The sequence below is a fragment of the Salvelinus alpinus genome, chromosome 6, assembly GCF_045679555.1.
Source record: "Salvelinus alpinus chromosome 6, SLU_Salpinus.1, whole genome shotgun sequence".
NCBI classification, from domain to species: Eukaryota; Metazoa; Chordata; class Actinopteri; order Salmoniformes; family Salmonidae; genus Salvelinus; species Salvelinus alpinus.
This window is the reverse complement of record NC_092091.1, coordinates 36,377,248-36,449,336: the sequence shown is the minus strand read 5'-3', so window position 1 is coordinate 36,449,336 and position 72,089 is coordinate 36,377,248. Positions and strand designations below refer to the sequence as shown.

Here is a 72,089-nt window from a genome sequence, read left to right as displayed (position 1 = left end):
AAACTTACTGTGTTGTATGATGTTATTACAGAGGTTAATATATGAATCACTATATAAAATCATGCTTTTGATTGTACTACACATGAACTCTCATAAAACGGGATCATTTTACTAGTTACAGTATATTAGTCCTACAAGAGCTTAGTAATATTCCGGGATTGTTCTCTTTTAGCTGTGAATACACCATCGTTGCGATTGGTAATACTATGCTATTGTACGCGCATGCTTACAACCCTCGTCCAGTGTTCATACTTCCATGAATGATGTAACCTAGAGGTGGGTAGGCCTGTTTCCCAACAATTCCAGTTGAATACGCATGCAGGATGTCCTGAACAGTACAGTACAGTGTGTTTAGTAAATCATGATCTTACGTAAGAGCTGTTTTTACTCCTCCGGAAACCTCTATGTAGATGTAGAGATGTCAAATCATATAGGTCATGTAGTATTGGATTCAAAGGCTGATTCTCCACATTCAATCTATTGAATCCAATAAACAAAGCACTTTACAGTGGTAAATAAAAAATAAGCACCTTTGCTGGATTTTTGCTGCGTGCAGATACACCAAATGTATCTTTTCCACTCATCAAAATCACCACAGATTTTTTTTTTTTGTGATGAGAAACTCTTCAAATCCAGTCTTTTGATTGACACTATAGATCCACACACTGGGGGTTGTTAATGAGAGAAGCCCCGAGGACACAGGAATCCAACAGGCATTACTCCCTCCCCTGACATGTTGGTGTCTCTCTTGTCTGTCGGGGGTGCTCTGCACTGCTTTACCCCAGTGATGGTTCACGTCACGCAGCCACAGTGTTGGAGGAGCGTGGGTCAGAGTACCCAGGGGCTCACCCTCTCTTGGGGACAAACGGGGATCCGGAGTGGGCCTAACACTAGGAGCCTCGTTATGTACGCAACATCGAAATGAATCAGGCTCTGTCCTATCCAACACCCACATACCCACCCAGCCTACATCTCGAGCCCCCTTCCCCCTGAGGCTGCAGCGTGACGTGTGGAGGTAATGAGACCATGGTGCCTCACCCTCCTCTCCTCCCCCAACTACCACCCACCACCTCCACTACGAGACACTAACAACTACTGGTGCCCCAGGCACATTCATGACACAGGCAGGGAGACAGACATGGAGAGGGAGAGAGACAGAGACATACACAGAGAGAGAGACGGAGAGAGACAGAGAGAGAGAGTGAGACAGAAAGAGAAACAGAGAGACAGAGAGACAATGCCATGCAGCCCACCTACAGTAACCAGCTGAAGTGGAAGTTATCCTTATGAAGTGCGTGAGTGACTCATGCACTGCCAGGGGTTTGGAGTGAGAGGACTATAAGGAAAGGAGAGAGAGAGAGAGTGAGAGAGAGAGAAAAAGCGATAGAGGCCTTGACGAAGCCATGCCAAGCTGTGTGGAAGTCCCCCGGGTTGCCAACAGGCTCTGTGCAGTGAACCACACGCTCAAAATTCACAGAGGAAACACGCATGTGCTCATTTCCTCTGGTAAAAAATAAATAATGTTTTATCTCATAGGATGAATAGATAGTACACTACTACCCCCAACCCACACATCACACATACCCCTGGCTTAATTTTTTACATACGCCTCAGCCTCCAGGCTGGCTGACAGATCAGTTTTCTAGGGTAGCTATCTGTTTTCCCATTATTGTGTCTGGGATGATGGGCTCAGAGTTTGTTCCTATGTACAGCTAATACCCTGCACTGTCTGCATCACTGATACCTCTCACTGGTAGGACCTAACACCTCCTGATTGCTAACACGCCACATGATCCCTCTCCACAGCCTGGCACTATCCCTCTCCTCTGCCTTCTCCTTTCCCCTGCCTCCTCTTCTCCCCTGCATCTTCCTCTCCCTGCGTTTTGTTAGTCGGGTGTATGGGATAAGCATGGTATACATCGTCCAACGAAATGGCCCATGGACAAAACTAGCCATTTTTAGAATGTTTTTTGTTGTTGTAGAACAGCTGAATGCAGACCAAACAGACTAGACATGTTTAAAGTTTCAAGTTGTTTTCTAAGTCGTATGTACAGGATACACATGGTATACACCGTCCACCCAAATGCTTAATTGCAGGTTCCTTTTCGACAATGCAACAACGATAAGACATAATAAAAGATAAGAATGATAACATAAAGTATATGGCTCAGTAGAATATTTTTTTTTCAAAAGTATAATACAGGAAGGCACAATTTATAGTTTTTTATTTACACGTGTTTTGGTGAAGGGGGGATGGGGGGGGGGCACTGTATACACTGAGCAGTAAAATAAGAGTCTGGTACCAGCAGTTGTGATGTGTGTAGCATGAATGTATATGTCTCTGTGTGCATGTCCGTGTGGGTGTGTGAATGAGTGAGTGTGTGTGTGCTAAGGTGCAGAGAATCAGAGCAGGTGGTCAGTCCTGTTCAAATGTTCAGCCTTTGAATTGTTAGATATTACTGCACTGTTATAACTAGAAACACAAGCATTTCGTTACACCCGCAATAACATCTGCCAAATATGTGTACGTGACCAATCAAATTTGATCTAATTGCTTGTAGATAGAAACTGTCTCTGAGCCTGTTGGTATCAGATCTCATGCTCCGATACCGTCTGCCCGACAGTAAGGGAGAGAACCGCTCGTAGCTGGGGTGTGTGAGGTCCTTGATGATGCTGCGAGCCTTCCTCAGGCACCGTTTCAAGTAGATATTCTGGATGGGTGGGAGCAAGGTCTCAGTGATGATGTACTGGGCCGTCTTCACCACCCACAGTAGTGGACGGAGAAATTCCCGTACCAGGCTGTGATGCAGCCGGTCATGACGCTCTCGATGGTGCAGCGGTAGTATTTGGAGAGGACCCGCGTCATCATGCCGAAATTTCTTCAGCCGTCTGAGGAAAAAGAGAAGAGAGGTGGTATTGTGGGTCCATGATAAGTTCTCAGTGATGTGGACACCAAGGAACTTAAAACTCGTGACACTGTACTGCAGTCCCGTTGATGTGTTCCCTCCTCTGCTTCCTGAAGTCAACAATCAACTCCTTTGTTGTGCTAACGTTGAGGGAGAGGTTGTTGTCATGACATCACAATGCCAGTTCACTTACCTCCTTCCTATAGACTGACTCATCATTGTTGGTTATCAGGCCTACAACCGTGTTGTCAGCAAACTCCTCTCCCCTGACTTCCTTCTCTCCCCCGTCTCTCCTCTCCCTTTCCACAGCTTGCCTTTTCTTCCCTGCCTCCTTTCACTTGCCGCCTCCTCTCCTCTCCCCTCACCTCCCCTCCTCCGTCTCTCCCTTGCCTCCTCCTCTCCCCTGCCCTCTCCTCTCCCCTGCCTCCTCCTCTTCCCTTCCTTCAACCCTGCCACTCCCCTGCCTCCCTCATCACCACCCAGCTCTTCTCCTTTCCTCTGCCTCCTCCTCTCCCAGCCCTTGCGTGTTTGGTCCCTGGAATAATCTTATAACTTCATCCGCCTGGGATGTTCTGCCTAATATCTTCTCCTAGAAGGATCATGAGCGTGGCTGTGCTGTGCGTAAATGTTGCCCAACTGTGTAGGAACAACTGTCACAATGGATGCATTTTAGAGTTTTAAAATCCATCGCACAGCGTGGAAGGCTTATCTAAAAAGACAAATCCAGCTTCTTGCCAGTCATCGTCATCAGGTATTCGTCTCATGTATTCCAGGTACACTACTAGAGGCATCTGTCTGCAATCTGACAACACAATTACACATAATATCACAAACATTGATATTGTGTCCCTGTTATCATCACAGGGAAAATAACAAATTCCTAATGATTTATCACGTTCAGTGGCTCATCAGGGCTATAGGTTAGGATGAGCACGATGATGAAATACTAACCACTCATCACTTTGAGTTTGCAGTGGGAGAAGAGGCAGAGAAATATATAGGAAGGGTTACCAATCAATCTCTCTCTGTTCTCTCTCTTTCTGTTTCTCTCCCTCCATCCAATCTCTCTCATTCCAGTTTCTCCATTTATACCCCTCCTTCCAATTTCTCTCTCGCTCTCTCTTCTCTGTCTCTCCCTCTCTCCGAACGGTGACTGTTGGGTCAGTGATGTATGTGTCTCCAATATACTGACTTCAGCACAACTCTGATTGGCTTCTTTTGTGTCTTGTCCTATCAGATTGGAGCTTTAAAAAGAAAGAGAGTTCTCCTTCACCACTCCAGATGTCTGTCTGTCCACTCACTCACTCTCTCAACAAAAGACAAACTGGATGAGAAGCCAGAGAGACAGCGACGTTGGGCAGGTGGATTACCAGGAGAGGATAAGACACAACTGAAAGTTTCGAACAGATTACTATCTGACACACAGCCTGCTTCCCAAATGGCATCCTATTCCCAATTTACTGCATACCCTATGGGCCCTTGTAAAAAGTAGTGTACTATATAGGAAATAAAGTGCCATTTGGGACACAACCTCAGACTAAAAAGTAATCAGCAGAGCCACTGATTAACACCTTTCTCCTGCACAAGCACTTTCTCACAGAACATTCAATCAAAGCTGATAGGCCACTGGTATCCATGGGGACACATGGTTGCCGTGATTATCAAATTAATACTTTGAAAGTCACACAGGAAAACAGACCAAAATTCTGTTTACATGTGTGGCTGACAAAAGCTATCTAGCTTCATTTTTGAAAGTTATAAAGTTATATAATACCATGTCATTCTATGTGAAACATAAGGGCTACAATACAGTTTTGTGGTGTTGTGTAACATGTGTTTTTTTTAACAGAGCAGGTATACCAACTATCCACGTCATGTCCCTGTTACAGGATATCACCAGACAAAACAGGAAGCACATTGAAGACAAGAAAACCCCTGCTTCACATCTAGTTTCTCTTTGGCCACCTGGATAATATACTCTTAGATGCTGCTCTGAATGTAGTGGACTGAGAGGGTTGTGTGTGCATGTATGTGTATGTGTGTTTAAAGCATTTGTGTATCATTTGTAAACTAGTCTCCATATTGCTCCAGGAGTGTTGTTCTGGCCTGGTCTGTTTTCCCTTAGTGTAGAGAGAGCGGGAGACAGGGATCAGGGGGTGAAAGGTCACTGGGAGGACAGCTTGACAGATGGAGCTGAGGTGGTGCTGGTGTCAACACTGGGCTGGAAGGGAGTGCCATTTCCTTACTGATCTCTATCTATTAACACAATACACCACCTGGCACACACACACATACTGTACTGTACAACCACACACACACACACAGTACATGTACAACTCCCACTCAAATAAACATAATTCACTTCAAAAAACAAAACACAACCCACATTCAAGACAAGGACATCTCAAACCCTTTCATAAACACACGAGCCATTCACACACACACACACACACACACACACACACACACACACACACACACACACACACACACACACACACACACACACACACACACACACACACACACACACACACACACACACACACACACACACACACACACCAGCTCCATGTATTCCCTCTCACACCTTCCTACCTCAAAACCCATTCATTCAAATACACACAGTCACATTCATCAAAATGACTTTGACATGAAACTTTGAATAGTAACTCTGTCGGCTTTGATTGAACTTTCCCTCTTATTATGCAGTTCGAAACCAGGATAACTTTTTCAAAAGAGAATTCAATTACCCCACACACCTGCACACACAATGCATTGGACCACATTCAGCTGGGGCCATTGTTGGTTTAAGCAACAGCGTCTCTAATAGGAAATGTTCATTCACATTTCCTCCTCTTTCTCTCTCGTTTATTTTGTTTGGCTTTATTTCCCCTCAGACAAGCAGGGCCTCTCTGTAGTTTATTGCTTGGATTATCATCCTGGAAAAGCAATTAGTACGAAATGATCACTTCGATTCATTACCATCTTGATAGAGAGGGTGTAGAAGCCAGGAGGGATACCAAACAAACCTCTTTTTGGAGTACAATCACCTCAGACTAGACAATAAGAATATCTGTAATCGGAATTTCAAAACGAGCCAATTGCTTACTGCTATTCCATATAACAATTATTTTTTATGACAGAAACAATTATAGAAGTAGTAGTTGTGATGGTAATACTAGTAGTAGTAGTAGTTGTGATGGTAATACTAGTCGTAGTAGTACCCTAAGAGTCCTAGTAAAAAGGGAAGAAACAGGTTCCCTTTACAAGAGTGAGTTACAAGGGCTTGCATGTCTTCTGAAAAGGTCAGCGTGGTATACCTACACTACAAATCAAATCAAATTGTATTGGTCACATACACATGGTTAGCAGATGTTAATGAGAGTGTAGCGAAATGCTTGTGCTTCTAGTCCGACAGTGCAATAATATCTAACAAGTAATCTAACAAATTCACAACGACTACCTTATACACACAATATAAGGGGATGGAATAAGAATATGTACATATGAATATACAGATGCGCAATGGCCATGCGGCATAGGCAAGATGCAATAGATGGTTTTAAATACAGTATATACTGTATATATGAGATGAGTAATGTAGGATATGTAAACATTATTAAAGTGGCCTTATTTAAAGTGACTTGTGATACCATTATTAAATTAATTTATTAAAGTGGCCAGTGATTTGAGTCTGTATGTTGGCAGCAGCCTCTCTATGTTAGTGATGGCTGTTTAACAGTCTGATGGCCTTGAGATAGAAGCTGTTTTTCAGTCTTTTGGTCCCAGCTTTGATGCACCTGTACTGACCTCGCCTTCTGGATGATAACGGGGTGAACAGGCAGTGGCTCGGGTGGTTGTTGCCCTTGATGATCTTTTTGGCCTTCCTGTGACATCGGGTGCTGTAGGTGTCATGGAGGGCATGTAGTTTGCCCCCGGTGATGCGGTGTGCAGACCGCACTACCCTCTGGAGAGCCTTGCGTTCGAGGGCGGTGCAGTTGCCGTACCAGCCGGTGATACAGCCCGAAAGGTTGCTCTCAATTGTGCATCTGTAGAAGTTTGTGAGGGTTTTAGGTGACAAGCCAAATTTCTTCAGCCTCCTGAGGTTGAAGAGGCGCTGTTGCGCCTTCTTCACCACGCTGTCTGTGCTGGTGGACCATTTCAGTTTGTACGTGATGTGTACGCCGAGGAATAAACAGGAGAGAATAGCATGCCAGTCCCTGACACAAAAGGGACCATAGCTTGCTGGTCCCTGCCAGGTATAAAAAACGGTTGAGAGAAACACTGGTGTAGAAAGTGCAGTATGACATCGGTCCATTCAGCGTTCCAGCCAGAGAAAGCTCGAACTAAGTGGAGTATATACATCATGTCCAGGTTCTACCGTGTTATAGTGCTTGGGTCCTAAATGGCACCCTATACCCTATATAATGCATTTATTTTGACCCGGGCCCATAGGGGTCTGCTGTAAAGTAATGCACTATGTAGTGAATCGGGTGCCATTTGGGATACAGCCACAGTGTCTTACTACAAACGACTTCTGTACAGATCAGTCAATAAATCTACCCAAAGCGCACTTAATGAAGGCCTGCGCTCCAGCCACAGAGATTTACATACAAGTTATCACACTTCAGAAGCCTCTGAGTCGATGCCGTTATCTACTTTCATTTTATTTCGGCTGACTCAGAGGGCATTTTTTTTATCCATGCTAGTGCTACAGGCCAAGTACATCAATTTCATATTACAGTGGAGACACACCATGAAAACATTTAAATGGATATTTACCTTCTCTCAATACAGCAATAACCGTTTATGTTGATATATTTTCTCTAATATGATCTAAAGGGAAGAAGCCTGATTAGTAGATATTAAATTAACCCTTTTTGATAGCATTTGCACCACCCGAAAATACACAATTTTGTAGATCTGTGAACATTTCTAAAGGAGAACATAAGAACCGGAAGTACAGTAGATGCATTTTTGTCCCTTTGGTACAGACTGGTACTGTATCCTAATGTCTACGATTATGGCCTACCAGAGCTGGTAGCTATACTGAATAATACATCATACAGTGCATTCAGAAAGTATTCAAACCCCTTCACTTTTTCAAAAAAAAAATACGTTACAGCCTTATTCTAAAATTTACACTGCCGTTCAAAAGATTGGGGACACTTACAAATATCCTTGTTTTTGAAAGAAAAGCAAAAAAAAATTTCCATTAAAATAACATCAAATTGATCAGAAATGCAGTGTTGACATTGTTAATGTTGTAAATGACTATTGTAGCTGGAAACGGCTGATTTTTATTGGAATATCTACATAGGCGTACAGAGGCCCATTATCAGCAACCATCCCTCCTGTGTTCCAATGGCACGTTGTGTTAGTTAATCCAAGTTTATCATTTTAAAAGGATAATTGATCATTAGAAAACCCTTTTGCAATTATGTTAGCACAGCTGAAAACTGTTGTTCTGATTAAAGAAGCAATAAAACTGGCCGTTATTAGACTAGTTGGTATCTGGAGCATCAGTATTTGTGGGTTCGATTACAGGTTCAAAATGGCCAGAAACAAAGACCTTTCTTCTGAAACTCGTCAGTCTATTCTTGTTCTGAGAAATGAAGGCTATTCCATGCGAGAAATTGCCAAGAAACTGAAGATCTGGTACAACGCTGTGTACTACTCCCTTCACAGAACAGCGCAAACTAGCTCTAACCAGAATAGAAAGAGGAGTGGGAGGCCCCGGTGCACAACTGAGCAAGAGGACAATACATTAGAGTTTCTACATTGAGAAACAGGCGCCTCACAAGTCCTCAACTGGAAGCTTCATTAAATAGTACACGCAAAACACCAGTCTCAACGTCAACAGTGAAGAGGCGACTCCGGGATGCTGGCCTTCTAGGCAGAGATGCTAAGAAAAAGCCATATCTCAGATTGGCCAATAAAACGAAAAGATTAAGATGGGCAAAAGAACACAGACACTGGACAAAGGAACTCTGCCTAGAAGGCCAGCATTCCAGAGTTGCCTTTTCACTGTTGACATTGAGACTGGTGTTTTGTGGGTACTATTTAATGAAGCTACCAGGGGAGGACTTGGATTAGCTAACACAATGTGCCATTGGAACACAGGAGTGATGGTTCCTGATAATGTAGATATTCCATTGAAAAATCTGCCATTTCCAGCTACAATAGTCATTTACAACATTAACAATGTCTACACTGTATTTCTGATCAATTTGATGTTAACTTAATGGACAAAAAAGTCGCTTTCTTTTAAAAAACAAGGACATTTTGAATGGTAGTGTATTACATTTTTTTTATCCTTATCAATCTACACACAATACTCAATAACAGGTTTTTAGAAGTCTTTGCAAATTTATTTTTAAAAAACAAAAAAAAATCCTTATTTGCATAAGTATTCAGACCCTTTGCTATGAGACTCGAAATTGAGCTCAGGTGCCTCCTGTTTCCATTGATCATCCTTGAGATGTTTCTACAACTTGATTGGAGTCCACCTGTGATGAATTCAATTCATTAGACATGATTTGGAGAGGCACACACCTGGCTATATAAAGTCCCAGAGTTGACAGTGCATGTCAGAGCAAAAACCAAGCCATGAGGTCGAAGGAATTGTCCGTAGAGCTCCGAGACAGGATTGTGTCGAGGCACAGATCTGGGGAAGGGTACCAAAATATTTTTTCAGCATTGAAGGTCCCCAAGAACACAGTGGCCTCCATCATTCTTAAATGGAAGAAATTTGGAACCACCAAGACTCTTCCTAGAGCTGGCCGCAGGACCAAACTGAGAAGGGCCTTGGTCAGGGAGGTGACTAAGAACCCAATGGTCACTCTGACAGAGCTCCAGAGTTCCTCTGTGGAGATGGGAGAACCTTCCAGAAGGACAACCATCTCTGCAATACTCCACCAATCAGGCCTGTATGGTAGAGGACTCTCAGACCATGAGAAACAGGATTCTCTGGTCTGGTGAAACCAAGATTGAACTCTTTGGCCTGAATACCAAGCTTCACGTCTGGAGGAAACCTGGCACCATCCATACCTACATGTACATACTACCTCAATTAGCCGAACTACCCGGTGCCTGTATATAGCCTCGCTACTGGTATAGCCTCGCTACTGTATATAGCCTGTAGAGAAGAGAAGAGTGGGAGAGAAGAGTGGGAGAAACTCCCCAAATACAGGTGTGCCAAGCTTGTAGCGTCATACCCATGAAGATTTGAGGCTGTAATCGCTGCCAAAGGTGTTTCAACAAAGTACTGAGTAAAGGGTCTGAATACTGATGTAAATGTAATATTAGAGTTTTTTATTTTTAATACATTTGCAAAAATGTCTAAAACCTATTTTTGCTTTCTCGTTATGGGGTATTGTGTGTAGATTGATGAGAGAAAACAATTGAATCCATTTTAGAATAAGGCTGTAACGTAACAAAATGTGGAAAGAGTGAAGGGGTCTGAATACTTTCCGAATGCACTGTATACGTCACCCCATTAATGTGATATACATAGAAGCACACAACGTTCATTTTGCCAAGTACAATCCTTTTAGTGATTGAGGGTGAATGCGGGTGTCATGTCTACATACAGTATATACTGTAGTAGCACCCATCCTGCCTCTCAATCATTGGGGTAATCACCGGAGTGTATAGTCTTCTTCCTACCCTGCTGTCTGTTAGCTACCTGCCTTTACCACTGAGTCGAGCTGGGCTATTTAACTCAGATGGGAGGGAGAGATGGAGGTAGGAAAGGAGGGAGGGAGGGATTTGTGATCTCCCATCAACCGCTCAGGAGAGCGAAGCAGCAGCCTCCCGCGGCATTAAGATTGATGACACCCTCCGGAAGAAACAAAAGATGTGGCGTCTGCGAGAACGGGCTTATGAAACCTGATAGACTCGTCTCTTAATAAACATCACTGATATGTCAGCCACTACACGCTGTGGTTCCACCAGGAGACCTGCTGCTGCCTGCCTGCCTGCTTCGTGGAGCAGAGAGAGAGAGAGAGAGAGAGAGAGATTTATTTTTCTCCATAAAAAAAATATTAAGTTAACATGCAAATGCCATTTAATTTATGGTCATTTATTTACTTGAAATGCTCCATAAATGGCCATAAATTAAATAGCATTTGCATGTTAATAACTTGATTGGCGCAACTGACAAATAAATAATTGGTGAAAATGAACGAAAGAGCGCACCGTAGAAAATGGGGCATTTTGAATAATTTCCACAGGCAGAAGGTTACCTGGAAACCAAGCAACACTGGAACATATAAGGGCAGTTTTTCACCCTGAGCTCACCATCTTTATTGACTGTCTACTATTTACAATATTCTTTATTTACACGCAGAAAGTGTTGTATCTGTCACAATTCTATCTCCCTGAGTCTGCCTCAACACTGTATAATGCTAGTTAAAGCCACCCGGGTGTGAAATAGTGTTTGGAAATAAATGAAACCGACCAGGAAAGTGAGGACGGGGGAATATTGCCATGTCAAGCTGACAGACAGGCAGTGAAAATGTAACAAGAGCTATCATCTTAAGGAAAACCGGATTAAATAAGAACCTACGACCGTCGGTGCATCTCCGGCCCTGATATTGACACGCCACTGGCGGGGGCCATTTTTCATTGTCTCATCAAGACCAAGCATTATGGGAGATCAATCTCGCCTCTCTCATCTCTATTCCTGCATCAGATAGGCCCCTGGTAGCCTGTCGGTGTAGAGTGGCTTGGTGATGCTACTCTTATTATGCCTGGCGGAGACTCAGTCAAAGTTTTAGACACAGTGGAGTGGAGAGATTGGTACCTGGCTGTCTCAGCTGTGGTTGGCTGTTTCCTTGGAGTGAGTGCATGTAGTATGTGATGGATCCTGAGGGTCTCTGTCCAAGCCTAGACCAGTCCAGTTGATCTCCATGCAATGTTGCTCCTTGGCTCTACCGCAGTGGTGGCTGGTGGCACTTCAAAATGGGGAGGACGGGCTCATAGTATGTGTTTGATACATCGCCATTCACTCCATTCTATTCATCCTTATGAGCCGACCTCCCCTCACCAGCCTCCTCTGATCTGCAGTACAAGTATCCTAAATTAGCGCAAACATACTCAGAAGCAGAGGAGACCTACGGATAAGATTTACAACTTGCATTACTAGACAATTTTTATGTAATTCTATTTCAATATAACAAAGCACTGCAGGGCCAAGCCATCTGACAGAGTTGTGAATCGATTAAGAAAATGAAGAACAACATCAAAATCCAGACTTACCCAGGTGTTGGCTTCATCCATTCTGAACCTTTCTGAACCATGAGAAAATAAACCAACCACAGCACACTCAGCACCTTCACTCTATGCTGATTTAACCAGCACAGCATACCTCGTTACGCAACCTTACCAAAACAAAAGCCTCCATTTTTATTTTGGCCAGTGGGAATAAGAGCATGGAAGCAGTTCAGCTAACAGTAATTACTACATTAAATCATATATCATGGCTCTAACATTGAGAACTTGTATATCTTTAAGGGTCGTTAATTTTACAAGTCCACCGTTAACCTGGCGTGAGGTGAAGCGATGAAGTAGCGATGGCAAGCCGATATAAAACAAACGTGAGCAGACGATATGGAGAGAGAGAGACAAAATCCAAGTAACTGGATTTACTAAAACTAACTGAGAATTGAATGTATATATTTTTCCCTTTTTACATGTTCGTACAAAGTTACAGTAGTTGGTTGCTGTTGAGGTCTTGCTTTTGGCCCTGTTGCTCCACTATATACGTATAGGAGGGTACTATAATTACATAATTATAACCTATTTCCGCAGAAAATGACAGTTAAAAAAAACAAAACTCATTGCAATATCAGCTCCCCTCCATGTGAATGTGAACACATCATGCTTCCTGGTTCCATCTGAAGCATAAACAAACTACTACCGTAACTCGTCTCCACCAGTGAGCTCCACAACCCTGCTCTTCCCCAGAGCGCCTGCCCTGACTGCGTCCCAAATAGCACCATATAGTGCACTACTTTTGCCGAGGCCCCATAGGGAGCCATTTGGGAAGCAGCCCGACTGCAGTACAGAACCCAGTGGTATAAACCGTATAGCCCCACAGGGAGTTAGCCATGGAGCTTTGGCTCAGCCTGTTGATTGCACTTTGCCCGATCATTTCCTTGAACCTCTGCAGAATGTCACATTCGAGGAGGTTTCTGTTCGTCTCGCCAGAGCAGTACAAAGCTAGTTTTCACTTAGCACTCTGTTAAGAACCCCAAGTCGAACCACGATCAAAGAGGAACGATCTTGTCACTCTCCCCAACTTCCCAGTTAGAATGTCATCATTCATCTTTGTATCATGGGAGGGGGAAAAAAATATTTGTACATTTTGTTTGGACTGCGTGGCCTGCGCAGCCTACCATATTAAACTAATAAAGAAAAACTAAGCATATAGCCTCTCTAAATCAAATACCTGTTCATCAAGCATACACTATGCTAATGTTTAACTCACTCTTTACTTAATTGTCCATGGCTAACAAATGCTTATTTTCTTAATTACATTTCATAATTATTTTTCTGGCATAAATCAAAGCCAAGCCAGAGACAACCTCTTGCATATCTCTAGACTAGCTACACGTGATCTATTAGTTTGCAAAAAATGCATTCCATTGTTATGATGAACATCATTTTCCACCGTTCTTTGAAAACGCTTCTAAAACAGCAAAAGCATGAAGAGATTGGTTCACCATACTAGCTGACAGTAAGAAGCAACCCCAGCCTGTCCTTTCTGAGCTTCTTCTGCGAGCTGCGTTGGTCGGTTTAGGAGGATTAAGATGTTTGACTAGCTAGCAGGGACCCCTGCTTGCCGTGACCAACGACGCGAGGGAGTCGGTTTCTGACCAAAAATAAACATCAGTCTGAGTGGTAGGGTCCCAGTGCTCAGGCCTCAGCACCGTCAGCTACAGGAGCGCATCAATCACAGCTGGACTGGGCTGAGGTGGGGGCTGGGAGCTGTGGGTTAGGGCTGGGGGCTGAGAATGGGCAAAGGCAGAGCACAGGAAAACAGCCTGGACCAGCTGCTGCTAATGCACACACACACACACAGAGAGATGCACAGTCACACACGCACACATATTCGTAAACTGTACACACACATATTCGTAAACTGTACACACACACACACACACACACAGAGAGAAAAACATGGATACACACAGTGACGCACGGATTGCCACAAACAGACACACAAGAACACACACACGTCTTAATCCCCTTTCAACGGCTGAACTCTGATAGACACTCCATGCAGAGAGAGAGAGAAGAGGAAGGAAGAGAAAAGGAAAGAGAGAGAGAGAAAAGAAAGAGATAGGAGGGGGGAAAGAGAGGGAGCAAAATATGAAATCGATAGTGTCAAGCAGAATTGACTATGGCTTATTCAATAACTTGTTTTGTTTTCAGTTGCCAGCTCACCATTGCATTTGTGATCATAATGTGAGTGTATTCAGTCAACCCACATCTGGATATTGTACCTAAATATAAAAATACACAGTAAAGTATATGTCCTGTAGGGATACATACTACAGGAATAACAATAAGATAGTTAACACTATCCCATATTTTTGTTTACCTAAATATGAACCAAAATCCCTTATAATTCGGTGAAGGCTTTTCTACCACCTGGCAGAGGTGAAAATAAAGCCTATGCATAATATGCAGTGATAATAAGACAGTGCCAGTGTGTTAGATTATAACGTATCCTGAACTCATGGATGTGATAGAACAATTCTATTTTGCAACTTGATTCAGATGTATGTGTTAAAATGTCTGCACATACCGCATCCATTATTCATTAAAATGAATAAATGAATTCAGATACAACATCAGGGAAATGGAAATATTAAATTTAGTTTGTTTATTATAGCCTATACTTTTCATCGTTTTGTGCTCACTCTCATGATAATACATTCATGCTTATAAATCTGGTAATAGTCAATGCCTTTGTAATTGTAATCAAATTTGATATCAAATGAATATTTGATTCTAAATCACAATAACATAAAAGCAAGCACGCACCAAATGAAAAAATAAATCCTGATGTGCAAAATTGACAGCTTCATAGAGAGAACCTATTTTTCTAAAGATGTCAACCTAGTTTTACTTTATTTGCAGTATTGAGATCATGTAGAAGGTATTATGGGTTTTGGGGGAACAAAAAAAACGTCACCTGAAGAACTTGGCCTGCTGTTCCTCTGTTTATGTCCCCTGTCCAAGGCGATGTGGTTCAAGACGTGGAGGGAGATCCACTGATCACCTCGCTCGGTTATACTGCCCCCTGGCGGAATGAAAGCGAAAATGAACGTCGACAGTAGACTACATTAGTGCAAGATTATAAAACTAAGAACATGTAATTGTAATTTATAAAGTGTACTATTATAACGTCGATTAATACTTCAGCTAGCAAATGTTTAGAAACATAAATATTTGTATTTTCTGGATTTGACACTCACCTTCAGCTTCCTTACAATTTGTGGAGTGAATATTCTGGTAGGTCTATCTCTGGGAATGTTTTAAAAACGCCAGCATTAATCTTTGCAATGTGCACAAACAGCAAACTCTATCAAACTGCTGAATATTCCGGTTTCAGAACGCAGTGTGAGCAAATTAAAAGAGCTGACCTCAACTGCTGCTTCGCTGGATTTATATCTGACCGTCACTGATTGATTGATATCTCTGTAACAAGTGTAAGGACCCAGACAGACAGAACGAAGACTCACCTGTCAAACGGACGATTATGGTTCGGCACACCTGATAAAATAAAAGTTCTGCATTTCTGAGCGCTTTTATTACCATGAATGCACTAGATTTGTCATATTTTTCTAAAAGTGAAATATGTTATATTTTATATGAAAAAGTTACTGTTATGGATAATCCCATTATTATTAAGTAACTGTTTTCTATAGCCAAATGAATAAATTAAATGTCACACAATCAATATGTTCCTGTGTTTTCTTTGTAGGCTACATTATGCTATGGTCTCATGAGTCATGACCTACAAACGCGTTTTAGTGATTACATTTAAATTAAATGGTTATAACGATACATTAATTAGCCTAGTCAAGGATTCTTCCCTCATAGCTCCCCTATTATTAACATCGGCCATACAAGCCATTTCATGTAATTGATATTGTGAAAGAAGATCATAAAATATACCTAAATCAAATAAAAATGGTTAATTGGCAGAGTTATTACATTCCGGAGTCTATCATTAAGAATTATATTCAATGAAACCTCCCTTTCTCGTAATTTATTTTCTGAGGCCGGTAATTGAATTTGTAATAGGAAACGCAGTTTTTGAAATGACCTTTTTGCAATAATGCTTCGTTAATTGAAAGTAAATCTTTTTTTTTTCTATCACTGGGTGTTAAACGATTTTCTAACTATGCTGGTCTTAGAATCAGATCTTCTCAGAGTAAAGAACAGCTCTGCACCATTGGGTTGTTCCACCTTAAAAAAACAAGAGGATTTTGACACCTACCATCTCAGATTGTTCTGAAATCGTTTCTGTTCTTACAAACATATAGGATTAGCATTCCTGCAAAATTATATTTGTTGAAATATAATCAGATCTCTGAGAAATTAAGCCAATTGATTGCATCCAAATTGGCCAAATAGGTGGGTGTCATGGCTTGCTGAAATGATATGGAACGACCCCATTAACACGACCTTTTCAGTTAGGCTGTGACATTGACAATCTCTGTAACATTGACAAACTGTCAATTCAATATAGTCAACATTATTATTATTGTTACTTTTATTACTGATAATAATATTTAGGAGGGAAATAACTTAATGAATACTTGAAGAGTTAGTTTCGAAAACACTACATCCACAATTTTTTCACATTTGTTTGTTTCATCAGAAATGATTGCTTATGGGTACCTTCATGTGTGTAAAATATTACTGTTCTCAGATTTTTTATTAATCGATTTAAGATATGTATGAAAATGTGTTTTTTTGCAAAATGCTATACAGTATATTAGTATACATTGTTTAGCTGGAATGGAATGTCCATATCCTGTATACACTGTGTATACAAAACACATGCTCTTTCCATGACAGACTGACCAGGTGAAAGCTATGATGCCTAAATTGATGTTACTTGTTAAATCCACTTCAGTCAGTGTAGATGAAGGGGAGGAGAAGCCTTGAGACAACCGAGACATGGATTGTGTATGTGTGCCATTCAGAGGGTGAATGGGCAAGACAAAATATTTAAATGACTTTGAACAGGTATGGTAGTAGGTGCCAGGCGCACCGGTTTGTGTCAAGAACTGCAACACTGCTGGATTGTTCCCGCTCAACAGTTTCATTTGTATATCAAGAATGGTCCACCACCCAAAGGAGATCCAGCCAACTTGACACAACTATGGGAAGCATTGGAGTCTACATGGGCCAGCATTCCTGTGGAATGCTTTTCACACCTTGTCCAACAAATTTTCATTGTTGGACATAAAAGATTGTAAAAACACCAGGAAATCAGCTCCAAGCTATTTTATCTTTGGAAATCTGTTCCCAAGTATTCCCACGCATGATAGAGAGATAGAGACGTGATCGCATACTAATATAAGCAAGGTTTGAAAATATTATGTTTTAGTCAAATATTATATCCGTTTGGGCTACTTGCAGTCAATTGGCAGTCTACAAATGATTTGTAATTATGTTCCGGCCCCGTGACCATCTGCTCAAGAAAAATAAAATAATAAAAACATTTAAAAAATATATTTTTTTAAATCAGGCTTGCGGCTAAATCTAGTTGATGATCCCTGTTCTGGAAAATGTTAAACATTTTAAGGATTTTTTGTTGTTGCAGTATGTAAACTTAACATGAAGAACAGGAATGACATTTACTCTCACGAGTGGCCAATAAGACCTACCTGAAAGCCACACCCCTAATAAGCCACGCATCCTGGAAATAACCTAAGGATTACATTAAAAAAGACCCAGCTGCTAGGTCAACCCAGCATGAAAGTAAAAAATAACCAATTGACGGTAAATCAACCTGTTTGGGGAATCCCAACAACCCAACATGTTGGGTTATTCACACAACCCAACTGGCTGGGTCAAAATAACCCAGCATGTGATCTGTCCAATATTTAACCAGTGCTGGGTTATCAATATTTTTTTTTGAGTGTGAACAAGTTGAGGAGACTAAACTTCTTGGTGTCACCTTAGATTGTAAATTGTCATGGTCAATGCATATTAATTCAATTGTAAAGAAGGGGAGAGGTCTGTGTGTGATAATGAGAACTCAGCATTTTTAACACCACAGTCGACCAAACAAGTCCTGCAGGCTCTAGTTTTATTGAATCTTGACTACTGCCCAGTGATATGGTCAAGTCAGCAAAGAAGGATCTAGAAAAGCTGCTGCTGGCCCAGAAAAGAGCAGCATGTCTTGCCTTTTAATGTACACAGGGGGCGAATGTCAACAGTATGTATGCCAGTCTCTCTTGGCTCAAAGTAGAGGAGAGATTGACTGCATGACATTTTTTTATTTTTTATTACTGTGTTGAAAATTCCAAATTGTCTGTATAATCAATAATCAAGCTCTGACAGACATACTTACCCCCCCAGACGTGCCATCGGGGGTCTCATCACAGTCCCCACATCCAGAATGAATTCAAGGCAACGCACAGTATTATATAGAGCCATGATCACATGGAACTGCCAATGACTGCTGCCAATGACTGGAACGAATTGCAAAAATCACTGAAGCTGGAGACTTATTTCTCCCTCACTAACTTTAAACATCAGCTATCAGAGCAGCTAACCAATCGCTGCAGCTGTACATAGTCCATCTGTAAATAGCCCATCCAATCTACCTACCTCATCCCCATATTGTTTTTATTTACATTTCTGCTCTTTTGCACACCAGTATTTCTACTTGCACATCATCATCTGCTCATCTATCACTCCAGTGTTAACTTGCTAAATTGTAATTACTTCACTACTATGGCCTATGTACTACCTTACCTCCTCACTCCATTTGCACACACTGTATATAGACTTTCTTTTTTTCTATTGACTGTACCCTTGTTTATTCCATGTGTAACTCTGTGTTGTTGTTTGTGTCGCACTGCTTTGCTTTATCTTGGCCAGGTTGCAGATGTAAATGAGAACTTGTTCTCAACTAGCCTACCTGGTTAAATAAAGGTTAAATATATATATTTTTAAAGAACTGCCTTCAATCTCAAATTACTCAAACAGCTTAAAAAAATTAATAATAAAACAACACCTTACAGCACAGCGCCTCTCCCCTAACTGACCTAATTAACAAAAAATGCACATGTACAGTTGAAGTCGGAAGTTTACATACACCTAGGATGGAGTCATTAAAACTCGTTTTTCAACCACTCCACAAATTTCTTGTTAACAAACTACAGTTTTGGCAAGTCGGTTAGGACATCTACTTTGTGCATGACACAAGTAATTTTTCCAACAATTGTTTACAGGCAGATTATTTCACTTATAATTCACTTTCACACACTTTCATTGCTAGATATAACTGCACTGTTGGAGGTAGAAACATAAGAATTTCACTGCACCAGCAATAACATCTGCAAATCTGTTTACGTGACCAATACAATTTTATTTCTTCACAAAAATGTTTTAGTTATTTGTAACATTTGACTGTGTAAAACCTAGAAGTACTACTTGTGTCTCAGTCTAGAAGCGCAGACAAAGGATATCAATGATCTGGAAAGATTCTGTATAGAGGAATGGTCTAAGATCCCTGCCAATGTGTTCTCCAATCTCATAAAACATTTTAGAAAAATAAATATAGCATAGTATTTTGTATTGTTTATTTTAAACAGTCTTTTTTGCTCATTTTTATGGACCCCACCTACATATGCAGTTACAGCCAACATAGATATAGCAGTGTGAATCAAACAAAGCCAACATGTTCCACAACAATAACATTAGTTGTTGGCTTCCTGTCGTCGACAGGGATCAGGATTTATTTTTTAAAGAAAATAATAAGAGGGTTCTTCTCATAAAGGTCTCATCAACCACAACAACATCTGACAAACAGTATACTTTTTTAAAATTCCATTATTTGGTCGACGCAGACACGGAATTATCCCCAGATTTATGTCTCACCATTTGGCAACACAGAAATTCCTGCTGGCCGCTTCCTGTTCCAGAGCTGCAAAAAAATATATAAATAAATAAACACACACACAGGGAGGGGAGACAAGTTCCCTAGCTCGCTGCTCTCTTTTGTTCCCTCCGTCAGAGGGTCTTATCCATGTCCAAAATGGCACCCTATTTCCTATACAGTGCACTCATTTTGACCAGGGCCCATAGGTACTATATAGGGGGATAAGGTGTCATTTGAGATGCACACCATGACTCGGGGAAGCTGAGTCTCTACAAGAGCCATATTTAAGCCCTAATAGGGTGGATGAGTTTTAGGAGTGGTCACTTGAGGTAGACTGCCTTTTACACCTGCCTTCCCTCTCTAGAATCATGGTTTTGTACAGCACTGCCTTTTGTACTGTTTCTACATTTCTCTAACACTGAAAGACTCAGTGCCAGTTTCCTAGGCCCAGGTTAAACCCTAGTCCTGATCTTAAAAGCATGTTCATCTCCTGGGCACAGAAACATGGAAATGGACAGGCTACAGAATCATATTTTCTAGGGAATTTCCTAGGTCAGTTCAGAATGGACTTGAGAAGACAGTATAACACTACACATATTTTCTTCAGTAGTGGAACAAAGCTCTTACTCATTCTATTAGTATATTCTGGTCATGCTCTTGGGTCATAAAAGAGAAATTGAATGTGATGTTTTGTCCGCACAAAGTATTTTGAAATACTTTTGAGGAGGATATCAGAGTTCCACATCATCCAGTAGCGTATTCACACTGTAATGAAATTAGCTTAATAAACGGGGCCAAAATACAGCCCACAACGGATGATGTCAACTTGGGTCCCCGAGCTCAACTCTAAGAGGTACAGATATGTGACAGGGTCTGACCAACAGGGACTAATAACTAGAGGAAACACAGTCTGGATCACAGATCCCAGATCCAAGGCGGGAGTTGTTTGTTTCGGGAATCTGCCCTTGTATATATCACCCCTCTAAACATGAGATGTATTTACATGCAATGTGACAAGATTCTTCTATTCTTAACTTTTGCTCCTGTGGCTGTTGAGGGGAGGTGAGGGAGGAGGGGGGATGATGGCGGTTGGTCGCCTGCTTGACAGAGCAGCGTCTGACATGGCCTTCCTTTCTTCTCTCCTCCCTCCTCCCTACCATCCTCCCTCTCCTCCTCTGCAGGGCTGGGTTGTGCCTGCGAGGAAACGTGCAGCCATCTGCCTGAGCCCTGCCGCTGTCCCTCCCTCCTTCCTTCCTGACCGGCCGCAACACACTGACAACAAGACAACAAGCTAATTAGGAGTTTTACTCTGCTTATTACATATGCAACACAAGTGTTGCGGCTTAATCTGGTTTAGTGTCTCTGTCGTATGATGCGATTTACCCTGCAATTAAAAGCAATGTAGTATCTAAAAATGGTACGATGGTCTTCCTTCCTGCCCCAGCATGACACTGATTGAGGCCGACACTCGACAGACAACTGGAATGGCTGAGGGCCACCTGACTACTGAGTGCTGTAAGGAGGAGACCCATCCATTGGCCCCTGGCCTCCACAGCCCCTAGCTGGATCCAAAGTAAGAAAATAGTTCAGGATGGATGTCAGACTGGAGTTCCTGCCCACAATTCTTCGGCCCTAATATTCAGAAGGTAACACAAGGCCTCAACATGCAGTACACTTTTAAAATAAAAAGGTGCATAGTAGAACCATATAGGGTTTTTCACCATAGGTGAAGCCTTTTTGGTGCTAGAAAGAACCCTTTGGAAATGGTTCTACCTACAGTAGAACCCTCTATGAAGGGATCTACCAATAACCATTTTATCTTTGAAGGTCTCTTCCTAGAACACTCTATGAACGGTTCCATCAGCCTTATTAGCCTTTCAAATTAAACTCTTTATGACAAAACATTACATACAACATAAGGCCTTTCTTTGAAGGCCTAGTTATACCCTAACACAGTGGTGTTATGAAACTCCTGGTTTACAGGCCACATCAAGCCTGCAAGTCACATTATGTTGGAAAGTGATGTGTAATTCCTATTGGAATCCAGGCAGAGTGAGAACATACACAATTAGAACCTTTAATCACCCGCAACCTGCATTCAGAATGACTGCCAGAGTAGGGAAGATTGATTAAAGGGATAACCATTAAAAAAAAAATACATTTTAGTAACGCTCTTGTCCAGAGTGACTTACAGTAGTGATTGCATACAGTTTCATAATTGTTCGTACTGGTCTCCGATGGGAATCAAACCCACAACCCTGGTGTTGCAAGTGCCTTGCTCTACCAACTGAGCCACAGAGGACCAATCATCTCACACTCAACTCTGGTTATTAACAACAACACTAGGGTTCTTTTACACCACTGAGAGAACACTAGAAATGTTACACTGGAACATCAACAGGTAAAACAGGCCAATTGGCTGTGTACCATACAATACACTGCTGGTTCACTCACACTCCCTTAGATTCTTCTACTCTCTGCTCAATAAAAAAAATATATATACTTATTTGAAAGACAGAAATCATGGCAAAGAATAAGACGGACAAGATGGCTGATGTTTTACGTGCTCCTAACCGATTGTGTTTTTATGTTAGTTTTTTTGCTTTGTTTGTAACTTGTTTTATTACTTATTTTGTACATAATGTTGCTGTTACCGTCTCTTATGAGCGAAAATAACTTCTGGACACCAGAACTGCGATTACTCAACATGAACTGACAGAAGCTATTTTTTCCTTTAACGAGTCCGACGAGCCCGATGTGAACGAAATACTGCTTTCCCGGGAACAGGCCCAAATCCCCATTTGCGTGAAGAGACGACGGAGAAAAAGAGGATGGATATCGGGCTGCCTTCTGGGAATTCGTAGGCGATCGAATAAACCCACCTGCCCTCCGTTCTACTAGCTAACGTGGAATCATTGGAAAATAAAATCGACGACCTACGAGAAAGGTTAAACTATCAACGGGACAAACTGTAATATCTTATGCTTCACGGAGTCGTGGCTGAACGATGACATTATCGACATACAGCTGGCTGGTTATACGCTGTATCGGCAGCTTAGAGCAGCGGTGTCTGAGAAGACAAGGGGTGGAGGTCTATGCATATATGTAAACAACAGCTGGTGCACAATATCTAAGGAAGTCTCAAGGTTTTGATCGCCTGAGGTAGAGTATCTCATGATACTATCTACGTAGAAAGTTTTCATCTGTATTTTCGTAGCCGTCTACATACCACCACAGACCGATGCTGGCACTCAGACCACACTCAATGAGCTGTATTCCACCATAAGCAAACAGGAAAACGCTCATCCAGAGGTGACACTCCCAGGGGCCGGGGACTTTAATAAAGGGGAACTTAAATCTGTTTTACCAAATTTCTAACGTGTTAAATGTGCAACCAGAGGGGAAAAAACTCAGGACAAACTTTACTCCACTCACAGAGACACGTACAACGCTCTCCCTCGCCCTCCATTTGGCAAATCTGACCATAATTCTATCCTCCCGATTCCTGCTTACAAGCCAAAATTAAAGCAGGAAGCACCAGTGACTCGGTCAATAAAAAAGTGGTCAGATGAAGCGGATGCTAAGCTACATGACTGTTTTGCTAGCACAGACTGGAATATGATCCGTGATTCTCCCTATGGCATTGAGGAGTACACAACATCAGTCATTGGTTTCATCAATAAGTGCATCGATGACGTCATCCCCACAGTGACTTTATGTACATACCCCAACCAGAAGCCATGGATTACAGGCAACATCCACACTGAGCTAAAGGCTAGAGCTGCCGCTTTCAACGATCAGGACTCTAACCCTGAAGCTTATAAGAAATCCCGCTATGCCCTCCAACGAACCATCAAACAGGCAAAGTGTCAATACAGGACTAAGATCAAATCGTACTACACCGGCTCCGAAGCTAATCGGATGTGGCAGGGCTTGCAAACCATTACAGACTATTAAGGGAAGTACAGCCGAGAACTGCCCAGTGACACGAGCATACCAGACGAGCTATACTACTTCTATGCTTGCTTCGAGGCAAATAACACTGAAACATGCATGAGAGCACCAGCTGTTCAGAACGACTGTGTGATTACGCTCTCCGCATCCGATGTGAGTAAGACCTTTAAACAGGTCAACATTCACAAAGCCGCAGGGCCAGATGGATTACCAGGACGTGTACTGCGAGCATGCCCTGACCAACTGGCAAGTGTCTTCACTGACATTTTCAACGTCTCCCTGTCCGAGTCTGTAATGCCAACATGTTTTATGCAGACCACCATAGTCCCTATGCCCAAGAACACTAAGGTAACCTGCCTAAATGACTACCGACCCCTAGCACTCACGTCTGTGGCCACGAAGTGCTTTGAAAGCCTGTTCATGGCTCACATCAACACCATTATCCCAGAAACCCTAGACCCACTCCAATTTGCATACCGCCCCAACAGATCCACAGATGATGCAATCTCTATTGCATTCCACACTGCCCTTTCCCACATGGACAAAAGGAACACCAATGTGAGAATGCTATTCATTGACTACAGCTCAGCATTCAACACCATAGTGCCCTCAAAGCTCATCAATAAGCTAAGGACCCTGGGACTGAACACCTCCCTCTGCAACTGGATCCTGCACTTCCTGACGGGCCGCCCCCAGGTGGTAAGGGTGGGTAACAACACATCCGCCACGCTGATCCTCAACACAGGGGCCCCTCAGGGGTGCGTGCTCAGCCCCATCCTGTACTCCCTGTTCACTCATGACTGCAAGGCCAGGCACGACTCCAACACCAACATTAAGTTTGCCGATGACACAACAGTGGTAGGCCTGATCAGCGACAAGACAGCCTACAGGGAGGATGTCAGAGACCTGGTCATGTGGTGCCAGGACGACAACCTCTCCCTCAACATGATCAAGACAAAGGAGATGATTGTGGACTACGGGAAAAGGGGTTGTAGTGGAGCAGGTTGAGAGCTTCAAGTTCCTTGGTGTCCACATCACCAACAAACTAACATGGTCCCAGCACACCCAGGCAGTCGTGAAGAGGGCACAACAAAACCTATTCCCCCTCAGGAGACTGAAAAGATTTGGCATGGGTCCTCAGATCCTCAAAAAGGTTCTACAGCTGCACCATCGAGAGCATTCTGACTAGTTGCATCACTGCCTGGTATGGCAACTGCTATACCACGTGGTGTCAGAGGAAGGCCCTAAAAATTGTCAAAGACTCCAGCCACCCTAGTCATAGACTGTTCTATCTGATACCGCACAGCAAGCGGTACCGGAGCACCAAGTCTAGGTCCAAGAGGCTTCTAAACAGTTTCTACCCCCAAGCCATAAGACTCCTGAACATCTAATCAAATGGCTACCCAGACTATTTACGTTGCCCCCCTTTTACACCGCTTCTACTCTCTGTTATTATCTATGCATAGTCACTTTAATAACTCTACCTACATGTACATATTACCTCAATTACCTCAACAACCCTGTATATAGCCTCGCTATTGTTATTTTACTGCTGCTCTTTAACTACTTGTTACTTTTATTTCTTATACTTAAATTGTATTTTTTAAACTGCATTGTTGGTTAGGGCCTTGGAAGTAAGACATTCACTGTAAGGTCTACCTGTTGTATTCGACGCATGTGAGTAATAAAATGTGATTAGATGAGACAAACTATGTCAGTACTGTTTATATAAAATTATTAAAGGAATACCAGATACATGCACAAATATTCCCATATAGGTAGTTTAAAACATTCACACCCATCTTTCTAAACTTATCAGGTTACTTAAACTCATGTTAAAAGTAAAAATAGACTTTGAGTGACTAAAACATCACTCATAATATTTTTTTCCCAGATAGAAATTCTCAAAACGTTAGAAAAATGACTTTTTCTTCGTGTCAAACTACGAGGACATCTGAAAAGACAGACCGAGTGGGTGGGGAGCTAGTACGCTGAGTGGGCGGGGAGATCACCGTGACTGACAGTTCTTTGAAAACACCTACTGTATGTCATGTAACATGCACGCAGTGAGCAGTGTTGCAGTGAGATTATAACAAGCAAATGTTCTGATACACAAAGCAACTCAAACAACATTGAAATTGCATGCAACATCCAATTCTGTCATACATAAATTCTTGATTTTAGAAATTATGTTTATCCAACTGCTGGGTTATTGTAACAGTTTCAACATAGACAACATGTTGGCTGTATAACTTAGCTAGCTACCCCAAATGAATATGTCAGCACTGTTTTATCAAGCTACAAATAGCTAGCAAAGGTAGCATGTGAGTTTCAAGTTTGGGGAAGCACATTTCTACCATAAGAATTCAGTTTTATAATAAAGCATCATCACATTTGAAGTTTTTTGTTGTAAGATAGGCTACTATAGGTGATGAGTAGGTTACATAGTCATAATTTAGGCAAATAATATAACTATTACGGGGTAGTGCTGACACTGACAAACATATCAATAAAAAACTATGTAGTTTGATCTATATAATAGGCGTATGAGAAGGGGAGACACAATAAAATATGACATCCATCTAACCTGGAGGAGGAAATGATTGTCCGAAAACAAAACATTTCAAGAGCCAACGACCCAACAATAATAAAGAGTGAATATGCGCACTCACCGGGCCGATGCTCTCCGCAGGTGCCAATAAGATAGGCTACACTGTTCACTAAATTAAGTTGAGAATTCTGATAACTAAAAGAAGGTATTTTTTATTTTTTTTAAACCCAACAATCTACAATGAACAAAAATATAAACACAACATGCAACAATTTCAAAGAGTTAAAGTTCATAAGGAAATCTGTCAATTGGAATACATTCATTAAGCCCTAATCTATGGATTTCACGACTGGGAATAGAGATATGGATCTGTTGGTCACAGATACCTCAAAAAAAGATAGTGCATTCAGAAAGTATTCAGACCCCTTTACTTTTTCCACATTTTGAAACATTACATCCTTATTCAAAAATTGATAAAAAATATGTTTAATTCATCAATCTACACACAATACCCCACAATGACAAAGCAAAAACAGTTTCTTAGAAATGTTTGCTAATTTAATAAAGATGAAAAAAACAGAAATACCTTATTTACATAAGTATTCAGACCCTTTGCTATGTGACTCAAAATAGAGCTCAGGTGCATCCTGTTTCTATTGATCATCCTTGAGATATTTCTACAACCTGATTGGAGTCCACCGGTAGTAAATTCAATTGATTGGACATGATGTGGAAAGGCACACACCTGTCTATAAGGTCCCACAGTTGACAGTGCATGTCAGAGCAAAACCCAAGATCCCGATGGTCACTCTGACAGAGCTCCAGAGTTCCTCTGTGAAGATGGGAGAACCTTCCAGAAGGACAACCATCTCTGCAGCACTCCACCAATCAGGCCTTTATGAAAGAGTGGCCAGACGGAAACCACTCCTCAGCAAAAGGCACATGACAGCCCACTTAGAGTTTGCCAAAAGGCACCTAAAGGACTCTCAGACCATGAGAAACAATTCTCTGATCTGATGAAACCAAGATTGAACTCTTTGGCCTGAATGCCAATCGTCACATCTGGAGGAAACATGGCACCATCCCTATGGTGAAGCATGGTGGTGGCAGCATCATGCTGCGGGGATGTTTTTCAGCGGCAGGGACTGGAAGACTAGTCATGATCGAGCGAAAGATGAACAGAGAAAAATGCAGAGAAATCCTTGATGAGGTCCTGAGCACTCTGGAGCAGGTTCTCAGACTAGTGCGAAGGTTCAACTTCCAACAGGACAACGACCCTAAGTACACAGCCAAGACAATGCAGGAGTGGCTTTGGGACAAGTCTCTGAATGTCCTTGAGTGGGCAAGCCAGGGCCCGGACTTGAACATCTCTGGAGAGACCTGAAAATAGCTGTGCAGCGACGCTCCCCATCCAACCTGACAGAGCTTGAGAGAATGGGAGAAACTCCCCAAATACAGATGTGCTAAGCTTGTAGCGTCATACCCAAGAAGACTCGAGGCTGTAATCACTGCCAAAGGTGCTTCAACAAAGTACTGAATAAAGGGTCTGAATAATTATGTAAATGTGATATTTCAGTTTATTTGATAAATTAGCAAACATTTCTAAATACCTGTTTTTGCTTTGTCATTATGAGGTATTGTGTGTAGATTGATGAGAGTTATAATTATTTAAATCAGTTTTAGAATAAGGCTGTAACTTATCAAAATGTTGAAAAAGTTGAGGGGTCTGAATACTTTCCGAATGCACTGTTTCTTCTTCGCATAGAGTTGATGAGGCTGTTGTGGCTTGTGGAATGTTGTCCCACTCCTCTTCAATGGCTGTGCGGAGTTGCTGGATATTGGTGGGAACTGGAACACGCTGCCATACACGTCGATCCAGAGCATCCCAAACATGTCTGGTGGTAAGTATGAAGGCCATGGAAGAACTGGGACATTTTCAGCTTCCAGCAATTGTGTACAGATCCTTGCGACATGGGGCCATGCATTACCATGCTGAAATATGAGATGATGGCGGCGGTTGAATGACACGACAATCGGCCCAGAGGATCTCGTCACGGTATCTCTGTGTATTCATTTCTATTATGCCTGCCCATACACTAACCCCACCGTTACCATGCGGCACTCTGTTCACAACGTTGACGTCAGCAAACCGCTCCCCACACAACACCATTGTCATGACGTTGCCCTCTTTGGGTACAGCGAGCACCCCCCCCCTCCGCCTCTCTGACTACACTCAGGCTGCTGTGACCTCAGGTCGTAAATTCCTGGAGGAGATTATCTCCTCGTGGCCACAGTATAGAGAGAGAGGGAGTTTTCATAGAGAACAAAGGAATTTCTTCCACCTCACAGAACTGGAGGTCCGAACAGTATTTATGTTCTGGAGAACGTATAAAAGATCGGTGAAGAATCCAGCTACGAACTGGTCCGTTTGGTACAATTTTGTGAAACTCATGAGAGACAATATGGCCACATTACCATAACGCTGTTTATACAATAGCCTCAGATATGAGGCTTACATCTAATTGTTGTATAAGATGAATGAGTGAGGATGATACTGTTTGTGAAATTGTGTAATGTGATTTTGGACTGTTTAATGAAGGAAACTCCAATTCCCTTTGGAGTTTAACTAAATCAGAGGACTGCCCATGAGCACAGTTATGGTCTGGCGCCATGGGACAGGCACTTTTCTGCTCTTCCGAATAAAACCCCCACCCGGGTTTTCTATCACCAGACCAGCTTACCTCAATAACGAGAGGGCCAAGGTTTGAGAGGTAGACCAGCTTACCTCGATAACGAGAGGGCCAAGGTTTGAGTAGATGGCTGAATCTTTTAACCATACCACGTGGTTAAACTCTTAGACTATCGATACCGACAGAATAAGAACAAGTCTTTGATATTAATTACTAGTCTGCAGCTAGGAATTCGGTATCATTGAACGCGAAGACCGACAACCGCAGAAACATCTATTCTATAACGACATGAATGAATGTCACTCTGAACTATCCATTCTAACCACGACAGAGAGAGAGGGCGGACAGACTCTCCAACAGAAACAAACTTTTCAACAGAGATCCCGACGACACACTGAGCGTAAATATATATTGATTGCAATTGTTCCCGAATGAGTGAGCGTTCATGTGCAAAGGATTAGCATTTCAATTGTTATAATTATCACTCTGTCTAACAAGCCGCCATACCGGTTTAGCCCACTAGGGCACATCCCCCTTTAATTTCTTTGTAAACATATCTATTTTGTTTGTTTGTGTGATGCATTTCTGTGAATTACTTAGTAAATAAATGATTTTAAGACAATTGATGTATGGATGACTCATAGTGAAGACTGGGTTCGTGCAGATAACCAACAATTTACGACGTTTGGAATGAGACGAACGTGAGGTAAATAATAATTCATTAATCAGAAGACTAATTGATCAGATATTAAGATATCTGAAAGTTATATTAGGAAAATTATAGCTTTGTAATCTGAATATTTTCCTTGGTGCCCTGACTTCCTAGTTAATTACAGTTACATGATTAATCAGTTTAATCGCGTAATAATAATTACAGAGTTATTTGATAAATAAGTCTTCAGTTTAATGATCAGTTTAATGATGCCAAAGACACGACACCATACATTGCCATCTTCCTCATACAGTTGAAACTGGGATTCATCCGTGAAGAGCACACTTCTCCAGCATGCCAGTGGCCATCGAAGGTGAGCATTTGACCACTGAAGTCAGATTCGATGCTGAACTGCAGTCAGCTCAAGACCCTGGTGAGGACGAGAAGCACGCAGATGAGCTTCCCTGAGACATTTTTTTACCGTTTGTGCAGAAATTATTAGGTTGAACTTGAGACATCTGTGCAATTGTGTTGTGTGACACTTCACATTTTAGAGTGGCCTTTTATTGTCCCCAGCACCAGGTGCACCTGTGTAATGATCATGCTGTTTAATCAGCTTCTTGATATGCCACACCTTTGGATGGATTATCTTGGCAAAGGAGAAATGCTCACAAACATGGACGTAAACAAAATTGTGCACTAAATTTGAGAGAAATAAGCTTTTTGTCTGTATGGAACATTTCTGGGATCTTTTATTTCAGCTCATGAAACATGGGAAACACTTTACATGTTGTGTTTATCTTTTTGTTGAGTATATTTGGTATTTGCCGTGCGAGCTGCCCAAATTGCGGGCCTTTCCAACTGTAGGCAATGCGATTTAAAACTATCTACAGATAGTTAGGCCATATCATTTTGGCAATTAAATTACATTTACTTTAGGGGGAAGCTTTATGGACATACCACCTATGCTAGCTAGTTCATCTTGGACAATTTCAGTTGAAACTTTACAGGGTGAGGTCTACGTACATTTCAATAAATATATATACACTGACTGCCACACAATGTTCATACACTGAGTCTACCAAACATTAGGAACACCTTCTTAATATTGAGTTGCACCCCCCAAGTATACAATGTATAGTGTATATCATAAATATCAATGATGTCAAGAAGTTTGTATAAATCACCTGTTTGGCATGTCTCTTGATGTAATGACATGAAAACTGTGTAAGAGTTTGGGGAAACCCTTCACGTGCTTTTGTTCTGGTTTCATCCAAATACCATCCAATTTCATGAAAAACATGATTTTGACTGTTCAGAACCTTTATAATGTAAAGGGCAACTGAAGTTTGGTTCATTAAGAAATGCTAGCAGCCATGACTGAATTAAAACGCGAGTTGGTTTCAGGGTGTGGTTTGATGTGGGTGTCTCGTGTGTGTTCGCAAGTGGGAAGAGTTAGACAAATTATTTTGCCAATTAGCTTCAGCCGGCTGGTGTGAAACCGTGGCAAAGTTGGTTTAACTTCAGATAGCCCATCTCCAGGGCTAATTAGTGACCGTAAATAAATTACACAATGTAAATGAGACAATATTTTCATGTTGCACACCTTTTGGTTCTCATTAAATGCTTTCAATATTTGTATATTAAGTTAAAAAATGTATAGTTAATTTGAGGTTTTTAAGTCATTGAAATTTGGAACAGTTGGAAATGTACATTCTGTAATTTACTGATGGTCCCTAATTATATCCAAAGTCAACCCAAATTTACCATGACATTATGATTGGGTCACATGGAGCTGGACTCCAAATTGATGATTACTTGTGTGCTGCCAGCTGTTGGTATGTGGGCAGGACTGAAACAAACCCAACCTTCATTTACATTGTGAGGCGGTCACAACCACGAGTCTCACAAAACTCTGTTTTGGACGAGACTGACTTCATGGCCAAAATGATCATATTTACACTTTGTAGTCAATTTTGACAGTAGAATAAATGTTTCTGACTCATATGGATGCCACATATGCTGTTGTTTAAATAATAAGTTGTGTTTTAGGGAGCAGTTGCTCTTTAAACACTGAGGTAAACACTCATGCTCAGGCACTATTTAAAAGAAGAAAAAAAAAATCAGAAGGGTTCTATGTGGAATTATTGCCTTCCAATGAATCTTTCTTGCATTCCAAATAATCATCAGCACCATTTCTTTAAAAACTTAGGATGAAAAAAGTTCTAGGTAGAACTCTTTGCCTTACAAAGAACATTCGGCTTCCAAAAACGGTTCTTCAGATGAAAACAATTCTTGTTAGAACCCTATCCCCTCAACAAATAACCTTTTGGAACCCCTTTTTCTAAAAGTGTATTCACTGCCTTGTAACTCTAGTCCACAGAACACAATTAAGACATTTTGCATGTGTGTGTGTGTGTGTAGCGTGCCTCCTGCACCTTGCATCCTAATGTGTTTAATGAAGCATATGACTGGGTCTGAAGAGAGACAAACTCAAGGCAGCCTCAAAGCCACATCTTACATTTTAAACACAACAGATTGGATTTGACACTCAATCTAATCAGGTAATAGCTGAACACGACAGAACGAGTTAAACAGGTGCTACCTAGTATCTTGGTCCTGCGCATGTCAGCATCACCACCACCATTTACCAGGGTCAAGTAGGCCGAAATTGTGACCAGGTCTAAACCAGTAGCCCCTGCTACTGTGTAACCATTCCACAGAGGCCACAGCACACTCATTACTGTTAGTACTAAAGACCATAACAGTCTGGTTTCTGGTAGTGCTGGTGAGTGGAACCAGAGACAATGGACACATTCCAAATGGCACCCTATTCCGTTGTAGTGCACTACTTTTGACCAGGACTCATATGGCTCCGGTCAAAAGTAGTGCACTATATAGAGAACACAGTGCAATTTGGGACGCCGCCAATAATAAGGACTGGAAACACCACAGGGTCTGTAAATATGAATGAACTCCTCCTCACACAGGAAATTCTACGACAGTCTCTCACCATTTATATTTTCCTCTCCCCTCTTCATGGCCATTTGTTTAATTAAAAGTGTGTTTTAGGGAAATTAGCCGTTCGTTGTCTAATGCCTCTGGCAGGTCTCCTTCTCTCCTACTCTCTACCTCCTTCCCCCCTTTCACCAAGACTACAAACTAGAGACTTGACATTTAGCTGAGAAGAGGAGAGGAAATAAAAGGGGGTTGCATGGCATACTGCCTGATTTGAGGCAAGAGATCGCACAGGAAACACTCATGAGTGTAGAGATCTTTATAGAAATATACTGTATTGTGTACTCATTCTAAACATTTCAGTATTACTAAGGTTTAAGTCCACATTTGTAATGATAGTGTTAACCTTTGATGATTTACATTCTCAGTTAAAACCACAAGTGGCACTAATCAATTCCAAATGTTAAATGTATTTATCAGAATAAATTCAACATTTTAATGCTCTCATATTCTAAGCAGAGAACAAACAAACAAACTGAACAATGACAGCAGCAGCGCCACTTGAAAGTGTAATGTGAGGGAGTTGAAAGAAAAGACTAACTTCACAATACATAATAAAAACAGGGCCTAAGGCAGCATTCAGATTCACACTGTGCAGACCGTCATTTTTAATAACTCTGACAAGGTTTCAGATAGAGAATATGAGTCTGTCACAATAACATGCAGAAACAGGATTTCCGTCGCCAAGAATTAGCGCAGGCAGTGCCTTTGTTCGCCCTCAGCCGAACATTTTCCTCCTCTCAGACCTTCATTCACGCCAAGCCACAATGTAAATTAGCCTGCCCTAATATTTAAGCAGAGTGGGCATGAGGATTTTTTAAATTGTTTTTATTAAGACAGCGGAGCTGACAGTTTCTTTAGGAATAGAAACACACAAATCTCCCGTTTTAATTGCTTTTCTACAGTGGTAACAAAGGAGGTAATATACAACGAGCCCAGACCCCATAAAATAACACTTTTCTACTGGCCTGCCCTAGTTATTCCCTGTTGGAAACTTTTAAATTCAAACTACTGTGTAGATCAATTTTCTGATATGTACAGCATTGTTCTACATACTGATTTGACACAGTTTTTAATGTTGCAAAGCAAGGCTTTTCACTGAGGCTTAATTAAAAGGGATAGTAAGGGCTTTTATGGCACACGTTAGAGCTGAAATTAGCCAATTACTGTACCCTTTCTGTTAGCGGGAGGAATACCAATGTTGAGACTCGATTCCCATTTAAGTGCCTGACTTAATGGCCTTGAGCTAAGCCCAAAATATATATATATATTAGAAACACAGCCTAGGAGGAGAGCAGAGCAAACAATTTACTAGTTATTTATTCTGCCTTTAAAAATAAGCTTTAGAACCACATACTTACGATCTTACAAGGGTTACAGAAACATTGTATTGGTTGCTCTGTTGTTTTCTTCATAAAAATGATGTGTAACAAATTAGAAAAAAATAAGTGCCACCTTTGTGATTTTAGCTTTTTGGGAAAAAATCAATAAGAAGATCTAACGCATGAGTAAATTAGTATTGTTTATTCAATGCAACTGGCCGCTCTAGTTGTCCTCACTGATCAGAAAGAGGATCCGTCTTGGCCTATGCTGCTCTCTGCTGGTGGTGGGTGGAAACTACAACAACAACAACGGCAACGAATTTGACTAATCATTTTGGCATTCTCGAAAACAAATCAGACAAGTAACTCATTTTGAGGTCTAAAGAATCATCTCCCTCCTGCTGATGTATGGTATAGGTCTGGGTTGTGAGTGGAGCGATTGCATCCCCTGGTGCTATGCATAAGATGAGACACAAACAAGAAAGCACTCACCTGTGTCGCTGGGGTTTGTGATGTGCGTCCAACACTGGGTGGCTGGAAAAAGACAGATCACACATATAACCCATATATATTTACATACTGTACATGCTCAGGTGTCTGTCTCCAAATAGTGGAACAACCGTTTGACATCAATCAAGCACATTTTTCCCCCACTTAATACAGAAAAACAGAAATACATACTCAGCGTGTGGCCCGCTGTAGGATGGCACAAATCTCTGGGGACTGGGGGCCTTGTGTGGCAGTGGCATATTATTGTGTGACCGCTTCAGATCCAGTATGGCTTGAGGCAGGATCAGTTTGAGTCCATGGTGGACTGTAAACCTCAGAGTGGTGTGGTCCTCTGTTGAAAGAGAGGTGTCACTTCTCAAACAACCAACCGGAGAGTCTTTAGCCAAACTGTTTGTACTCCATGTCTTGTATCATCTATATGTACAGTACACTTATTTACTCCGAGCCGTGCACCATATTGCTTGTCTGGGCTTATAAAGATTCCCTACTCTGCTCTCTAACTGTCTTGGACAGTGGAACTGACCTGTCATGGACATGATGGTTTTGACCTTGCTGTACCAGTCGTTGTCTATGAGCAGCGGGCCCATGTAGTCTGGGATGGAGGAGACCTCCTGCTTCTTAGTAGCCTTGACTCCATCCAGGTTCTTTGTCAACTTCTGATTACAGAACCTAAAGCAGGGAAGGGATCAGTTTACTCAGCAATGTCCGTTCAACTAGCCAGTGTACCAGTCTGTTGCTGCTCTCTTACTGACTGGTATACAGGCTATAATTCAACCATTATGGGGGAAAGTAATATCAGATTGTTTCCTCGTGAAATGTTGTATTACATAAACTCACAGATAAAGAGGTCTCCCTAAATACCAAAATGTGTAACAAGCATGTACTGTAATATCATTGCAACATTAGTGAAAGTAATAATAACACTAGCTATAGGTCACTTTTTCCAGCAGAAGACAAGGTTGGGGAAGATGGTTATGATAGCTGGGTGGAACAGTCCTCTGTCTACTTTCCCTGTGGAGCACAGCTGCAGTATGGCATCCCTCTGGGTCTCAGCTATGTTTATCTACGAACAAAGCAGCACAGAGTTACCATATGATATTAACCATAACACAATATGGGATATAAAAAGACAGCCAATGGGACTGCAGATGAAAATATATATTTTTTAAGTATCATATAAAACGTGATATCATATAAAACCATAGTACCGTATAGACATCTGAACTAAGTAGTCCTACCCTGAGTTTGGGAGAGATCTCTGACTTGAGGAAAATCTTAATGATCATGTCAGCCTTCTGGTGTAGCATAGCATGGTCATTCTCTCCATACATCCCTGCAGACGCCATCACTGTGCCTGAATCTGCCAGGTTCCTGAACCTGCAGCACAACAACAACAAACACAACAGGTTAGCGGTATCAGGACACAGGGACAACAGGCACAGAAACCCACAATAAAGAGTCGATGTCCACACCCCCGCGGATTGCTAATTTGCATAATAACAACATCCCAATAAAAATCTGTCTTAAAGCTAGAGACATCATGGGGTGTGTCTCAATGCACCACATCCGCCGATGTCAGCCTTCCCCATCTACGGTGGAAAGTGGCAGAACTACAGCTGTGTTTTTCAGATCAGGAGACATAAGCGCAGTAAAGAGGTCAATGGGACACAGACCGCTGGGGATAGAAGAAAGCTGCCGGATTGGCGCACATTTAAAAAATCTGATCTAAAGCGTAAATTTGTCAAATCCGTCACGCTTGACAGATTGTAACAGGCCCACAACGTGGTTACTACACTCCGATTTGGATATATTTGGCTGTTTTCACTGCATAACATTTAGAAGTAGTCCCTTTTCAGGTTTAGAAGAAGTGACTGTTAAATACTAACTCCCGTTCGTATAAGCTGGTAGCATAGATAACATACAGAAATCGGTGGTGGTAGGCAGTCGTTTAACTGATTGGGGTTGACATCCATACAAATCAAATCAAATGTTATTAGTCACACGCGCCGAATCCAACAACAGGTGTAGACCTTACAGTGAAATGCTTACTTACGAGCCCCTAACCAACAATGCATTTTTTTTTAAATACGGAAAAGAATAAGAAATAAAAGTAACAAGTAATTAAAGAGCAGCAGTAAAATAACAATAGAGAGACTAAATACAGGGGGGTACCAGTACAGAGTCAATGTGGGTGGGGCACCGCGGGTTAGTTGAGGTAATATGTGTAAAGGGGGAGGGGGGGGGGGGGGTCAATGCAAATAGTCTGGGTAGCCATTTGATTAGGTGTTCAGGAGTCTTATGGCTGTTTAGAAGCCTCTTGAACCTAGACTTGGCTCTCCGGTACCGCTTGCCGTGTGGTATCAGAGAGAATAGTCTATGACTAGGGTGGCTGGAGTCTTGACAATTTTTAGGGCCTTCCTCTGACACCGCCTGGTATAGAGGTCCTGGATGGCAGGAAGCTTGGCCCCAGTGATGTACTGGGCCGGTCGCATTACCCTCTGTAGTGCCTTGCGGTCGGAGGCCGAGCAGTTGCCATACCAGGCAGTGATGCAACCAGTCAGGATGCTCTCGATGGTGCAGCTGTAGAACCTTTTGAGGATCTGAGGACCCATACCAAATCTTTTCAGTCTTCTGAGGGGGAATAGGTTTTGTCGTGCCCTCTTCATGACTGTCTCGGTGTGCTTGAACCATGCTAGTTTGTTGGTGATGTGGACATCAAGGATCTTGAAGCTCTCAACCTGCTCCACTGCAGCCCTGTCGATGAGAATGGGGGTGTGCTCGGTCCTCTTTTTCCTGTAGTCCACAATCATCTCCTTTGTCTTGATCACGTTGAGGGAGAGGTTGTTGTTCTGGCACCACACGGCCAGGTCTCTGACCTCCTCCCTACAGGCTGTTTCGTCGTTGTCAGTGATCAGGCCTACCACTGTTGTGTCATCAGCAAACTTAATGATGGTGTTGGAATCGTGCCTGGCCGTGCAGTCATGAGTGAACAGGGAGTACAGGAGGGGACTGAGCATGCCCCCCTGAGGGGCCCCTGTGTTGAGGATCAGCGCAGCGGATGTGTTTTTACCTACCCTTACCACCTGGGGTTGGCTCATCAGGAAGTCCTGGATCCAGTTGCAGAGGGAGGTGTTCAGTCCCAGGGTCCTTAGCTTATTGATGAGCTTTGAGGGCACTATGGTGTTGAACACTGAGCTGTAGTCAATTAATAGCATTCTCACATAGGTGTTCCTTTTGTCCAGGTGGGAAAGGGCTGTGTGGAGTGCAATAGAGATTGCATCAGCTGTGGATCTGTTGGGGCGCTATGCAAATTGGAGTGGGTCTAGGGTTTCTAAGATAATGGTGTTGATGTGAGCCATGACCAGCCTTTTGAAGCACTTCATGGCTACAGACGTGAGTGCTATGGGGTTGGTAGTCATTTAGGCATGTTACCTTAGTGTTCTTGGGCACACGCACTATGGTGGTCTGCTTAAAACATGCTGGTATTACAGACTCGGACAGGGAGAGGTTGAAAATGTCAGTGAAGACACTTGCCAGTTGGTCAGCGCATGCTCGCAGTACATGTCCTGGTAATCCATCTGGTCCTGCGGCCTTGTGAATGTTGACCTGTTTTAAGGTCTTACTCACATCAGCTGTGGAAAGCGTGATCACACAGTCTTCCAGAACAGCTGGTGCTCTCATGCATGTTTCAGTGATATTTGCCTCGAAGCGAGCATAGAAGAAGGACAGCTCGTCTGGTAGGCTCGTGTCACTGGGCAGCTCTCGGCTGTGCTTCCCTTAGTAGTCTGTAATGGTTTGCAAGCCCTGCCACATCCGACGAGCGTCAGAGCCGGTGTAGTACGATTCGATCTTAGTCCTGTACTGAAGTTTTACCTGTTTGATGGTTCATCAGAGGGCATAGCGGGATTTCTTATAAGCTTTAGGGTTAGAATCCCGCTCCTTGAAAGCGGCAGCTCTAGCCTTTAGCTCAGTGCGGATGTTGCCTGTAATCCATGGATTCTGGTTGGGGTATGTACATACGGTCACTGTGGAGACAACGTCATCCATGCACTTATTGATGAAGCCAAGGACTGATGTGGTGTACTCCTCAATGCCATCGGAGGAATCCCCGGAACATATTCCAGTCTGTGCTAGCAAAACAGTCCTGTAGCTTAGCATTTGCTTCATCTGACCACTTTTTAAAAAATCTAGTCACTGGTGCTTCATCCTTTAATTTTGGCTTGTAAGCCGGAATCAGGAGGATAGAATTAATGTCAGATTTGCCAAATGGAGGGCGAGGGAGTGCTTTGTATGCATCTCCGTGTGTGGAGTAAAGGTGGTCCAGAGTTTTTTTTCTTTTGTTTGCACAATTAACATGCTGATAGAAATTTGGTAAAACGGATTTAACTTTCCCTGCATTAAAGTCCCCGGCAACTAGGAGCGCCGCCTCTGGATGAGCAATTTCTTGTTTGCTTATGGTGGAATACAGCTCATTCAACGCTGTCTTAGTCCCAGCCTCTGACTGTGGTGGTATGTAAACAGCTATGAAAAATATAGATGAAAACTCTAGGTAGAACTCTAGGTAGATAGTGTGGTCTACAGTTTAACATGAGATACTCTACCTCAGGCGAGCAATAGCTCGAGACTTCCTTAGATATCATGCAACAGCTGTTATTTACAAAAATACATATTCTGCCGCCCCTTGTTTTACCAGACGCCGTTGTTCTATCCTGCTGGTGCAGCGTATAACCAGCCAGCTGTATGTTGATAGTGTCGTCGTTCAGCCACGTCTCCGTGAAGCATAAGATATTACAGTTTTGAATGTCCCGTTGGTAGTTTAATCTTCCGCATAGGTCATCTATTTTATTGTCCAAAGATTGCACGTTTTCTATTAGAATGGAAGGAAGCATTATACCCCGATTTTTATCTCAACATAGTGTTAAATACACATATAAACAATAGCCTAAATGTAGGCTAATTTTGCTGGGGGGGGATTCAGGATCTTTTCCCCACGCATTTCCATGGCATTTCCATTGTCTGGGTCGAGTTCCATGGACCTCTTTACCGCATCTATCCCGAAAATTCGTCTTCTCACAAAAATGTCTGTAGCGTCCTGTTTGGGGTCCAAAAAGATGAGACTCTCACGAACATGACGGAGTTCACCGTTTTGCTCTACAACCTCCACAAGCATCACAGGACTCATCTGAACTCGGTACCGTCGATGTGCCAACTTCTGTCTGTAGCGTCCAAACAGTTTGGGCTACACACTAATCGAAAGGTGAGATATGTAACTCAATATTAGGAAGGTGTTCTCAATGTTTTGTACACTCAGTGTATATCCTGTATATATTTTCACACTATGAGTTTGGAATGAAACTGTGAAATTGTGAAAATTATGATAATGCCCCTTTAGTGTAAGACAGCGGATCCCAAACTAGGGGTCGCTGACATGAAATAGGGGTTGCGGGAGAATTTCCAAAATCCTGACAACATAAAATTTACAAAAATATAAAAAAATATATAAAAACAGTATAACATTGTCTTTGTATCTCAAAATCAAGTTTGCTTAAAAATCGAAATGAAAATTGTTCAAATCTAAAAGATAAAATTCAACAAGATAGCGCCCTTAGATCATGGGAAAAGGCCACACTTGACCGTTGCACTTGAATCATACCCACGGTCAATGGCTATGCCCACTACGCTATCAAACCACACACTATTGCAGAGACTTTGATATTACCATCCACAACTGATATGGTGAAAACAATGTGTGGGGAGGCAGAGGTAGAGAAACTCACATCAATAGCTTTGTCAGGTAACACTTAAAGAATTGATGCTATTACTAGCAATCAAGATGAAACTCTAAACGACTCAAAAACTCCCCAACTTATGCTCTCCAAATGGACGTTAGCTGAGAGGGCCGAGATGCCCATGCATTGACTTTTGTTCGCTTTACATGTCTGGGGATGCTATTCACAAGGACACATTGTTCTGTCTCACGATTCCCGAGCATGAAATAGCACAGGGGATGTTCAGTCTGCTGCGTGGCTATATTGATGAAAAACAGACTCCATGAGATCGAATGGTGGGCTTTTGCACAGATGGGGCTCCATCTACAGTATGGCGGGACAGCGGGCAGGGGCCTCTGCACTCTAGTTATGAATGTGTCTCCCTCTGCCATATGGGCGCATTGTTTGACACACTGAGAGAAACTGGCATCAAAAGAGCTGAGCACAGAACTCGGAGATATACTGCAGCAGGTAACTTCATTTGTAAACTACATCAAAACACACCAACTGTGCGCACGCCTGTTCCCAAAACTTTGTGGAGATATGGAATCAGAGCATGACAATGTTCGATTACACACTGAGGCTTGGTGGTTATCGAGGGGGAGTGTTGAGTTTTGAGAGAGGAACTGTTGTCATTCACAATGGATGTAAAAAAATATATATATTTTAAAGACTTGGTTGACTTTCTGTGTAATGAAGAGAAAATATCTCCTTGCCTATGTAACAGACATATTTGGGATCTGAACGAACTGAATGCAACCATGCAGGGGAAATACAAAAACATTCTACAGATGACTGACCAAATCAGTGGATTCAGAGGAAAAAAATCTTATTGGAGAGAGAGTCTTTCAAAATTGAACCATGTCCCCTTCCCTCAGCTGTGTATGTTTCTAATAGAAAACAGCATCAGTAAGTATCCCACACGAGTGATGACTGCTCACCTCCAACGCTTGGAAGAGCACTTTGGGATCTACTTCCCAATCCGTTTGACTTTGATCCTGTATCAGTTGACATGCCGGTATGTGAAATCGAACAGCTGATCGAGCTGACATGTGACCGAATGCATTCACTGGTCACTACGGAGGAGTTTTGGTTCCTGAATAAAAAAGGAATACCCTGCCGTCTCCCTTAAAACTCATCGTACCCTTCGCCAGCTCATATCTGTGTGATTCGGTGCTCTCGTCTTCATTAAAACCAAATATCGATCCAGGTTGGATATGACAGAAGGGATGAGGTGCGTACTGCCGACCACACCCTCTGACTTTGAGAATCTCCGATGTGACATCAAGCACACCCATCTCATTAGTGGTGCTGAGATACGATGCATTATGTCAGACTCATTTGCAATTGACTGTCATTAGCCCCACATAAAAATGATGTCATGGTGAGTTGAGAATACAGTCATAAATGCTGTTAGAATTTCAATTGACTGCCATAGCCCCAAATAAAAAAGTTAACATTTGCTGTTAATTACATAATTCTTTCCACATGGTTTGGGTCGAGAGAATTTTCAGATATCAAAATGGGGTCTAGGGCCAAAAAAGTTTGGGAACCCCTGGTGTAAGAGCTGTTTGAAAATATCGCCTGGAAGTTCAGCCTATTTTGATGGGATGGAATTTTGGCTAGTAAATTTGTTTATAGACCAATAACAAAGAGAGTTCCAAATCTCTGTCAATAACAGCTAATTTTCAGTTTTCCCCACTCAGACAGTCGTAATTGTAATTGAAAACAATCACAGCAAAGTACTTCTGTCAATAGAAGTGAATGTCAATAATGTAAGAAGGAAAACATATTTATGACCAATCTTACCTCTCACTCTCCAGGTAAAAAGATAGGTCGTTGATGAGGAAGTCAATGATGATGACTTTACCGTTAATGACCCTTCTCTTCATGTGGGAGGTATCCCCCTCTTCTTTAGGAGGGGCACGGGAGTCACATGCTATAGGAGACAAGGTCAACTTAGTGGTGTGTACTGCTAGCACCAGAGCTAGATTTAAAATCCTAACGAAGGTCTATAACTGAAACATTGGTTTGTGGAACATCCAAGATCAGTGTAAGATCAGTGTAATGGAGTTTTGTCCTTTTAATTAAATGTTTTCTTCTGTAGCACCTGTCAAACTATACTTTGTTCAGCACCAGAACCAGGAACAGAATGAAGAGAGGGGACTGAGGACAGCTTACATTCGGAGAAGTGGCGGTAGCTCATTCTCAGGTACAGCTCAAACTCAGTCCTCGTGCGAGGATCCTTCATGGCGATTTGAAACTTACAGACTGTCTTGATGAATCGGCAAAACACCAGCCAGACATTTTTCTTCAGGGTGAGGTGCATAAGGAGTGAGTGAGTGAGTGAATGAATGACAGAACATTTTAGATACCATTGCCCAAGAGGGTTATACAGTGATTGTACAACTGTCTAGTGTCTAACAGTATATAGAGGATGAGAGGCTGGGTGTTGTTCCTACCAGTTTGGTCTTCAGTATGGCTCCTCTCAGGCAGGAGTCTGAGCCCACAGCAGGACCGGGTGGGAATGTGTCTTGGTACTGCTTGAACCTGCAAGGAATCATCCAAACACACACATCGGATTAACACACACTGTTTCGTCTGCATCCAAACACACACACACACACATCACATCAATCACACAGTTCTGTCAAGTAGCATCAATCATCCATAGCCTGGTCCCAGATCTGTTCGTTCCGTCTTGACAACTTCTAAGGTTATTGTCATGTTTAGCATAACAACGACCATAGGAGTTGGCTATACAGCACAAACAAATATAGGACCAGGCTAAATCAACTCATGTCCACAAGGATAAATAATCCTAATACCATGTTCCTTCCAGTGACTTGGTGACCAGGTCCTGGATGGTGTAGAGAACCTCACAGGAAACGGTTCTCATCTGTGCCGCCTGGGAGATGATGTCAGCATTGCACTGCAGGTAGCCCACTGTGGGACGATGCTAGTTAGCGTTTAAACTTCACTGTAGCTCCAATATATTACTGTAGAGGGATACTAGTCGTGTTAGCCTTTTCAATACAATACATCTCTTTCAGTGTCATACAAACAGTCCTTTAAGACTATTAGCAGCAAAGTGAATAATGCCACCATTGATGTCAGCTTGGCTAAAGGTCACCAAGGACCCTACTCTAGACAGAATCTGACAGGAATAATGAATAAGGATTTGAGGACTGTACTGGGGTCCTCCCGGCGTAAGAACTTATTCACGATGGCGAGGATTTTGATCTTCTGAGGTTTGGGCCGGTCGATGGCTCTCAGCTTCTCTACTTCCAGTGTGAAGAGCAGCGCTCCTTGGGCATAGTGGAAACGCAGAAAGCGCCTGAAGTAGTCCAGACTCACCGGGTTCCGGAACACATCTCCAAAAGACCTGTAGCAAAGAGACAAACAATACAGCCATATACAAATGAACATTTGAGTCATTTAGAAGGTGCTCATAGAACTCTTATTTCACTAAAGTAGGTAAAACAACCACTTATCACAATCATTGCAAGTAAACCCTTCTACAAAACAGCCAGCTTCTGCAAAATCAGCGGTAGCTGAAGAATCTAACTTATGCTAGATTAGATACCCTCATTAGATAAACAATGACTCAATGAACAAGGACGCATTTAAGGTGGTGTCCCAACAGTACCTTGGCCTCATAGACGGCGCGCGAACAAAACTGTTGTCTTTCTTCAACATCAGAGGGGCTTTCTTCATCAAGGAACCAGCGGACACTGGCTTAGAGCTTTCGCCGTCTGAGAAAGGCTTCTTCTTCTGATACAGCAAATAGTTAACACTCAGATTCTCCAGTGCCAGCTTTGGGTACCTCACCGCCAGCAAGTCAAATGGCAGATCAAGTGGCTCTAGAGACAGACACAATGACAGTATTCACAGGGCCTAGAGTCCTTATAAGTCTGCTCTCCACATACAGTTGAAGTCGGAAGTTTACATTCACTTAGGTTTGAGTCATTAAAACTCGTTTTTCAACCACTCAACAAATTTCTTGTTAACAAACTATAGTTTTGGCAAGTCGGTTAGGACATCTACTTTGTGCATGACAAGTCATTTTTCCAACAATTGTTTACAGACAGATTATTTCACTTTTACCTCACTGTATCACAATTCCAGTGGGTCAGAAGTTTACATACACTAAGATGACTGTGACTTTAAAAAGTTTGGAAAATTCCAGAAAATGATGTCACGGCTTTAGAAGCTTCTGATAGGCTAATTGACATAATTTCAGTCAATTGGAGGGGTACCTGTGGATGTATTTCAAGGCCTACCTTCAAACTCAGTGCCTCTTTGCTTGACATCATGGGAAAATCAAAAGAAATCAGCCAAGACCTCAGAAAAAAATTATAAACACCATGGGACCACGCAGCCGTCATACCGCTCAGGAAGGAGACATATTCTGTCTCCTAGAGATTAATGTACTTTGGTGCGAAAAGTGCAAATCAATCCCAGAACAACATCAAAGGACCTTGTGAAGATGCTGGAGGAAACGGGTACAAAAGTATCTATATCCACAGTAAAACGAGTCCTATATCGACATAACCTGACAGGCCGCTCAGCAACTGCTCCAAAACCGCCATAAAAAAGCCCGACTACGGTTTGCAACTGCACATGGGGACAAAGATCGTACTTTTTGGAGAAATGTCCTCTGGTCTGATGAAACAAAAATAGAACTGTTTGGCCATAATGACCATCGTTATGTTTGGAGGAAAAAGGGGGAGGCTTGCAAGCCGAAGAACACCATCGCAACCGTGAAGGACGGGGGTGGCAGCATCATGTTGTGGGGGTGCTTTGCTGCAGGAGGGACTGGTGCACTTTTTTATTTTATTTTTTTTATTTTTTATTTCACCTTTATTTAACCAGGTAGGCTAGTTGAGAACAAGTTCTCATTTGCAACTGCGACCTGGCCAAGATAAAGCATAGCAGTGTGAACAGACAACACAGAGTTACACATGGAGTAAACAATAAACAAGTCAATAACATGGTAGAAAAAAAAGAGAATCTATATACAATGTGTGCAAAAGGCATGAGGTAGGCAATAAATCGAATAATTACAATTTAGCAGATTAACACTGGAGTGATAAATCATCAGATGATCATGTGCAAGAAGAGATACTGGTGTGCAAAAGAGCAGAAAAGTAAATAAATAAAAGCAGTATGGGGGATGAGGTAGGTAAATTGGGTGGGTAGTTTACAGATGGACTATGTACAGCTGCAGCGATCGGTTAGCTGCTCGGATAGCAGATTTTTTAAGTTGTTGAGGGAGATAAAAGTCTCCAACTTCAGAGATTTTTGCAATTCGTTCCAGTCGCAGGCAGCAGAGAACTGGAAGGAAAGGCGTCCAAATGAGGTTTTGGCTTTAGGGATGATCAGTGAGATACACCTGCTGGAGCGCGTGCTGCGGGTGGGTGTAGCCATCGTGACCAGTGAACTGAGATAAGGCGGCACTTTACCTAGCATAGCCTTGTAGATGACCTGGAGCCAGTGGGTCTGACGTCGAACATGTAGCGAGGGCCAGCCGACTAGGGCATACAGGTCGCAGTGGTGGGTCGTATAAGGTGCTTTAGTAACAAAACGAATGGCACTGTGATAAACTGCATCCAGTTTGCTGAGTAGAGTATTGGAAGCTATTTTGTAGATGACATCGCCGAAGTCGAGGATCGGTAGGATAGTCAGTTTTACTAGGGTAAGTTTGGCGGCGTGAGTGAAGGAGGCTTTGTTGCGGAATAGAAAGCCGATTCTTGATTTGATTTTGGATTGGAGATGTTTGATATGAGTCTGGAAGGAGAGTTTGCAGTCTAGCCAGACACCTAGGTACTTATAGATGTCCACATATTCTAGGTCGGAACCGTCCAGGGTGGTGATGCTAGTCGGGCGTGCGGGTGCAGGCAGCGAACGGTTGAAAAGCATGCATTTGGTTTTACTAGCGTTTAAGAGCAGTTGGAGGCCACGGAAGGAGTGTTGTATGGCATTGAAGCTCGTTTGGAGGTTAGATAGCACAGTGTCCAAGGAAGGGCCGGAAGTATATAGAATGGTGTCGTCTGCGTAGAGGTGGATCAGGGAATCGCCTGCAGCAAGAGCAACATCATTGATGTATACAGAGAAAAGAGTCGGCCCGAGAATTGAACCCTGTGGTACCCCCATAGAGACTGCCAGAGGACCGGACAACATGCCCTCCGATTTGACACACTGAACTCTGTCTGCAAAGTAGTTGGTGAACCAGGCAAGGCAGTCATTAGAAAAACCGAGGCTACTGAGTCTGCCGATAAGAATATGGTGATTGACAGAGTCGAAAGCCTTGGCCAGGTCGATGAAGACGGCTGCACAGTAATGTCTTTTATCGATGGCGGTTATGATATCGTTTAGTACCTTGAGCGTGGCTGAGGTGCACCCGTGACCGGCTCGGAAACCGGATTGCACAGCGGAAAAGGTACGGTGGGATTCGAGATGGTCAGTGATCTGTTTGTTGACTTGGCTTTCGAAGACCTTAGATAGGCAGGGCAGGATGGATATAGGTCTGTAACAGTTTGGGTCCAGGGTGTCTCCCCCTTTGAAGAGGGGGATGACCGCGGCAGCTTTTCAATCCTTGGGGATCTCAGATGATACGAAGGAGAGGTTGAACAGGCTGGTAATAGGGGGTGCGACAATGGCGGCGGACAGTTTCAGAAATAGGGGGTCCAGATTGTCAAGCCCAGCTGATTTGTATGGGTCCAGGTTTTCCAGCTCTTTCAGAACATCAGCGGGGTAGCAGCGGGGGGGGCGGGGCTGTTGGCCAAGGTTGGAGTCGCCAGGAGGAAGGCATGGCCAGCCATTGAGAAATGTTTGTTGAAGTTTTCGATTATCACGGACTTATCAGTGGTGACCGTGTTACCTAGCCTCAGTGCAGTGGGCAGCTGGGAGGAGGTGCTCTTGTTTTCCATGGACTTTACAGTATCCCAGAACTTTTTGGAGTTAGAGCTACAGGATGCAAATTTCTGCTTGAAAAAGCTGGCCTTTGCTTTCCTGACTGACTGCGTGTATTGGTTCCTGACTTCCCTGAACAGTTGCATATCGCGGGGGCTCTTCGATGCTATTGCAGTTCGCCACAGGATGTTTTTGTGCTGGTCGAGGGCAGTCAGGTCTGGAGTGAACCAAGGGCTATATCTGTTCTTGGTTCTGCATTTTTTGAACGGAGCATGCTTGTCTAATATGGTGAGGAAGTAACTTTTAAAGAATGACCAGGCATCCTCAACTGACGGGATGAGGTCAATATCCTTCCAGGGTACCCGGGCCAGGTCGATTAGAAAGGCCTGCTCGCAGAAGTGTTTTAGGGAGCGTTTGACAGTGATGAGGGGTGGTCGTTTGACCGCGGACCCGTGGCGGATACAGGCAATGAGGCAGTGATCGCTGAGATCTTGATTGAAGACAGCAGAGGTGTATTTGGAGGGCAGGTTGGTCAGGATAATGTCTATTAGGGTGCCCATGTTTACGGATTTAGGGTTGTACCTGGTGGGTTCCTTGATGATTTGTGTGAGATTGAGGGCATCAAGCTTGGATTGTAGGACTGCCGGGGTGTTAAGCATATCCCAGTTTAGGTCACCTAACAGAACAAACTCTGAAGCTAGATGGGGAGCGATCAATTCACAGATGGTGTCCAGGGCACAGCTGGGAGCTGAGGGGGGTCGGTAGCAGGCGGCAACAGTGAGAGACTTATTTCTGGAGAGATTAATTTTTAAAATTAGAAGTTCGAACTGTTTGGGCATAGACCTGGAAAGTATGACAGAACTTTGCAGGCTATCTCTGCAGTAGATTGCAACTCCTCCCCCTTTGGCAGTTCTATCTTGACGGAAAGTGTTATAGTTGGGTATGGAAATCCCAGAATTTTTGGTGGCCTTCCTAAGCCAGGATTCGGACACGGCAAGGACATCAGGGTTGGCAGAGTGTGCTAAAGCGGTGAGTAAGGCAAACTTAGGGAGGAGGCTTCTGATGTTGACATGCATGAGGCCAAGGCTTTTTCGATCACAGAAGTCAACAAATGAGGGTGACTGGGGACATGCAGGGCCTGGGTTTACCTCCACATCACCCGAGGAACAGAGGAGTAGTAGGATGAGGGTGCGGCTAAAGGCTATCAAAACTGGTCGCCTAGAGCGTTGGGGACAAAGAATAAAAGGAGCAGATTTATGGGCGTGGTAGAATAGATTCTGGGCATAATGTGCAGACAGGGGTATGGTGGGGCACGGGTACAGCGGAGGCAAGCCCAGGCACTGGGTGATGATAAGAGAGGTTGTATCTCTGGACATGCTGGTCTCAATGGGTGAGGTCACCGCATGTGTGGGGGGTGGGACAAAGGAGGTATCAGAGGTACGGAGAGTGGAACTACGGGGTCCATTGCAAACCAAAACAATGATAATGATAACTAGCCTGAACAACAGTATGCAAGGCATATTGATATTTGAGAGAGACATACAATAAGGCATAAAGTGATTGCAGGTCTTGATTGGGAGAGCTAGCTAAAACAACAGGTAAGATAACAGCAGCAATAACAGGGTGCTAGTCTAACACAGCAACAACAGGTAAAAATGGCGACGACTAGGCAGAGAGGGTCGGATTAACTACACACAGATCCTGAGTTAAAGCACAGAGCCGACAGATAAAACACAAATAAACAGAATGGAGTACCGTGAATTAATGGACAGTCAAGCAGGCATCAGCTATGTAGCCAAGTGATCATAGTGTCCAGGGGGCAGCCGTAGATGGAGCAGGGAGGCCTCCACTAAGCTAGCACGCGGCGTTTAAAGTTAGTAGCCCGGGGGGTGGTCTGCTCAGACGGAGGGGGTCTGCTCAGACGTGGTCGTGTCGACAGAGAATCCAAGCCGGATGGCGATGGCGAAAGAGAGGTTGTGAATTGTAGAATTGTGTTTGCTAACTGGTGCTAGCTTCGTGGCAGTGGCGCTAGCTGCGCTAGCTGCAAGCTAGCTGTGAGGATCAGAAGTAGTGGCTCAGGGATTACGGCAGGAATCCGGCGTTGTTGTCGAGAGACAGTCCGATGCTGGTAAATTGGTGAGTAATATCCAGGCTAATAACAGGGCTGGTGTCTGTGCAGAAGGTAAAAGCTGCTAGCAGCGGCAAAAAATGGCTAAATTAGCTTGTAGCTGATTTAGACCAGTTGTGATGGATTGGCAGGGCTCTGTGTCGGCAAAAAAAGGTCCAGTCCAATTGGCAAAAGAGGTATTGTAGCCCAAGAATTCGCTGGTAGACCTCTTCGGCTAGCCGGCAGATGGGCCTAGCTCGAGGCTAGCTCAAGGCTAACTGGTGCTTGCTTCGGGACAGAGGTGTTAGCCAGTAGTAGCCACTCAGTTGCAGCTAGCTAGCTGTGATGATACGGTGTAATTGTCCAGAGCTTGCGTCAGGAATCCGGTGATGTGGTAGAGAAAAAGCAGTCCTATATGCTCTGGGTTGATATCGCGCTTGCAGACTGGCAGGTATTGGCCCGAGCTGAAGCTGGCTGTGTCCGAGTTAAGGGTGAAGACCGCAGCAGTGGCTAACTGACTACTAGCTAGTAGCTAGTTATCTGGCTAGCTTCTGATTGGGGTTACGGTTCTAAAGTATAAAAAATAGCAGGTCCGTACCACATTGGGTGAGGCGGAATGTAGGAATGTATATTCAGTTCCTAGATGGAAAGTGAAATTAAAATATATACGAAATGTATACGAAAAATACGAGGACTATTTACACGGGACAAGACAAGACAAACACACGTCCGACTGCTACGCCATCTTGGATTCTGCCGTTCACAAAAAGGAACATTTTGTGGATATTTTGAAGCAACATCTCAAGACATCAGTCAGGAAGTTAAAGCTTGGTCTTCCAAATGGACAATGACCCCAAGCATACTTCCAAAGTTGTGGCAAAATGGATTAAGGACAACAAAGTCAAGGAATTGGAGTGGCCATCACAAAGCCCTGACCTCAATCCTATAGAAAATGTGGGCAGAACTGAAAAAGCGTGTGCGAGCAACGAGGCCAACAAACCTGACTCAGTTACACCAGCTCTGTCAGGAGGAATGGGCCAAAATTCACCCAATTTATTGTGGGAAGCTTGTGGAAGGCTACCCGAAACATTTGACCCAAGTTAAACAATTTAAAGGCAATGCTATCAAATACTAATTGGGTGTATGTAAACTTCTGACCCACCCACTGGGAATGTGATGAAAGAAGTAAAAGCTGAAATAAATTATTCTCTCTACCATTTTTCTGACATTTCACATTCTTAAAATAAAGTGGTGATCCTAACTGACCTAAAACTATAATTTATATTAGGATTAAATGTCAGGAATTGTGAAAAACTGAGTTTAAATGTATTTGGCTGAGGTGTACTTCCGACTTCAACTGTAATACAAATGTTGCAATGCAACTATAAATGGATTTTAAACTTATCATTGAGCTTTCATTGTTCACGCTGTAGTAACACCAGCATTGCTCTCTCGTAGCCTTAGCTACAACTGAATCTGCACATTCCCCTTATTCTCATTAACTCCTCTGTGTTAACCCTTGGTTATGTTCCTACCAGTCTTTTTGTAGTGCAGGTGGACAGACCCTCCTCTCTTCACGTCCTCTAGAGCCATCAGGGCCCAGTTCTCCAGCCAATCAGAGGGCTGCTCTGTTGCTCCATGGCTACAACAGGACTGACAAAGGGCCAGAGCCTCCCTCATCCTCCTGACCTGCTGCTCTTTTGTGTTCTGGCCACTAGCAGATAACCTCTGACCACAGTTCACACCGGCACTCTCCTGGCAGTCAAATCAGAAGGGAAAATGTGATAACATAACCCTCAACAGAGTTAAAGGGGAGATGGACAGATTTGTGCATGTAAAAGGAGGGGGGGTACACATTTCCGTTGTAACTATGGACAATACAGTTATATTGTATAATCAATTTGCATAAAACAAAATCAAATCAGTTACCAGACAGGAACAGAAATGTTTGTCTTCTTCGTCCAAAAATGAATCGTAAGATGCACAAAGCACCTACAAAAAAAATGCCCATTACCAAGAGATTGACTCAAGACATTTTCAAAGATTCACAAGATTTCAAAAACATTCAAACACTAACTGTATGTCAACATGCTGACTTTACCTTACAGATCTCATGTTTGGCTGTGTATATCCACGGTATGACTGCTCCAGAGGGCAGGAGTCTACGGAGCTGCCTGCTGGTGTCGCTCTCCAGGAGGCCTACCCTCTCTGCGTTCTCCCCCAGGTAGGTGTGTGTGATCCTCCTGGCCACAGCCTGTCTCTGGCTGTGGAGGGAGTCATCTCCCTGGGCCCTGAGTATGGAGGATATATTACAGTCAAATAGAAGATAGTTTACAAAAGTGAACGAGTCATCAATACCAAAAACAAATCATTATTAGCACATCAATACAACAATGTTCATTTCTGTTAAACACAGCACATTTTCCAAATATATTTCTCGCTTTGGGCATTTTCACAGACCTTTCATTTTTAAAGTTGCATTCAGTATTTTCACAACAACACATTTGTTCGTGATTCCTTTTTCAATCATTTACATTATTTTGTAAATATATCCATACCTGAGCACCAGGCTAAGGATCAGCTCCAGGTCCTGCCAGAGCCCCAGATGCTGCAGCTCTCTTTCCAATCCCCTGGCCCTCAAGGAAGGCAGCTAAGGGCCCACCAGCCAAGCTGTCAGCCGACAGGGCAGGCTGAAGATAGTTGTAGCGGTGGGACTCTGGAGTTGCTGGTGCAGGGGGAACTGGTAAGACAGACGGCTGGTAGTAGGCAGGAGTCTCCATACAGGTGTGTGGAATAAGTACTTCTCCCTCCTGGACCCCTTCAACATCAATGTTTGGGAGAAAGTTACCACTTCTGTGGCTGGACTTGAGGTTATCCACTTTGCTGGTTTGTTTGCTGCAGGTTTGGGATTTTGCATCGTCAGGCATGTTGCGGTATTGTTCAGTTGTGGCATCAATCTGGTATTTGGTTTGACTTCTATGCACAACATTAGTGCACTGTTCCTGGTCTGTTTCACCCCCAAGACGAAGCCACTGGCAACAGAGACGTCCATCTTGGATCTTCTCAGCCTCCCGGGCTGCCATTACGGATCTGTTCTGTGGTTCCTCATGGCGCATCCAGAGGAGTCTCTTGGTGGTTTTGGAGCAGTAGGTCCCAGTTGCACTCCCAGTCAGCTCTGCCTCCTTCACCTGTCCCAGGCCTGGGTCCAGTCGAGCAGGTATACCAGGCACATCCTCAGGAGCAGAGTGGGATGCGATGGCGCTGTACTCCTGAACGATGTGGCTGCACTCTGCAGCTCTCCAGAGTGAGTCCTTGCAGTATCTTAGAAACTGAGGAAGCCAATAGTGCTGCAGCCGATGTAAAGCTTTGTTATACATCTGACCGATGATCTGCTTTCTGGCACTGTCGGGTAGCTCACCGGATAGAATGCTAATCATTGTATCTACCAGACAGACACAGGAGAGCACAGACAAAGGGATTTAAATGAAGAAAATACATCAACATAGCACAAAGAGTATGTAGACCTATAGGTCAGAAAAGGGGCAGGTGAGTAGTTTCAGGACAGGTAACGGTGATGTGGCCTGGCCATCTCTTGAATGAATCATCTTTATTCATGGTGACTATCGATCCCAGGGTAATGTACTTTGTCACCAGTTTAGTCTCTTTACCTCGTGGTATGTGACAGATAGCCATGATGCTGGATCCCTCTGTGAGATGGATGGCTCTGATGACAGTCAGCAGGGCCAGGTATCTGTGTTTCTGACCTGCGTCCTCACAGTCCATGTTGAACAACCTGGACACTCTCACACAGAATGACACCAGCTCCTTCCCTGCACACACACAGGAAGCATGAGTCGATGAATGTCCACAAGTGGAAAATACAATTCAATACAATTCAATACAATTCAAAATAAATGAGTAATGCCACTTCATAGGCCAGGAACACACACCAACACCAGTCACCTACCACAAGTGCCCTTGATGAAAGTGCTGAATCGTCTCATCCCTCTCCCGCTCCCAATGCATCTCCTCAGTAGCCACTGGTCTGCTGTTGTCCATTTCAACACTTTAACCAGCAAGAATCTCAAATTAGCATTGTACAGCAGTGATCTTACTCTGAATCTGTCAGCAGGGTTTTCACACAGACCTTCATGGAATTGACAGTAAACACATGTGCCATAAAGACACGACGGATAGGGCAGGGAAGCGAACTCGTCAGTTAGACAGGCCCACTTGGCTAAAAATAGACCAGCCCATCTTGCATTTGCCTGAAATGCCAGATGGCCAGTCCACCCCTGGTGGTAGGCAGATATAAAAAAAACAAGCAAAGTTTATTAAATGACTCAGGTTTTCTTGTTTGTAAAAGGTTCTACTTAATCACCCTCCCGGATCCGGGATCCTCCTCATCAGAAAAGCTGACTAGCATAGCCTAGCATAGTGCCACAAGTAAATAATAGCATATAAATATCATGAAATCACAAGTCCAATACAGCAAATGAAAGATAAACATCTTGTGAATCCAGCCAACATGTCCGAATTTTAAAATGTTTTACAGCGAAAACACAACATATATTTATGTTAGCTCACCACAATAGCCCAATACAAAACGCCATTTTGTCACCGCAAAGATATCTTTCACAAAACCCACAAATAGAGATCAAATTAATCACTAACCTTTGAACAACTTCATCAGATGACAGTCTTATGACATCATGTTACACAATACATTTATGTTTTGTTCGAAAATGTGCATATTTATAGCTATAAATCCTGGTTTTACATTGGTGCCATGATCATAAATGGCACCAAAACAGCCAGAATAATTACAGAGAGCAACGTAAAATACATAAATACTCATCATAAAACATTTATGAAAAATACATGGTGTACAGCAAATGAAAGAAACATCTTGTGAATCCAGCCAATATTTCAGATTTTTTAAGTGTTTTACAGCGAAAACACAACATATATTTATGTTAGCTCACCACAATATCCAAAAACACACCGCCATTTTTCCACTGCAAAGGTAGCTTTCACAAAACCCACAAATAGAGATAAAATTCATCACTAACCTTTGAACAACTTCATCAGATGACAGTCTTATAACCTTTTGTCAATACAGGGGGTGCTGTTTCCACTTTGGAAAATATCGTCTCCAAATTAAACTGCCTCATACTCAATTCTTGCTCGTACAATATGTATATTATTATTACTATTGGATAGAAAACAATCTCTAGTTTCTAAAACCGTTTGAATTATGTCTGTGGGTGAACCAGAACTCTTTCTACAGCGAAACTCATGACAGGACATGCGAAGCTCTGAAAAATAGTCTCTGATCTCGGATCAGTTTTAAGCTCTGTGTATGCCCTATGGATCGAAATGAACTGCACCCGCCTTCCCCTGGATGTCAGTAACCAATGAGAAGTGGAATGGTGTCTCTAGGTGGTTCTCAGAGTTTATAAAAGGGAATGGAGTGAGATGACCCATCTTTTTGACGCTCGCCAGGACGCAAGGGAGGACATCAGAATCGCATGCTCAAAAGCTCTCGTTGTTGATCAAAGATCTATCCGTCTGTGATTTAATTCGATATAGGTGTTAGAAACATCATAACGAAGTTATTTGAAACCGATTTATATCAGTTTATGCGAGTATATTGCTATTTTTCTGAATTTCCTTAGTATTGCGTTTAACGATTTGGGCATGTGTGTGCCGTGTAGCTATCGTTAGCTGCTAGTTCTGAAGTTGAGGTCGTTTTACAACAAAGCAACGATACTTTTGGACAAAGGACACATTGCCCAAGATACTGATGGAAGCTCGTCCAAAAGTAAGACTTATTTATGATTTTATTCCGTATTTATTGTGGAAAAATGTAAACACAGTTGTCAGCCATTTTTTGAGGCACTAGTCTGGCTGTAACTCACAATGTATGTCTAGTAACGTAAATTTTAAAAATCTAAATCAGCGGTTGCATTAATAACCAATGCATCTTTCATTAGCTGTCCAACCTGTATTTTTTTAGTCAATCTAATCGATAAATAATCGTAAACATAGGTGCCTTTCCAAGATGGCGCCGGCCCGAATGCATGCCTTGTTTTGACAGTTTACATTGCATAACCACGATTTGTGATGCTAAATGTGCACATTGTCGAACAAACTCTATATGCATTGTGTAATATGATGTTACAGGACTGTCATCTGAAGAATTCTGAGAAGGTTAGTGAAAAAATTAATATATTTTGGTGGCGATAACGTTATCGCCCCCTTTGCATTGATTTAATGCTGGTGTGATGTTAGCTCATGTGGTATGCATTGTGTTTTCGCTGGATTCACAAGATCTGTGTCTTTCGATTGCTGTAGGCTGTGTATTTTTCTGAAATGTTTTAGGATGAGTATTTTGGTAATTGACGTCGGTCTCTGTAATTATTCCGGCTTCTTCCAACGCTATTTCAGATTGCAGCTGCAATGTACAACTGTGATTTATACCTGAAAAATGCACATTTTTCTAAAAAAACATATCCTATACCATAAATATGTTATCAGACTGTCATCTTATGAAGTTGTTTCTTGGTTAGTGGCTATATATACATTATCTTTATTTAGTCTAATTAGTGATAGCTACTGATGCAGGAAAAAAATGGTGGAGTAAAAAAAGTGGTGTCTTTTGCTAACGTGGTTAGCTAATAGATTTACATATTGTGTCTTCGCTGTAAAACATTTTAAAAATCAGAAATGATGGCTGGATTCACAAGATCTGTATCTTTCATCTGGTGTCTTGGACTTGTGATTTAATGATATTTAGATGCTTGTATTTACTTGTGACGCTATGCTAGGCTATGCTAGTCAGCTTTTTTACTGTGGGGGGTGCTCCCGGATCCGGGTTTGGTAGCAAGTAGAAGATAACATCATGTTATACAATACATTTATGTTTTGTTCGAAAATGTGCATATTTATAGCTATAAATCCTGGTTTTACATTGTGAATATGGCGCCAAAATGCACCAAATTGTCCGGAGAAATTTTGGAGAGTCACGTAATCTAACCAAAAAACTCATCATAAACTTTGCTAAAAAATACATGTTGTACAGCAAATGAAAGATACACTGGTTCTTAATGTAACCGCTGTGTTAGATAAAAAAAAATAACTTTAGTACAAAGCACAGCATGCAATAATCTGAGACAGCGCTCAGCCATTCTCCGCCATGTTGGAGCCAACATATTCCACAAAAAATACGAAATAACATCGTAAATATTCTCTTACCTTTGATGATCTTCCATCAGAATGCAGTGCAAGGAGTCCTAGTTCCACAATAAATCGTTGTTTTGTTTTAGAATGTTCATTTCTTCTGTCGAATTAGCAACTTTGGCTAGCATGGTGGAGCTCAAGTGTCCATCAACGTTTGGCGCATGGAACGAAAAATTCAAAAACTGATAATAAAAGTCGAATAAACTGGTCAAACTCAGTTGAGAATCCATCTTTAGTATGTTTTTCTCGTATGTATCCAATAACGTCCCAGACGGAGCATTTTGTCGTGTCTACCTAACGCATTGCAGAAAATGATATGGTGTTCCCAGGTGCGCAGCAAAATACTGCCAATATGGCGGACCTGTCACTCCAAAAGCTCTCATTCGGGTCCCACATCAGGCTAGACACCTCATTCAACGTTCTACAGCCTGTTGACATCTAGTGGAAGGCGTATGAAGTGGATACAGATCCATAAATACAAGGCAATTGAATAGGCGAGGCCTGTCAGAGAGACCCATTTCAGAATTTTCACTTCCTGTTTGGAACTTTGCCTGCCAAATGAGTTCTGTTTTACTCACAGATATAATTCAAACAGTTTTAGAAACTTCAGAGTGTTTTCTATCCAATAGTAATAATAATATGCATATCGTATGATCTAGAACAGAGTAGGAGGCCGTTTAATTTGGGCACAATTTTTTCCCAAAGTGAAAAGGGCGCCCCCTATTTGCAAGAGGTTTTTAAAAGAAAGGTTTACCCAAACTCCTGGAATTCCCAAGTGATTCCATACATTGAAACTAATTCAGTGGAGTTTGCCCTCTCCTCTCTCTCTCCCTGCAGTGCTGTACTGAAACAGCTGTAAAAATGAGTCCCGTGACTCATTACATTGCTGGATGCAGGTCTCGCTCTGCTCCATTGCCAGTTCATGATTCATGATTCAGAAATCTGTGAAGTGTGGACAAATTTGTTGTTTTATTGAAAGCGTACGGCCGAATGAGCTATTTAAAAAAAAAAAAGTACTATTGGTTTTAAGTCAGTAAATGTGTACTTTTCCACCTAAAACATTTGCGATAATTTTATATAGTTATTTTATGTAGCTGACTGCCACAGCAGCGGAGATGGGTAACAACTGTGCATGTGCGCTATATATCGTTTATTTTTATTTTTATGTAGTTGTCACGCCCTGACCTTAGAGATCCTTTTTATGTCTCTATTTTGGTTTGGTCAGGGCGTGAGTTGGGGTGGGTATTCTATGTTCTATGATTTGTATGTCTATGTTGTTGGCACTATAGCCTTTAGCTTCACGGTTGTTTTCTCGTTTGTTGTTTTGTTGGCGTCATTTTTGTAAATAAAAGAAAATGTACGCTTACCACGCTGCACCTTAGTCCTCTTCTTTTAACGGCCGTGACAGTAGTGTTTTGTGGAGACTACTGTAGTATTTACTACAGTGTTTCTTTGCGGATAATACTGTAGTATTTACTATAGTGTTCTACAGTTTACTACAAATGTATTGAATAAATACTACAAATGATCGAGGGATACTACAGTGTGTAGTATAGTATTCTACAGTATACTACAATTTACTACAGAATTCTATAGTAAGTACTGGAGTATTTATTCTATAGTAAACTACAATTTTTTCATGTGGGTATTTTTTTGGCAGAGCAGTCAAGACCACCTTACACATTAGTCAAACAAAGTAAACAACAACCTACGAACATGTCTGACGATGAAATACTTGTGAGTGATGAAGAAAACTACTGGAGGGCAGTGGCGATTTTAGCATGTAAATCTTGGTGGGGCAAACAAACAAAAAGTGGTACGCATGCCAACAAAGCCACTACACAACACATTAATTGCACTATAACGGGGACAAACGGTGGCCACAAACTGTTAGGGCCTACATAAAGCTGTCCCAACAGCAGAGTCCCAACAGCAGTCTCAACACCTTACCACTGCTACACCTGGCTATCAGCAGAGCCTTGTCTGGCAGCAAAACAGTTCATTCAGCCTCATTTACTGCCTTTAAAAAAAAACATAGCAGATTTGGCTGAGTTGCTTAAACAAATGTGGTTTCTACTGACAATTGAGATGCACAAACTATGGCATAAGGGGATGACAAGTGGATAAGAGGAAATCCGTAATTTCGATTAAGACATTAATGAGCGAGCGACGACGGACATAGTCAATATAGCTATTTGTTCAGCACTTTTGAAATGTACAGTGACAGAATTCAGAACAGCTTATTACACAACATACACTTAGTATTACATTCTTAGCTACAGTATACATATCTCCCTTGCATATTACATCGTTTATGCAGCAGCATAACGTTACACAACATTTTTGGACTCACTTGGTGCTGTACTCACTTAAACAGGAAGGTGGCGCTGATGTCCTTTGTGGGGGGGGGGGGGGGGGAACACAGCCACTCCACTGAATAGCAGGCTAGTGGTTGCTTTGCAATGCTTGTAGTTAGCCACTGATTCCATCCAAACCACTCATTGTTGAATTTGCGATTTCCAACGTGTTATGTAATGTTTATGTCCAATGGTCGATGAGCACCGATACGTTTTATCTATAATTTCTCTTCATTATTTCTCTTCATATGACACGAATTAAAAAGGATTTGCCAGTAGATTGTCGACTTGATTCATGATGATGACTGCTAGCTAAGATTTTGAACGTATGATGTTGACATGTTCAGTCCAATGAAAGCTACTGTACATATGTGATTTGATGTCATTTTATCTGTGGCCAATGACCTTGAGCTTTCTTGGAAGGGCTCTTCTAATGTAACTCTATGGCAGGACCCAAAGGGCTTAAATATTCGATGTCTACCCTTACTAAGGACTTAGACTTGGCCTGTGATGTAATGTCCCCATGAGTAACAGAACACTGCGCCAATCACAGCACAGTGCTCCTATTTCCTGCTGGCTTGCCCCACCACCACAGAAATCACTGAGCTAGGCTGAAACACCAGCATTTTTGAGCTACCTTAATCAAGAAAACAAAAAAAAGAGACCTTGTTTGATTGCGGCTTTATTAACTCAATGACATACAGTGGGGCAAAAAAGTATTTAGTCAGCCACCAATTGTGCAAGTTCTCCCACTTAAAAAGATGAGAGAGGCCTGTAATTTTCATCATAGGTACACTTCAACTATGACAGACAAAATGAGAAAGAAAATCCAGAAAATCACATTGTAGGATTTTAAATGAATTTATTTGCAAATTATGGTGGAAAATAAGTATTTGGTCATTAACAAAAGTTTCTCAATACTTTGTTATATAGCCTTTGTTGGCAATGACAGAGGTCAAACGTTTTCTGTAAGTCTTCACAAGGTTTTCACACTGTTGCTGGTATTTTGGCCCATTCCTCCATGCAGATCTCCTCTAGAGCAATGATGTTTTGGGGCTGTTGCTGGGCAACACGGACTTTCAACTCCCTCCAAAGATTTTCTATGGGGTTGAGATCTGGAGACTGGCTAGGCCACTCCAGGACCTTGAAATGCTTCTTACGAAGCCACTCCTTCGTTGCCCGGGCGGTATGTTTGTGATCATTGTCATGCTGAAAGACCCAGCCACGTTTCATCTTCAATGCCCTTGCTGATGGAAGGAGGTTTTCACTCAAAATCTCACGATACATGGCCCCATTCATTCTTTCCTTTACACGGATCAGTCGTCCTGGTCCCTTTGCAGAAAAACAGCCCCAAAGCATGATGTTTCCACCCCCATGCTTCACAGTAGGTATGGTGTTCTTTGGATGCAACTCAGCATTCTTTGTCCTCCAAACACGACGAGTTGAGTTTACCAAAAAGTTATATTTTGGTTTCATCTGACCATATGACATTCTCCCAATCTTCTTCTGGATTGTCATGACGTTGGGTTGGGGGTAGGTTTATGACAATCATAAATACCTCTTTCCCCCTTTTTCCCTCTCCCTACTATAACTGATGTGACATAAGAAAACCCCTTGGTTAACATAGAGATTCTGAGAACATCAGAAGTGGGGGGAAATGAACTATATTCTGGTAATCCGACCAACTGAACATATGCGGTGGTACTTAAGGTATATTATGTCAGTTCGGTTGCCCTCTGACACATTCTCATCAATGATGGAATTGTTGTTTAATTGAAATGTTTGAATATGACATTATTTGTGAAGAGGTGAAATGTAATTTTAGCTCCCAAATGAGAGATCTGTACTTTCATAAGTTTTCCTCTGCTCACAGTGGCCCACCCCTGTAAAGAGGCATGGGTTATAAACTTTTCAGACACACCCCTCTCCCTCCACTATATAAAGCCAGTGACAAGAATATAACTTCCTGTTCCGGGTACACCAGGATGACGGTCCTGTGTCAGAATGGTTCAGACAATAACTACAGAACTAGGCCAACATCAGCATGGACTTTGATTGTGAATGGTATGAACTTTGAACTCGTGTTCACTACAGAAGTGATATCTCCTAGCCGTTGAGTTGGCAACAGCTGCTACAAACGCAGGTTAGGAAGGACAGTCCGAGTATCCCGTCTACTACAACGTATCCCGTGACTACCAGAGACATTCTCCAAAGGACAGAGGACTCGGGTTGGCGATACGGTCTTCCATCTACCACCAACCTACTGAAGCGCAGCTCAGAGTAAATATTTATTGCATTTGCTTTTTCAAATGGGCGGTAATTTAGAATGCATAAGATACTGTATTTACGATAGCACAGCTCGCCTATGTCCCAGTCTCCCGCTCTTTCACTAAGACTCAGCCCCTTCCCCTTTGTGTAACAAGCTGTCATAGCTATTCCGCCCGCTAGGGACGTTTTTCTGTATGACGTAATTTGTGATCAAGTGATGATTTAATTGTGTATGTGTGTTTCTGTGTGATTAAGATAGGTATTTAGTAAATAAATAATTAAACCCAATTTTGTATTGCTGATTCAACTTGTTAGCCAGGATTCTTGCAGATAACAAAGGACTTACAACTTTCAGATGAGACTGAATAAAATGACGATTAATGTGACTGCTATTTAGTAAAATATTACTAAATCTTTAAGAGTTTATTCGAAAGATAACAGCTCTATAAATATTATTTAGTGGTGTCCCTCTCTAGTTAATTAATATTTACATGATTAGTTCAATCAGGTAATATTAATTACGGAGAAATTATTTTATAGAATAGCATGTCATAGCAATCAATCTGGCATAGTCAAAGACACGACAGGATCATCCAAATGCTCTCTAGCAAACTTCAGACGGGCTTGGACATGTACTGGCTTAAGCAGGAGGACACGTCTGGTGCAAGTCTACAATTTTGTTTCTGGTGTCCTTTGACAGCTCTTTGGTCTTGGCCATAGTGGAGTTTGGAGTGTGACTGTTTGAGGTTGTGGACAGGTGTCTTTTATACTGATAACAAGTTCAAACAGGTGCCAGTAATACAGGTAACGAGTGGAGGACAGAGGAGCCTCTTAAAGAAGAAGTTACAGGTCTGTGAGAGCCAGAAATCTTGCTTGTTTGTAGGTGACCAAATACTTATTTTCCACCATAATTTGCAAATAAATTCATAAAAAATCCTACAATGTGATTTTCTGGATTTTTTCCCCTCATTTTGTCTGTCATAGTTGAAGTGTAACTATGATGAAAATTACAGGCCTCTCTCATCTTTTTAAGTGGGAGAACTTGCACAATTGGTGGCTGACTAAATACTTTTTTGCCCCACTGTATATACAGTGGGGAGAACAAGTATTTGATACACTGCCGATTTTGCAGGTTTTCCTACTTACAAAGCATGTAGAGGTCTGTCATTTTTATCATAGGTACACTTCAACTGTGAGAGACGGAATCTAAAACAAAAATCCAGAAAATCACATTGTATGATTTTTAAGTAATTAATTTGCATTTTATTGCATGACATAAGTATTTGATCACCTACCAACCAGTAAGAATTCCGGCTCTCACAGACCTGTTAGTTTTTCTTTAAGAAGCCCTCCTGTTCTCCACTCATTACCTGTATTAACTGCACCTGTTTGAACTCGTTACCTGTATAAAAGACACCTGTCCACACACTCAATCAAACAGACTCCAACCTCTCCACAATGGCCAAGACCAGAGAGCTGTGTAAGGACATCAGGGATAAATTGTAGACCTGTACAAGGCTGGGATGGGCTACAGGACAATAGCCAAGCAGCTTGGTGAGAAGGCAACAACTGTTGGCACAATTATTAGAAAATGGAAGAAGTTCAAGATGACGGTCAATCACCCTCGGTCTGGGGCTCCATGCAAGATCTCACCTCGTGGGGCATCAATGATCATGAGGAATGTTAGGGATCAGCCCAGAACTACACGGCAGGACCTGGTCAATGACCTGAAGAGAGCTGGGACCACAGTCTCAAAGAAAACCATTAGTAACACACTACGCCGTCATGGATTAAAATCCTGCAGCGCACGCAAGGTCCCCCTGCTCAAGCCAGCGCATGTCCAGGCCCGTCTGAAGTTTGCCAATGACCATCTGGATGATCCAGAGGAGGAATGGGAGAAGGTCATGTGGTCTGATGAGACAAAAATAGAGCTTTTTGCTCTAAACTCCACTCGCCGTGTTTGGAGGAATAGAAGGATGAGTACAACCCCAAGAACACCATCCCAACCGTGAAGCATGGAGGTGGAAACATCATTCTTTGGGGATGCTTTTCTGCAAAGGGGACAGGACGACTGCACCGTATTGAAGGGAGGATGGATGGGGCCATGTATCGCGAGATCTTGACCAACAACCTCCTTCCCTCAGTAAGAGCATTGAAGATGGGTCGTGGCTGGGTCTTCCAGCATGACAACGACCCGAAACACACAGCCAGGGCAACTAAGGAGTGGCTCCGTAAGAAGCATCTCAAGGTCCTGGAGTGGCCTAGCCAGTCTCCAGACCTGAACCCAATAGAAAATCTTTGGAGGGAGCCGAAAGTCCGTATTGCCCAGCGACAGCCCCGAAACCTGAAGGATCTGGAGAAGGTCTGTATGGAGGAGTGGGCCAAAATCCCTGCTGCAGTGTGTGCAAACCTGGTCAAGAACTACAGGAAACGTATGATCTCTGTAATTGCAAACTAAGGTTTCTGTACCAAATATTCAGTTCTGCTTTTCTGATGTATCAAATACTTATGTCATGCAATAAAATGCAAATTAATTACTTAAAAATCATACAATGTGATTTTCTGGATTTTTGTTTTAGATTCCTTCTCTCACAGTTGAAGTGTACGTATGATAAAAATTACAGACCTCTACATGCTTTGTAAGTAGGAAAACCAGCAAAATTGTCAGTGTATCAAATACTTGTTCTCCCCACTGTATATATTTTTTTTTACATTGTTTGCAAACTGATATGTGACACATATTAATGCCAAAATAACATGCAAAATAGGCAAGCCCCCCCCCCCCAAAAAAAAAAATATATATACATTTTTATTAGATTTGTTGTTGTTGCTAAAAATGTGGGTCTCAAAACAGAGCCCCACCTGCACTGAATGACGGGTCGCCACTACTGTAGGGGCACCGATGGTGTCTTCGAAACATATTTATTTGAGCCTGAGTATTTAGACGAAGAATTTAGGAAAATTGAGCTTTAGATGGCCACTGCGGCCACTCTAGCCACCGAAGCTGTAGCAACAGCTAGACCACAGCCCCAACCCATCCCCAGGATCAACATAGACTGGTGGTGCAGTTGAGGCAATTGCGCTCCAATGCCGACAGATGAGGAATGTTTGTGCTGCAGATAATTTGAATATGTGACTACAATTCTTACAAAAATGGATCAACGCAATGATGATGATGTGCAGTCAGATTGCTTTTGCGACCACATTGCTTTTGCTGCCATCCAACTCTGGTGTCCTTGATTTTTTTTTCTTATTTCAAAAACGAATTGGAGAAGACATCGCTGTTCCTACTGGGCCAAATGGACAATTATCCAACGAGTAAGTAGCTCAACTTTACTTTATTTAATGACCGCTTATCATAAACCTCTATGAGCGGGACAGATAGTGGATTTATGTTTTCACATTAGCCCAAAACACTGTTAACAATGTTAATTTATCACCATGTTTTTGGGATATTCTATTCTGCAATGTAAGGTGACACAATGCCTATTGTCTCTCAACCCCCCCCTGTCATAAATACTTGGGGGCACATATGCCAACCTCTAAAGCGCCTAGGCACTCTACATTATATGGTGCAAAGGTAATAACACAATAAGAACACCTCAAACTTCAAAGATCAGGTTAAGCTACATACTGTACCTACGCACCCTTGCTTCGTTGCTTTCTCTTTTTAAGCGTGCCTTTGTATATCGGCACTGCGCCAGATCAAGTCTTTGGAAAAGTACAGTAGCAATAGCTGTATATTTTAGTATCCTTCGGTTTTCTGCCTCCATAATTTCCGACTGCATATCTCGCTCATATGCATCTTCGCTGAAGTGGTTGCTACACACATGCAGCGATGCAAGGTCGGCTGCTGGAGAATTGACATCATATTTACTATTTCAAATTACTACTAACCATCTTCATCTTTTATCGGAAAACAGTTACATTTGGGGCCTTCTTCCATTGTTTTCCTGTATATAGTGCAGCCAGGGACCGAACACCAACTTGCTCTTGCTGTCATGTCTTTTTCCACTTTTTATAACAAATTTTACCTGAGCCTAACTCTATCAACTTTCGCCTACCCCCCAATGTGCAGTTGCTATCTCCGCTGCTGTGGCAGTAGGCTACATAGAGTAATAATATAAAATAATAGCAAATATTTTAGGTGGAAAAGTACAAATTTTCTGACTCAAAACCATTTGTAAAAAGATTGCTAATTCAGCTGTACGCTTCCAATAAAACAACTAATTTGTCAACACTTTGCGGATTTTTGAATCATAAATTCACCGGCAACAGAGCAGAGAGGCTTGCATCCAGCAACGTCACGTGACCCGTTTTTACAGCTGTTTCAGTACAGCACTAGAGAGAGGGCGAACTCCACTGAATTAGTTTAAATGATTGGAATCACTCAGGAGTTTCTGTATTTTGGGTAAACTTCTCCTTTAATGTAAGGGGCTCAATACAGTTGTATTCCAGCCACTAGGGGGCATTCGGGTGAAGCCCATGGGAAATAACAAAAAAGTTTGAGTTTGAGTGTGTTAGAATAAAAAAATACTGCAAACTGCTGTTAACCTGACAGTTAATCATGTCAGCACGAGTTAACAAATGGGTTACTCTTTCTATGAGTTTATAATGTAAGCTTAAACGCCAGCGGGATGGTACTGTTTACTTAACTTTTAATCATGTCAGCATGTTTACCGCATTTTTTGTTATTTTCTTATTCTAACACATTGAACTCACATTTACAGCTGTAATGAGCCCCTTACTGTCACGTTCCTGACCTGTTTTCTCTTATTTTTGTATGTGTTTAGTTGGTCAGGGCGTGAGTTGGGGTGGGCATTCTATGTTATGTGTTTCTATGTTGGTTAATGGGTTGCCTGATATGGTTCTCAATTAGAGGCAGGTGCTTTACGTCTCCTCTGATTGAGAACCATATTAAGGTAGGTTGTTTCACATTGTTTGTTGTGGGTGGTTGTTTCCTGTGTCTGTGTTTGTAGCGCCACACGGGACTGTTTCGGTTTGTTTGTAGTCTGTACCTGTTCGTGCGTTCTTCGTGTATATGTAAGTTCTTATGTTCAGGTCGGTCTGCGTCGTTTGTTGTTTTGTAGTTTGTTAAAGTGTTTTCGTGTTTTTTCGTCTTTACTTTATAAATTCATTATGTCTACATTTCACGCTGCGCTTTGGTCCAATCCCTACTCCTCCTCTTCAGACGAAGAGGAGGAAAGCACCCGTTACAGAACCACCCACCAAACCCGGACCAAGCAGCGTGAGTACGAGCAGTGGCCCACTACACAGGAATCCTGGACATGGGAAGAAATAATGGAGGGAAAAGGACACTGGGCTCACATTGGGGAATATCGCCGCGCTCGTGAGGAGATGGAGGCAGCGAGAGCCCAAGATTGGTGGTATGAGGAGGCAGCACGGAGACGTGGCTGGAAGCCCGTGAAGAAACCCCAAAAATTTATTGGGGGGGGGGGGGGGGGGGGCTAAAGGGTAGTGTGGCGAGGGCAGGTAGGAGACCTGCGCCCACTTCCCAGGCTTACCGTGGAGAGCGGGAGTACGGGCAGACACCGTGTTACGCAGTAGAGCGCACGGTGTCTCCTGTACGTGTTCATAGCCCGGTGCGGGTTATTCCACCTCCCCGCACTGGCAGGGCTAGATTGGGCATTGAGCCAGGTGCCATGAAGCCGGCTCAACGCGTCTGGTCTCCAGTGCGTCTCCTCGGGCCGGCATACATGGCACCAGCCTTACGCATGGTGTCCCCGGTTCGCCTACATAGCCCGGTGCGGGTTATTCCACCTCCCCGCACTGGTCGGGCGACGGGGAGCATACAACCAGGTAAGGTTGGGCAGGCTCAGTGCTCAAGGGAGCCAGTACGCCTGCACGGTCCGGTATATCCGGCGCCACCTTCCCGCCCCAGTCCAGTACCACCAGTGCCTACACCACGCACCAGGCTTCCAGTGCGTCTCCAGAGCCATGTTCCTCCTCCACGCACTAGCCCTATGGTGCGTGTCTCCAGCCCGGTACCACCAGTTCCGGCACCACGCACCAAGCCTCCTGTGCGTCTCCAGAGCCATGTTCCTCCTCCACGCACTAGCCCTATGGTGCGTGTCTCCAGCCCGGTACCACCAGTTCCGGCACCACGCACCAGGCCTATAGTGCGCTTCGAGAAGTCAGTGTGCCCTGTTCCTGCTCCCCGCACTAGCTTGAAGGTGCGTGTCCTTAGCCCGGTACCTCCAGTTCCGGTACCACGCACCAGGCCTACAGTGCGCCTCATTCGGCCAGAGCTGCCGTCTGCCAAGCGCCATCTGAGCCATCCGTATGCCCAGTGCCATCTGAGCCATCCGTCTGCCCAGTGCCATCTGAGCCATCCGTCTGCCCAGTGCCATCTGAGCCATCCGTCTACCCAGTGCCATCTGAGCCATCCGTCTGTCCCGAGCCATTAGAGCCGCCCGTCTGTCCCGAGCCGTCAGAGCCGTTCGTCAGTCAGGAGCCGCTAGAGCCATTCGTCAGTCAGGATCTGCCAGAGCCGCCAACCAGACAGGATCTGCCAGAGCCGCCAACCAGACAGGATCTGCCAGAGCCGCCAACCAGACAGGATCTGCCAGAGCCGCCAGTCAGCCAGGATCTGCCAGAGCCGCCAGTCAGCCAGGATCTGCCAGAGCCGTCAGTCAGCCAGGATCTGCCAGAGCCGCCAGTCAGCCAGGATCTGCCTGGGGGACCAACCCCATCCAACCTCAATGACCATACACTTCCATCTTTCCCTATCTTCAACATACTTGCAACAATATAACACATGCTCCACTGTTTCCTCAACCATACACTTCAGACACAAACCATTCACATGCTTGCCAACCAGATATAATGATGAATTCAATGTACAATGTCCTAAGCGCAATCAAGAAAACACCACCTCTTCCTTCCTAATCTGACCCTTGAATCTTGGTCCACCAACCTTTCTTTGGAGGGCATCATATCAATTATATCTTGTTTCAAAGCTTTTGGCTAACTCGTCTACATTTTCCTTCCCTTTCACACCCGGAAGTGCTGCGACCCAGCCTAATCTCCCTACTACACCCAGTCTCTCAATTATCCATCATAACATGAATACTTCCAATAGTAGGTCACTCCTATTCGATTTACCAGATGATAAACTATTCAATACAGACAGAGAATCTGAGCATACTATAATTCAAACAGGTTGTATGTCCTTCACCCACTGGAGGGCAACTACTATCGCCAACAATTCAAACTGAATATATCTTTTAGTCTTCTACATATCTGCACATCAAATTCAGGAATGTAAATACCTGCTCCTGTGCGCCCACTATCTGGGTCTTTGGATCCATTGTGAAAAGTGGTATAAAAAAAAAAGGATAAAAACTTCTAACAATGTAATTGTCAACCAGTGACTTCTGACCAATCTTTCCTTTTTGCTACCAAGGTTAGATCAACAGGATCTGGGAGTAACCATGGAGGAACATCCTCTATCACCACAGAAGGGCCAACCTCCAACCACTCTCATCAACAAGCTTTCCAACTGTCCAACCAAAACCACTGCCTACTAGTATTCCCAACAGTCATCTAGAACAGTAGCAGTGGGATGCTCAACCTCACAGCCTTTCAACCTAACCGAACAAGCTAATGACAATTTTTTACGTCGTATATCCAAAGGCATCTCACCTGCCTCCACTAGTAAGTCACATACATATGTTGATTTAAATCCCCCAATACATATCCTTAAAGCTATATACTGGATTCTGTCCAGCCTCTGAAGCCAAGTCTTCGCCGCTTCCATAAACTATACACCCGTAATCAAGTGTCATCCTAAGCAGAGCTCTATAAATATCCATTAACGATTGTCTGTCAGCAACCCATTCATAACCAGAGACTGAGCGCATATGATTCACCACCTCCTTACACTTTGTTTCAACATTTATGAAATGATCTTTCCATGTATATCGCTCATTGTACCCTTAACCCAAATATTTGTACTTAGAAACCCTTCCCATACTTTGTCACTTTCAACAGGTAAAGGGTGCTTTTATACCATTTAGATGTTCATCACTAATAAGAGTCAACAGGGAAACACTGACCAAAACTATGGTTCCTTCCCTTTCACGTTTCTCTATGCTTTAGTTTTACAGTGCCGCTATCATACTGCAAAATATATATAACTAATCGGATTACCTTCTGAATGATGGTTTGAGAACTCCAAGAATTCTTTACAGAGAGTGTAGTAATGGAACAACTCTGTTTCCTTGAACAAGGTGAAGCGATGAGCAGTCAACCACTTCTGAAATCCTCCTCTGTTCACCTCCTGTTATGTCAAAAATAAGAATAGCATATAAATCATAAAATTTTAACAAGGTATAACAAATTCAGGGGGTAGCCCTGACCAGGACTCGAACACAGGTCTAGCAACTATTAAGCCAACACCTTAACCTTTATGACAAGTGGTCTGAACCTCTTGCTGAGGTTGATAGGTGTTCAGTTAAGGTCGCTACAATATTAAATAAAAAATACCCAGGCCTATTGACTTTTTTTTTCAAAATGAAGAAATTCATTTGTATTGTCTTTCTCATTGTTATGTAGAGTAAAAGTTCTGTTTTGAACTCTATTAGAACCCTATGGTTCAAATTTAAAAAATAATAGCAGCGAGTACTGTTTCATAAATGAACCACAGGGGGCGCCATTCGTTAGGTTTTGGATTATCTACCTGGCCTTGAAGTAGCTCAGGACAAGTTAACTATTTGTTGTCCGACAGAAAGAAGAGAGGAGTTTGACCAAACACCTAGGCAGAAAACAGATTGAAATGTGACATACATTCTGTGACAGTTATTTTATTCTACTCAGTTATGTTCTAGTATACATTCTGTGAAATATCTATTCTGTTCAGTTATATTCTATTCTAAATTCTGTGAAAGAGATGTGTTCTATTTTATATCGCAGAAGGGGCTCACCGGTAGGTTCAGAAACGTGTTAAAGAAATCCACGAAAACGTCATTTTTCAGAAGATCTGACAGTTGGTCATCATCTCCACCTAAAATAGATACAAATGTGAACAAGTTGTGGTGTTGATGAAAAAAAACATAGGCCTACATTTTATCATGTTAAGTGGGTCATGTTAGGTTTCAACAAATAATGTAGGCCTAAGGAATGGCATTGTGCAGGCCTACCGGTATTATAGTATTTTGCCTACTGTATTATTATGCAGAACATACCAGATGGTTTCAGTATTGATGAGTTGTTGGTCATTTTTATTCGTTCATTCTACAATACCTCAAAAACGCAGGTTGTCTACTAGGCAGACTGTGCCTTTATTCAGCCATGTCGTTTCACATTCAGTCGCTCTATATCACCAATGACGTAATAATTTAATCACAAAATCGTAACATAAACCTATATTAATTGTTACAAATCATTACGTTGTTGGTTAATTGGCTTGTAAATCGGTAGGATGTATTTTTTTCATTCTCGTTTCTTCATCATAACAATAATAATAAAATAGTACAGAACGTCCATATTTTAGTCAATAGAAGGCAAAGAACAGTCAAAGAGCATCATGGTCTTATTTTTAATCATTTAGGAACATTTGTTCTTTAGAGCCACCACAACATAATTGATTCTAGGAATATGCAGCTTTCATTTCGTCAGGGGGCGTATTTTACTTCATCATCGTTCTTTATAATTACCATATTTTAGAAATTATTGCATGCATAATCTTTTTCCCCGTTTCATATTTTTTTAACAAATTATCATACTGTTCAAATAAAGAAACGTATTTTAGGTTTTGGTAAGGATAGTTGTCATTCATTTAGCAAACAAAGAGTAGAGTCTTGAAATAAATACTTGTTTGGAAGGATTTTAGCCAGGCTATTGAATGCAAATCCACATTTTTCCAGACGACCAATGAATGCAAACCATGAACTCCCCATCACCTGATCACGAAGGGATCACGTTCCTTTCTAGCCAATCTGAGGCGAGGCGGTCATATCTCCCTTTTATAAATGGAACCGTCAGGACAAATTTTGTGATAGAGAATGAAACAAAAACATTTGGAATTACACAGAACATTTACAGAAGGCTGTACCAGGCTTTTGACCATAATTCCTTAGTTGATATAAGGTCATTATTCATAAATTATTTTATAAGTTATAGGAGCTGCTACGACAATTACATTGTGTATTTTCATCATATTGACTTACAAAACATCAGTTTTTAAATATTTTAGTTTTTTGTTACGACGTTTTGAGTAGATCAACTATTACTATAAATCACTGGGTGGGCATAATACAATAGTTGTAGACCTCAAATGTCTCAATTCTAAGAATCAAATGCTTCAAGTGGATTCCAAATGATTGCTCTTTGTTCCAAGGTTTTCCAGGCGCTCATTAAAAAATGGCCACGTCAGAGAGTGCCAGTTTGAGTAAAACTGTGAAGCAGCAGTTTATGGACCTTCCTCAGGGAGACAAGGTCCAGGCCATGTACATCTGGATAGATGAGACTGGAGAGGGGCTCCGCTGCAAGACCAGAACTCTGGATTCTGAACCCAAGACCATTGATGGTAAGATCTGACACTTGATTTACATTGATCTATGCCTGGAGAAATGGGTAGTAAACTTTTGTGCTACACCCAGTGTTTCCCCTAATGTTTTTTCAGCTGTGGGGGGGATTATTTTTGTTGAGTGAAGGTAATTTCTG

At 42.5% G+C, this 72,089-nt stretch overlaps 2 protein-coding genes across 2 annotated transcripts in view; one reads left to right on the top strand and one right to left on the bottom strand.

Moving 5' to 3' along the window:
• Positions 1-19,650: 19,650 nt before the first annotated feature.
• Positions 19,651-57,709, bottom strand: LOC139579685 (regulator of G-protein signaling protein-like). The gene is made up of 19 exons (XM_071408528.1): positions 57,661-57,709; positions 53,504-53,683; positions 53,205-53,366; positions 52,111-52,978; positions 51,638-51,827; positions 51,466-51,528; positions 51,072-51,291; positions 44,164-44,377; positions 43,709-43,899; positions 43,343-43,460; positions 42,977-43,064; positions 42,696-42,825; positions 42,324-42,453; positions 35,985-36,123; positions 35,685-35,809; positions 35,270-35,415; positions 34,918-35,077; positions 34,729-34,770; positions 19,651-20,094 (listed from the first exon to the last, which is right to left on the bottom strand). Exons 1-19 carry the CDS (start codon positions 57,707-57,709, stop codon positions 20,001-20,003), a joined length of 3,309 nt encoding a protein of 1,102 aa, XP_071264629.1. The 3' UTR covers positions 19,651-20,000.
• A 13,738-nt stretch (positions 57,710-71,447) lies between these two features.
• Positions 71,448-72,089, top strand: part of LOC139578643 (glutamine synthetase-like) — a 4,443-nt gene continuing 3,801 nt past the window's right edge. Inside the window, exons 1-2 of the mRNA XM_071406513.1 lie at positions 71,448-71,513; positions 71,764-71,952. Coding sequence (XP_071262614.1) covers positions 71,787-71,952 — 166 coding nt within the window. The 5' untranslated portion in view covers positions 71,448-71,513; positions 71,764-71,786. The remainder of the gene's footprint in view (positions 71,514-71,763; positions 71,953-72,089) is intronic.

Bases quoted from the DNA above. Each gene is read 5' to 3' on its own strand.
- LOC139579685 (XM_071408528.1), bottom strand. From the start codon at position 57,709: ATGAATCATGAACTGGCAATGGAGCAGAGCGAGACCTGCATCCAGCAA. The intron at 51,828-52,110 runs TTAGCCTGGTGC...CTCCATACTCAG, and splicing joins GCAGGACCTGGAGCTGATCC to GGCCCAGGGAGATGACTCCC. The intron at 42,826-42,976 runs GTAGGAACAACA...CTCACCCTGAAG, and splicing joins CCATACTGAAGACCAAACTG to AAAAATGTCTGGCTGGTGTT.